This window comes from Impatiens glandulifera, unplaced genomic scaffold (assembly GCF_907164915.1).
Source record: "Impatiens glandulifera unplaced genomic scaffold, dImpGla2.1, whole genome shotgun sequence".
Lineage (NCBI taxonomy): Eukaryota > Viridiplantae > Streptophyta > Magnoliopsida > Ericales > Balsaminaceae > Impatiens > Impatiens glandulifera.
In genome coordinates, this window is record NW_025919666.1 from 163,549 (window position 1) to 235,637 (window position 72,089).

General features: G+C 31.1%; 1 pseudogene; it reads right to left on the minus strand.

Moving 5' to 3' along the window:
* Positions 1 to 20,010: 20,010 nt before the first annotated feature.
* Positions 20,011 to 39,623, minus strand: LOC124918315 (annotated as a pseudogene).
* Between the last annotated feature and the right edge of the window lie 32,466 nt (positions 39,624 to 72,089).

Here is a 72,089-nt window from a genome sequence, read left to right on the forward strand (position 1 = left end):
AACTGGATAAAATATCGACCATTCGTGTTTTCATTTATGGGGAATGAACTATTCCCAATAAAGTTTGAAAACAAAAGAAACTTTGATCCTATCCATGAATCATGGAAAATTGGATTCGAAATGTGTTCGGGGATAAGATACGAGTATTTATATGATTATCTCGCTTGAAGAGCCCGAGTTCCTTTTCTCTTATGTTAAGATATTATGATAAATCCAGTCTCGTACAGACAATTATCTAAACTCTTAACTTGCAAAGAATGTGACAGTGATATGGGGGTCTCATTCAACTATATTTTTGGTTTATTTTTCCATAGGCCACAATCCTTCGAAAGTTCGATTATTCTGGTTATAATCACAAAGATAACTTTAACTTTTTGGTTTCGGAAATTTTCTCTTTCTTTTTTCTACTTCCTAGGTATATCTGAAGGAATCAATATGTTTTGCTCTTGTGGTAGTCATCAGGACAGCCGCATGAGTAAGCGTAAACGACGATTTAACCACCTAAACCTACACGGGAGTGTTATATATTTTTTTGGTTTCTTGGGGTACATCTGGCTGAATCCATACATTCTTCTCTTACGATAGTATTGGGACAGCCTCCTGTGTGATCATAAACAATAATTTCAACACCTCAACCTACACAAGAATGTTATACATATTGATTTTTTTGAAGCCTTGGGTCTAGGTCTCTATGTTCTCTTGTACAAAATGAGACATTCTTTCTCAGACTAAGGCTTTGACTTGGCTTTTGAAATTTATTTCGGTTCTTTTTTCAAAAGCATTCCTTATAGGGTTAATTTTCTAGATAATCGTGTAGCACGAAAACAAACTTATTAAGGATATCCATCGATTAAAATTTTCAAGAAACTCGTGGTTATATTTGGGAAATTAATCACTATTAGATTAACAAAGCTACTCTAAGCTTTTGTCCCTACTTATTTCCTAAAATCTTTGTCACCGGTCGGTGGAAAGAACCAGTTCCTACTATCTTTAGACTTAATGTTAGACAGAATTAGGAATAACTATTCCTTTATTTTTTATTTTTATTGAGACCGGACTTATATAAATGTTGCCGATGTATGTTCCTTTTGTCCTTTGATATATATATTTTTTATTCCTTTGGAAGAATTAAGTCTCATGTAGTTCTCCCTAATCTTAATGTGACGTAGTTATACAAAATTAGAGGTCAATTAGTCTTGGTAAGACTGGATTGTGAGTTATTATAATCCTAGTAAAGCTAGATTGTGAGTCATCATAATCCTGGTAAGGCCAAATAGTGTGACGTCGTAATCTTGGTAAGGCTAGATTGAGAGTCGTCGTAATCCTAGTAAGGATTGAATTGGAGCCTTCATTTTACGCGAAACAATATTACACATAATATCGTTTTAGTGGGTCTAGATTGCTTGTAGCAATAAACTCTTCACATTCAACTATAAATAGGCAAACTACACCTCTAAAGAGGATTTTATTAATTAGTAAGGGTCCTTCCCATCAAGGTCGGAACTTGCCCTAAGGTCTAACAGTTCTTAGGTTACCATGAGCACCAAGTTACCTTCTTTTAGGTTTATGGGCTTGACCTTTCTATTAAAAGTATCGGCCATTCGTTTTTGGTAAGCTTGGGTTTTGCATAGTCCATCCAACCTGTGGTCTTCCATTAACTTCAACTCGTCATATTGAGATTTTATTTAATCTTCTTCCACAACATGAGATTTCAAAAGGACTCTCAGCGTAGGGATTTTAATCTCGGTAGATTGTACGACATTCATACCGTATACTAGAGAATAAGGAGTTTCGTTTGTCGATGCTCGAGTAGTTGTACAATATCCCCATAACGCAAATGACAACTTTTCATGTCAGTCCTTGTATGTGGTGGTCATCTTCTATATGATTCTAATAACATTCTTGTTAGTCGCTTTGATCGCGCTGTTAGTTTGGGGTTGATATGGCGAAGATTTGTGATGTTCAATCTTGAACTCTTTGAGTAAGGATAAAACTTCTCCTTAGAAATGTCTTCCATTATCTGAAATAAGGGCATGAGGTACTCTGTATCTAGCGATGATGTTAACACGGATGAACTTTGCCACTTTGGTAGATTTTATAACCTTGTAGGATGCTGCATCGACCCATTTGTAGAAATAGTCGATGGCTATGAGTATGAACTCATATCCATTTATCACATGGGGATAAATTTTCCTATGACATCAATGCCCCATATAGAAAAGGGTCATGGTGATGTCATACTATACAACAAAGATGACATAGTTGACACATTCATGTTCGATATTTTCCTATGACATCAATGCCCCATAGAGCTAACATTTGTGATAACTTTTTACATAGTTGACACATTCATGTTCGATATTTTGCGAACAATATCTGAGACGGAGTATTTTCTTGGCAGGGGCTAGTCCATTCATGTGTGAACCACATACTCCCATGTGTATTTCCTCTATGATTCGTTGTGCTTCGGACCATCGATGTATAACATGTTTTGACTATCAAAATATCGTCTGTATAGCTTATTAGTTATCCAAGCATAGTTTGTGAAATATTGGAGTAGGGCTCTTCGTTTCTTAGCTCAGAAATGGGATGGATATTCTCCAAACTCGATGTAATTTTAAAGAATATTGAACCATAGTTTGGTGGGCACTTGAATGGAGGCTACCACTCCAACTTCGATATTTGGCTTTTGTTTATGTCAGATTTTCATAGTTTTGACCTTAATTCCAACAAGAATTTGGTTCATAACGTCGTCAAAGCATCATCAAAGCGATTTTGGCTTCTTGGCGCGTGCACAAAAGACACATGATCAAACTTGTCGATAAACTAGAGTAGGCAAGTATGATAGTCTTTGAGATTTTTCCCTCGCACTTGGCATGTTCCATTAACCTAGAATATAACTAGGTTAGAGTCACCAACTACTTCTAGTTTGGCCGCTCCTCTTTCGTAAGCGATTTTGAGACTTGAGAGACATACTTCATACTCATCCTTATTGTTGGTTATTGACTATTCTAACTTAATAGAGTTCGGATTATAAGTTCCTTTGGGATCTATCAAGAGAATTCGAATTTCATAACCATGTTTGGACGAAGCTCCGTCAAATATTAGCTTCCACGTGTCTGAAGAGATAGACATTATGGTGTCATCAGGAAAGTCGAGTTCAAAAGAAGGCTCGACCGTGATGGATTGATCTTTTAGGAAGTCTGCGATAGTGCGTCCTTTAACGGACTTCTAAACCATATATGCTATATCATATTCAGAAATCATCATCATCATCCATTTAGCAAGTCTGGGAGACAACAATGTTCGATAAAACAAATAATGGATTGGATCCAATCTAGATACCAACTTGATAAGATGGGCTTACATATAATGTCTCAATCTTTTAGTGACACATGCAAGTGCCCAACACACTTTCTTGGGTATTGAATAGTTTAATTCGCATATAGTCATTCTCTTACTTAGATAATAAATAGCAATTTCGAGTCTTTTCTCATTTTCTTGAGCAAACAGGTTGCCCATAGTTGAGTCTGTCATTGTGAGATATAGAATTAAGGAACACCGGTCCTTTATAACATAAGAACCGGTGGTGACTTTATATAGTCTTTGATTTTGTCAAATTCTTGTTAACAAGTTTCATCCCATTGGAATTTTTTATCCTTTCTTGATAACTTGAAAAGAGGATCACATGTAAGAGCAAGTTTGCTAATAAACCGACTAATAAACTAGATTTTGCCGAGAAAGCCCCAAACTTCTCTCTCATTCTAAAGTGTAGACATAGTTGTGATGGACTTCATTTTGGAAGGAACGATTTCTATTCCTTATTGGGTAATAAGGAAACCTAACATCTTACCGACGGTGACTCTGAAAGAACACTTCTTTGGATTAAACCGAAGCTAATATTTTCTAATTCTTTACAAGATTTTTGTTTAAGTTGGGAATAATATCATGTCGATCTTTATACTTTACGATCATATTGTCAATGTAGACTTCCACTTCCTTGTAGATCATGTCATACAAGATCATAGTGACTACTCTTTGGTATTTAGCCCCAACGTTTTTGAGACTAAAGGGCATGACCCTAAAATAGAATGTGCCTACCTCTGTGATAAAGGTGGTATTTTCTTTGTCATCTTCAGCGATTAAGATTTGGTTATTTCCTGAAAAACCATCCATGAAAGACAACAACTGATTGTCTGCGGCATGATCGACCAGAATGTCGATATGAGGTAAAAGAAAACTATCTTTAGGATTGGCTTTGTTTAGATCGCGGTAGTCTATACACATGCGCATCTTTCTGTCTTTCTTCAAGACATGAACCACATTGGCTATCCATGTGGGGTAGTCCATAGTTTCAAGGAATTTTGCTTCTAACTGTTTCTGAACTTCTTCTTTTATATTGGCAACAATCTCAGTTTTCATCCGTCTTAACTTCTGTTTGATGGGTTTAGCTTCTAAATAGATGAGAATCTGATGTTGAACGATAGTAGGATCTACTCTGGGCATATCTTTATAAGACTATACAAACACGTCTTTGTTGGCATTTTACAATTCTACCATTTCGTGATGTTCATCATCATTTAGGCTTTATCCAATTAATACAATTTGAAGATCATCGACTGTATTGAGGTTTATTTCGATTGTCATCTCAGCTACAAAAATGATTATGTCCTCATGTTCCAAGAAGTTTTTCATTTCGAAGTTAATATCAGATTGAAAAGAAGCATCATCATCATCTGACATATATTCAAAACGGTACTCTGGCATTTTATTGGAAGCTTTATTACAAAAAGACGAAGACATCCCATCAGGATTGTCATTACAGACTTTTTTATTTGTTACAACATTAAATATTTTTTCACAGTCCAAAATGGTAGTGTCTTCATCATCAACCCTCAGGTTAATTACAAGAGATTTACCAGTTGTTGGTAGGTTTGTGGAGTTTATCTTATAAGAGCCTTCATCATCCAAGTCTTCCTAGAGGAATCGTCTCTAACCAACTTTTCTAGGGTTTCATGCTAATAAGCAGTCATTTTCCTGATCATATTAACAGATAAATTAGGATTATAAGAATAATCTAAAATGATTTCAAACCTAAAGAGCGGGTTTGTAAAACTTGATTGAAAAATGGCTCGAGGAATTCAAAATACAGTGTGGTTTCCTCTTTTCACACAAATTGTCCATTTAGTGTTTGAGGAATGGGTATATATTATTTAGATATTTTACCTTTTCTAAAACCTTCATAACCTGTCGGAGTGTATCCGATACCGAAGTTGTCTAAGTCGTAATAAGACCAAGGAAAAGAAGTCATGCTGGTTGCATTCGACACTTGACCCATTCCTAGGAAATATCTCATTTTCTGCATAAGATGCATGGAGATGATACTTTATGGTGTAAATGTCAGGAAGATGAGATGAATCCTGGTCTTTCCTAAATATAGGACAGATATCGAATCCACTTAACTCAACCTCGGGGTTAGTGGTGTGAGTTGAACCGATGATGATTGTGACGTACTTATCACTTTCTATGGTGACGAGTTTATCGTTAGCCATGAACCATATTTTTGATGCAGGGTAGAGGCTAGAGCCTTATCCTGATGCAACCAAGGTCATCACGAGATTAGGTTTGATGGTCGCATATTAATTAGGCAAAATTCTACCTCAAAAGGTGTATCAGCTACGTAAATCATTGTTCAGAAGCTACCCATAATCTCTTGACGAGAATTATCAAAGCCTCGGACATGTGTGTCCGAGGGAAGAACTTTATTAGTAGAAATGTCAATTTCTTGGAGAGTCTTCTATGGACATATGTTAAGTGTTGAACCATTATCGATTAGAGTCATGAGAATGACCTTACCATCCATCTTAACAGAAATATAAAATGCCTTAATATGGATTTTTCCATGAACATGTAGACCTTTGTCTTCAAATACTATCATGTTGACTTGAGGAGTTGCCGAAATAATTCCAACCAACTCTTCAAGAGACATGTTGACTGGTACAGTAGCCTAACTTGGTTCATTTAGAACAATCTGCCTGTGTTCAATATAATACTGTAGAAATTTGAGAGAGAAAATATGTAGAGAATTGTAATGCTTGTGTTCTTTACATAAGAAGTCTAGTGTTAAATAATGAAAATTACATTTGCATGAAAGGAAGTGATTTAAACAAAAAAAATTATATGAGTTATAATTAATTTGACAGGCAGTAGAAAATCTTTAATCAATTAGCAAAACAATTATTCCAATAGGTTTTCTACTGATAACATTTTATTCTCGGAACTGTTTGACTCTCCATATTTCCTTCTAGGAAGATAGAGAGATAATTCTACACTCCCCCTCAAGTTGGGTAGTAGATATTGAGATTTCCCAACTAGCCACATACTTCCTCAAATCGACTTGGGAAAATCTTTGATGAGATGTTAACCACCTAATAGAAAAGGCCTTGGGCAGCTATGAGAATGGATAGGATGTTGTCGAGGAGATAAAAATATTAATGACATTCTTTCAGTTTGACTGATTCTAATCCATGATTCACTTAGTTAGAGGAGTGGCTTTTGGATCTTGGCATTTGGCTCTAGCCTTTTGGCTCTTGGAACTTGGCTCTTGTCACTTAACACTTGGCTCTTGGAGTGAAAAATGATATTTTTTGGACAGATGAAATGTTGGAAGAAATCTATCGAGACACGAAGACGATGCTCGATACAGATTCGACTGAAGTGCAATTTCAAAACGACAAAACTGCCAAAAAAAGAGAAAATGCACTAGGATTTGTGATAAATAATTTTAGAAAAATATGACATTATAAAATCATTTGAGTTCTCCTCCAATGGATATTTACATCATTGGAGGAGGCAGTGGAAAATTGTGAATTGGTTTCTTCAAGATGGAAAACCCGCTCTAATACCATTTATAAATTTAAGAGAAAAATACGTAGAGAATTGTATTACTTGTTTTCTTTACATAAGAAGTCTAGTGTTAAATAATGAAAATTACATTTGTAGGAAAGGAAATGATTTTTAAAAAAATCATATGAATTATAATTAATTTGACAGCTAGTAGTAAATCTTCAATCAATTAGCAAATCAATTAGTTCCCTAGGTTTTCTACTGATAACATTCCATTCTCAGAATTGTTTTACTTTCCATATTTCCTTCCAAGGAAGATAGAGAGATAATTCTACAAATACATTGGGATTTCCCATATAGAAATGTTGGCATTCATCTACTTTAGATGAGTAAAAAGTGTATCTCCCGGGTTTTGAGCTCTAGTCTCATTTTCCCTTCTTGGATCATTAGATAATCCAAGGAGATTAGACCTATTGGCATGGGTTGTTTTCATGAAATTGGGTTGGAAGTCAGATCCACTTCGGGTTGCTAAGACTTCTAACACACCTCTTCTTGGAGGATCAGTGATAGGATTGTCGGGAATCCACCACTTTTGAGATACCTCTAGTGGAAGTGGAATTATTTTATTCTCCTTTTTGGGCCATGGATTGATCATATTGACTTCGAGGTCATCAATAGGTTTGTCCACGGAGAACATATCCACCTGATAATCGGGTAACAAAATATTTGAAATTTCAGGTTTAAGGATGATCTTCTAATCGATCAAATCTTGACACTGATGCTTAAAGGCACTAAAATTATTAGTAGAGTGACTTTTCATCTGATGGTATGCACACTAAGCACTTTTGAATTTCCCAAAGATCTATTTACCTTCTCGTGGAGTCAAATGTTTGATCAGATTCTTTTGTTGTAGGAGAGTAAGGGATTGACTCATGGTCATACCCAAATCTTCAAAAGTATTGGGAGGATTTAAAAAATATGTTATTGTTAGGTAAATATATTTCTAAAATATATTTTAATTTTTTAAATAAAATGTATTTTAATATTTATCTTAATAAATTAAGTGATAATCAGATAGAGGATGAAATTATATTTTATTATGGTGGAGGGAAACCAAATACCATAAAATCTCCTTATTTAGTTGAAAACAAAAGTAGAAGCATGTGTTCAATTAAAATAGTATTTCTAATATATATATATATATTATAGAAATGGAGTACCAGAATTTATATATAAAATGATGTTTAATTTTTAAAGTGTCCGGATTGTCGAGTCGAGAGCTGTGGTTAATTTGAATATATATGGGGAGTAAATGGATATTTTGAGTCGGATTGTGGGTTGACCCGCCCATAAACTTAAAATGGTTAAAAATAAAATTAGCCGTTCTTAATTTGAATATATTTGTGAGAGTAAATGAATATTTTGAGTCGGATTGTGGGTTGACCTATTCAAAAACTTAAAACGATTAAAAATAAAATTAAAAATACTATATGTATGTTTTGAACGGACAACCTAACATGAATAAGTACAACGCTTTAACCAACTAAACTAATAAGATTTTATATTTTTATGCGCCTATATATATATATATATATATATATATATATATATATATATATATATATATATATATATAAATTTTTAAAGTGTCCGGATTGTCGAGTCGAGAGCTGTGGTTAATTTTGGATATATATGTTAGAGTAAATGAATACTTAAAACGGTTTAAAATAAAATTAAAAATGCTATCACATTTTTACCGTAATTTTTTTTTACGGTTTTTTATATCATTATTCGTGCAAATGCACATACTACATGCTAGTCTTACTAACATAACATATAAGGTGTAAACGAGTCCAACCGAGTACCATACTACTCGAATTCGACTTGAATTGCATTATAAATACTCGAACTTAATGGAGTACCAGAATTTATACTCGAACTCGGCTCGATTACAATTTGAGCTACTTGAGCACGAACTCAAAAAATCAAAAATTAAATTAAAATTATATTTTATTACTAAATAATATCTCAAACATAATATAATATATATTTCAAAAACTACACATATAAAATCACAACATTATTTAAAACATTATTTAAAACTAGGAAGATTCCCGTGCGATACACACGAATAAAATTATAAATAAAATAAATTAAACAATAATAATATGTATTCAATGTTTAAAATTCTTAATAAATCACGAATAATATATACAAATAAAAAATAGAACACTCTCATCCCACATTTTATTTACTTCGGTAAAACAACTTATTCTCTCACATATCTTATCACATATTTTTTTTTTCTGAATGAACATCTCATCTCGTGACCTTACACTTTCACTTTAACAATCAAATATTTGATTCATATTTTTTTAATATTTAGCATCGTGATCTTAAAGTTTGGTCAATCAAATATTTGATTCGTATTTTTTAACCACTTTCAATTGATACCGACCTATTATCCATCGACAAACCACATCCCAATCACACTTGGTTAAATGATTGTATTTGTTTTGTTATGTTGCAAGTTCGAAACATGCATATATCATTTTTAATTTAATTTTTAACCACTTTAAATTTATGGTCGGATCAACCCACAATCCGACTCAAGTATCCATTTATTCTCACATATATATCCAAATTAACCACAATTCTCGACCCGACAATCTAGACACTTTTAAATTAAGCATCATTATATATATATATATATATATATATATATATATATATATATATATATATATATATATATATATATATATATATAATCACATAATTTAAATATAATTATTCAATCACAAACCTCTCATTTAGAAATTACAAACAAAATTAAATATTTAAAAGATATTTATCACAGATATTAAAAATTTAGTAATATGATACACTAGTCATATAGTCTTCAAATTTTACCAGATTCGAAATATGAAATAATAAGGAAATGAACAAATTACTCTGTTAATAATAGAATCTAAAAAATAGATACATTGAGGTCTTTTCATGGATATAGAATCTGAAAGATGTATGAATGAGAAAAGAGAGATGGGTTTGGCCATTTAAAAATGGAAGGATAAGAAAGAGGGGTTTGACCGTTTGGGAATAGAAGGAGGAGAAAACGAGAATAGAAAGAGAAGAGAGATGAGTTTGGTTGATTGAGAATGGAAGGAGGAGAGAAATTAAAGTTTGATTTATATATATATACTCGAACAACAAATATAGAGATCGAGCTCGATTTTATATTCGAACTACTCAAACTCGATTCGAGCTCGGTCAAATCGAGTTTGAGCCGAGCTACTCACGAACAGCTTGATTCGTTTATACCTTACTAACCGATAGAAAAATAATGCGTGAAGTAGAATGTGATAACTTTAAAGGAAAGTACCAAATCTTCTATGAAAAATAAATTTTGGTCGTTTTTAAATTTAAAATTTGTGACTATATTATGTTTTTAATTTTTTTAAAATAAATATAACATTTTCTAGGTATAAAAATGTTATTAAATTTTAAGATAGATCGCATATTAAACCTACAAGTAAAATGATTTGAAGGAGTTGTTACCTTGTTTGGAATACTATATGTATAACCATTATAAATTATACCCCATATGTGGGATAAACTAGTAACTGATATCACTAGGTATAAAATTTACTAATTTTATTCTTTTATATTAAGCTTACATATAAATTTTCATTTCTAATTAATTTGCTGAACATTTCTAATCTTTCATTCTCTCTTTATTTCTTATCAAGTTCTTCTTCACTTTAAACCTAAGCTGCAAATCCTCTTTAGTTCTTATCGAGTTCTTCGTCTCCTTCAACCTAAGCTGCAAATCCTCTTCAATCCTTATCAAGTTCTTCTTATCCTTCAACCTAACCTGCAAATCCTATTTAATCCTTATCAAGTTTTTCTTCTCCTTCAACCTAAGCGGCAAATGATAGAATGTTTATCATTATCCTAATCATGAATATAGACTATAACTATAACGCAGCGGAAGCGTACCTGAAAATGATCCCATTGTAGATCCAGATTGATCTGTTCTTGAAAGGAACGGCTAGGTCTTCCAAGACTAAGTATTATCCGTTTTCCTCTGATATTGACGGGGGAAATCAAAGGACAAGAAAACGGAGGAGAGTTGAGAGAGAGAAGGCGTGAGAGTTCTTATTTGAATCTCCCTCTCCTGTTTCTTACATAATACCTGTCTTAGAGACCTAACACTAGTTGAAGCCTATATATTGTTAAACCTCACAATATGAGAAGGCCCACCATATTATTAATACTTGTTTTGTCACGTCACCAAATAAATAAATACTAAACGGGTATCTACAATTATTCATTTCATAATCATTAAGCCCATGACTTTAATCTAATAATATGTTCTACATATATATTTAAATCTAAAATCCAACAATCTCCCACTGGAATTAATATGTATCCGAATGAACACATTATTCTTCAAGAGCTCAATTTATCAGTCAATAAAAATAAAGGGCTTATAACAATCTGGTCCATCAATTATAGCAATATAGGACTAAAGAAGCATTCGTCATATTTATGGCTAAACTAACAATAATCACTGATACTACTGCAATCAAACGACATAGATCAATTATGAAACATGTAGAGAGAAAATCACATTAATGTGACCTGAATATGTCAATTTTCTCTGGTCCAAACTTAATGAGATCGCTATCTTTGAATATAATGTACAAAAGTGTCAAAAATAAACTTTATTCCTGATCAAAAAAGTGCTTTAGAAAACATCGCGCAATTGACAAAAAATTAATTGTAGCATACTCTCCCACTATAATGAAACTTCCTTAGATTGTAACACACCCATACGTGCAATATGCCCGTAAAATACCATAGGTGTTACACCTTTAGTTAGGGGGTCTGCTAACATAGATTTTGTTCCTAAATGCTCGATGAAAATCTGACCACTTTGTACCATTTTTTTCACACGTAGAAACTTAATGTCAATATGCTTTGACTTCGACGAGCTCCTATTGTTATTGGAATACAAAACAGCTGAATTATTGTCACAAAAAATCTTAATAGGTCTTTCGACCCCCGGAATAATGCGCAGCCTTGTGACAAAATTCTTTAACCAAATTCCCTGATGTGATGCTTCAAAACATGCCACAAATTCAGCCTCCATAGTAGAGCTGGTAACAAGTGTCTGTTTGACACTACGCCAAGAAATGGCTCCTCCAGCCAATGTATAAACACAGCCAGATGTAGATCTCCTACTGTTTGGGCAACCCGCAAAATCGGAGTCAGAATACCCAACGATCTCCAAATGGTCTGACCTCCTATATGTGAGCATATAATCCTTTGTTTTCTTTAGGTATCTCATCACCCTTTTAGCTGCTTTCCAGTGATCCATTCCAGGATTATTGAGATATCTACTTAACACAGCAACTATGAACGCAATATCCGGACGCGTACATACTTGTGCATACATAAGACTTCCAACTGTAGAAGCATATGGAATCTTTTGCATTTCCTGGATGTCTAAACTTGATTTTGGACATTGATTTAAACTGAATTTGTCTCCTTTGGTAACTAGGGTATTTCCTGGTTTGCAATTCTGCATGCCAAATCGTTCAAGCACTTTATCGATATAGCTCCTTTGAGATAACCCAAGAATATACTAAGATCTTTCACGATATATTTGAATCCCTAATACAAAAGATGCTTCACCAAGATCTTTTATTTCAAAGTTATTCGAAAGAAATTTCTTAGTTTCGTGCAAGAAGCTCATATCTTGTGACAAGCAAAATGTCATCCACATACAAAACCAAAAAACTAAATATACTCCCACTAAACTTTTGATAAACACAATCATCAACTACATTCATTTCAAAACCATATGAAAGAATTATTTGATGAAATTTGTGATACCACTGGCGAGACGCTTGTTTTAGTCCATAGATAGATTTTCTTAATTTACAAACCATTTGTTTCGGGTCATCGACCTCAAAACTTTCAGGTTGTACCATATAAATTGTTTCATCAATGTCACTATTCAGAAACGCTGTTTTTACATCCATCTGATGAAGCTCCAAATCAAAATGTGCCATTAAAGCCATGATTGTCCTAAAAGAGTCTTTCGAAGAAACTAGAGAGAAAGTCTCTTTATAGTCAATTCCCCTTTTCTGAGTATAACCTTTACTACACGACATGCTTTATACCTCTCCACATTACCATTAGCACCCCGTTTGGTTTTAAAAATCCATTTACAACCTATGGGTTTTGCACCTTCTGGCAATAGGACAAGTTCCCAAACCTTATTGTCTTGCATTGATTTATACTCATCACGCATTGCTTCGATCCATTTATCCGAATTAGGACCCTTCATGGTATGACAAAAGTTGATAGAATCATCCTCAGTCATGCCACCATTGTCCTCATTTTCTTGAAGAAATGTCACATAATCATTCGGAATGACATTTCTTTGTTCTCTAATGGATCTACACAATAACGTTGGCTCTTTAACAATATGTTTTTGAGTTTATTGAGTTTGTTCTTCAGCTACAACTTGGTGTTCCCGTTCAATTTGAATGGGTTCCTCAATTGTATCTTGAAATTGTATGGGAGTCGGAATGACTAATCCTTCTTGAGGTGTTAGGTCAATCACTTCACTTTGGTGATTTCTTGATCCTCTAAAAAAAAGTCTAAAACTGTATTTCTCCCCCCCAAATTCAACATTCTCAAAGAACGTGGCAGTACCCGTCTAAAAAATGTTTCTTGACGTGGGATCATAAAACTTATACCCCTTTGACCGTTCTGAGTAACCAATAAAGTGACTACTCACCGTACGAGATGCTAGATTTGGTTCATTTGGCATATAACGCCTTGCCTCAGCTGGACATCCCCACACCCTAAAATGACGTAAGCTGGGTTTACGCCCAATCCAGAGTTCATAAGGTGTTTTGTTGTCGCCTTAGTCGGTACTCGATTAAGAATGTAGACTACAATTTTCAATGCTTCCCCCCAAAAAGATTTTGACAAAGTAGTTTGACATATCATACGTCGAACCATATCTTTTAATGTGCAATTACGTCTCTCTGCAACACCATTCATGCTAGGAGAACCCAGCATGGTGTATTGAGGGACTATTCCACACTCTTTAAGGAAGTCATCAAAAGGGCCTGGACGTTGTTCACCCGATCCATCATTTCTACCGTAATATTCACCTCCACGGTCAGATCTGATGATCTTAATGCGTTTGTTGAGTTGATTTTCAACTTCAACCTTAAATTCTTTGAACATGTCCACTACCTCAGATTTTTCCCTTATGAGGTAAAAATAGCCATATCGAGAATAATCATCTGTGAATGATACAAAGTATTGTTGACCATTCCATGAAGGTGTGGAAAATGGCCCACAAATGTCTGTATGTATCAACTCTAAGACTTTTGTAGCTTGATAAACACCTGTCCTCTTCACTTTGGTCTGTTTACCTTTAATGCAGTTAACACAAACCTCAATATCCGAAAAAACTATGGAATCAAGGATTCCATCCTTAATAAGTCTTTCAACTCGATTTTTCGAAATATGACCTAAACGTTTGTGTCATAATAAACTTGAATTATTTAATTTTCGCTTAGTACCTCTTGTTTGCACATTTAGGGTTTCATGATATGAAGTTAAAGTGTCAAACATGTATAAATTGTCATTCAACATAAAAGTACCAAAACCAACTAAATTTGAATTCAAAGACAATGTAACTTCATTGTTTCCAAACAAACAATAATAACCGAATTTGTCCAAATAAGAAATAGAAACCAAATTCCGTCTAAATGACAGTATAATAAAAGTGTCTTTTAATTCAAGAAAATGCCAAGTACTTAACAAGAATTTAAAATTGCCAACTGCTTCCACTTCGACCGATTTCCCATTTCCAAAGTAAATGCGTCTTTCAACATCAATTGGGCTTTGGTGGCTTAGGCAACCCTGCATTGAAACACTGATGTTAGTAGTTGAACCAAACTCTAACCACCAAGTGTTTCAAGGCACTGAAGCTAGATTAACTTCAGAACAAACCAAAGTAAGAACAATACCTTTCTTCACACACCAATTGTGATAGCTGGCACAATCCTTCTTTTCATGTCCAGTCTTCTTGCAAAAGAAGCAAGATTTCTCCATAGGACGAGCCTAAGGAGCTGGGACTGGAGGCTTAGCAGTCTCAATCTTCACGGCCTTAACTTTCTTTTATTGCCGCCGACATATTTCGAGGTTCCAATCATATGTACCTCCTCAGTCCTTTTGTGCTTCATTCTTTCTTCCTCTTCAACACAGTGAGAAATGAGTTCATTAAGAGTCAATTTCTCCTTTTGACAGTTATAACTAACTTTGAACTGATCGTATTGAGCAGGAAGTGAGAGCAGGACCAATAGGATTAACATGTCTTCTGAAAGGTCTAACTTGAGTGCTCTTAGTTTTGAAGCGACATTGGACATATTAAGGATGTACTCCCTTATGTTCCCCTTCCCGAGATACCTCATGGTAATGAGTAACTTAAGAAAAATACTCATTTCCGCCTTATCGCTTTTAGTAAAGCGTTTTTCTATCTCGATGAGAAATTCTTCAGCCTTAGTGATATCATCAGATATCGTACCCCGGAATATTTCTGGAATGCTTTTTTTCTTTATGATCATCAGACTTAAACGATTAGACCTTTCTCAAACATCTGCCTTTGATCAGTAGTGCTTACATCCGTAAGAGGAGCGGGTTGGTCTATTCTTAATGCTAAGTCCAGATCCATACAACCCAAATGAATCAAAATGGATTCTTTCCAGTTCTTAAAGTTGTCCCCCGATAAAATGGGGACTGGATAGTTAGCAAATATCAAAGAACCAGATCCTGAAGTTAACAAAAATTATAAACACTCACATTATTACAAATATTTAAATAATAAACAAATTATGGTTAACCCCCATCGCAAGATACTAAACACAGCATTAAAACCAAATCTTTGGATAATAATTTTAATTGTAAGCGGTACTCTTGTTGTAATCATAAAATCTTGACAATAAATTGTAAAACTAATAAATTTATCTTTAGATAAAAGTATAATCCACATGAAAACTTTATAACTGTCACAGATTTATCACCACGAGTATGTTTATATTTCTGCCAAGTATTGATCAACCTTTGGGTTAATCAATAAACGCATGAAAAAAAATATACAACCATTCTTAAGAATTTAAATAAAACGATTACGAAATAGAGATCACTTTGGTGACATCTGAAGATGAAATTATTTTATTTAAATGGAATAAATATTAGATTATTAATATTATTATCTAATTTAATAAAACAGATTCTAATAATTCACTTTTAGCCGTTAATATTATTTAATATAATATAAATTCTTTATTAATGATGATAAAAAAAATAAATATTATATTATTTATCTTGTAGTTTAATAGTAATGATAATAAAAATAAAATAATATATTTTATTTATTATTAATTAAAAAAAAAATAAATAAATAAATAAACTAATCCAGATTCAAATACGATCATTATAAAAATTATCGATTCATAAATAGGATAGCTCTGATACCAACTGATAGAATGTTTATCATTATCCTAATCATGAATATAGACTATAATTATAACGCAACGGAAGCGTACCTGAAGATGATCCCATTGTAGATCCGGATTGATCTGTTCTTGAAAGGAACAGCTAGGTCTTCCAAGACTAAGTATTATCCGTTCTCCTCTAATATTGATGGGGGAAATCAAAGGACAAGAAAATGAAGGAGAGTTGAGAGAGAGAAGGCGTGAGAGTTCTTCTTTGAATCTCCCTCTCCTGTTTCTTAAATAATACTTGTCTCAGGGACCTAACCCTAGTTGAAGCCCATATATTGTTAAAGCCCACAATATAAGAAGGCCCACCATATTATTAATACTTGTTTTGTCACGTCACCAAATAAACAAATACTAAACGAGTATCTACAATTATTCATTTTATAATCATTAAGTCCATGACTTTAATCTAATAATATGTTCTACATATATATATTTAAATCCAAAATCCAACAGCAAATCCAGGTGAAAATTGAAATTTCAACTTGACAATTCAAAAACAAGTCTTCGGTGATTTTGGCTTTGTATATAGGTCAAGATGGGAGGAATTCTGTCGTTTCCTTATTAGTGAAGATGAGTGTTTTAGCTTCTGACCACACTTATGCGGTCGTTCAATAAATGAGTCGATCTATTACTACTCTAGTAATTGTAAGTTTATCTTGTTAATTAAGTTTCATGTTTGTCTTGAGTGATGGACAAAAGCTGATATTTTTTTAATTACATTAGGACAAAAGCTGATATTTTTTTTAATTACATTAGGTTTAGGAACTGAGATTGTCATCCTTTTGATTAGTGGAGGAAAATAAAAATCATATCTATTGATTTTTAGCGAAGATCTTTTCTTCATTTACCTTCTTCCATCCACTATTATCAACTCGGGATATTGTATTATAGTAAGGAGTATCTTTATTTTCATTTTAGAATTCTTATGTAATGAATTCCCCCACTTCTGTGAATAAATTCATCTGATTTCAGGTGAAGAAGAAGCAATTCTTTTAGAATTTTGTGACCATTGTACAGTTTGTACTCTTTGGTGCTGTTGGTCCTTTGATTTTCATCGCAATCATTTCATTGATAAGTTAGCCACATTTAGTTATTAGTTTTGTCTTTCATATTGTGTATATTGTTTCAATATGTGGTCCATGGCTATGATTTTCTTGAAGAAAATGAACATAGGTCCTTTGAATTCAGGAGATTATATTGGTACATTCTTTTCTTCGTCTCATTTACCTATTTTCCTCCCTGTTGTTAGAACCTATTTAAAAGGGTATCATTCTTCTTAATTCATTTTGCACGTTGCAGGTACGTAACATTGATTTGACTATTGTCAAAGCACAAGAATATCTCTGAAAATGTTCAACTTCTTTGAGTAGGTTCTTAATCAAGATGAGACTCCATTCTTGTACAGTCTTTTGTTTGGAGAATGGGTTGTGAATTGATGCCACATCTGTCGTACTTTTCAATGTGATTTAGAACTTTATCTAACGCACATTGACTCGAGTATCCTTTTTCAATTTGCATCTAATTTCTTATGCTTGTTTCTTGCACTACACTGGGTTGTCGTAAACACTTTTCTTGCTCTCTTTCGCTCACACAGCAGATTACATACTCCTTTATGGATATGTAAATTCATTACATATTATTCGATCAACTAAAATACTTTTAATCTCATTTCTTCCTCAAAAGTCAAGAGAATCTCTAACTCCACAATTTGTATTGACTTAACAAATACTCCAGCCTAAACATGATACTTAGACTCGTTAGTTTAAGCATGTTCAGTTAACTTTTTGTTGTAGTTAATAAGGAATGCTCCTAATTCTATGAACCAAGGCGAGGGAAGAAGATCAATGTGTTGAGTGCATCATCTCCATAAATACTAATCCATCTAAAAAACAAAAGTATAATAACTTATATATTATTTTCCTTACTTTGTCGTACATTTTAAGAATATTGTGAATTAGAGTAGTATTTATTGTGACATATTCAATCAATGACCCATGTGGACTATGTATTTGATAAGTATCAAATAATTTTATTATGATGTCGTTTTTTATGGTCATTGTGGTCTGAATGAGAAGAAGAGAAAATAATATATAAATTATTTTAAAATATTTATATGATAATCAAATATAATTTTTAATAATTTAAATATAATTAATAATAAAAACTAAAATAAAATGAATATTAAAATAATAAATAAAATAATTTATATAAATACAAGGGTAAAATAGTCTTTTATTCTTTTTCTTATTCCACCAACCAAACACAAAATTATGAAACATATATAATTTATTCCTCTCTTGTATTTTCAACCAAACAATATATAACCTATATAATTTATACATCTTAATACTCTATATAACTTATACCCCTTACAACTTATATTAATATAATTAATACTGCGTACCGTACCAAATAATGCCATGTATATATTTTGTTTTGAAAAAAAAGAAGTAAGAGAGAATAAATTGTTTTATTTTTTAATGTATTATATTGTGTCACATTAACCTCTCATTTCCTTCTAAATCATTTTTCATATATTTGAAATATATTTATGTACATATACATCATTATTGATTTAGACACTATAATGTTATTTAGTAATATATATATATATATAATTATATATATATATATATATATTTTTTATGTTCTCATCAATCACAAAATATTAAAATTAGGGTAATCACAATTAGTTAATTAAATAAACTTAAATTTGGTTATACTAGTACGTTCATTATACTCAATTAAGATTTTACATCCAACCCATATATTCAAAAATATATGTCCAATAATTTGTCATGCTTTAAATTAATTAAATAAATAAAAAACATAAATACAACAACAATTTCATATTAAATAAATGCGTACAAATTAAATTGATATATGAGTAGAAAAACAAAAATGTGTTTAAAAAGGTTTAAACATTAATTAATATATTTCTTACTGAATTTGAAGCCTAGGTTAAAAGAAAAACCAATAAACAAGTGAAGAGGAAAACTTCTGATGACCGGACATTTATGCGACCATTTCCATATCTTCAAATGAGGGCGACACATATTTAAATTAGGGCGGTAAATGAGTCTAGCCGAACTCTAGTCAACTCCAGCTCGACTCGAACTCGAATGAGTTTATAAATTTGAATTAGAGCTCGATTATTTACCTGCAAGTTCGGCTCGACTCGAAAGCTTGAACTAAAATTAAATTTGTAAGTTCGCTCAAATTTTCGTACATATTCAATATTCAAAACATGATATTTTAAAATGAAAATATGAACCATCGTAACTATTCAAAATTTCAAAAAACATGATATATAAAAGAATTCATTTTCTTCTTTGTCGTCAAATAATTCGTTTCTCATTGTAAATGGTTGGACAAGTAAACAAATGCCAATTTGAAGGAAAAACAATTGGAGCAAGTCAATATTGAATCATCAATGACAAATAACAACCTACATAATATATCGATAAGGCATAGTAAAATTTTTAAGTGGAGTCTATTGAGATAAACTAGTTGATACTAGACAAAAAAAAACTATTAACGGAATCATTAAACACCTATAATGTCTTTAAGCCCTATCACAATAAATACGTCTCGCAAGCTGAATGACTTTAGGTATAATAGTCACATGTTTGGTGTGGATAGCGCATAAATTAATGTCTTCAAATAGACCGACTAGATAAGCCTCGACTGCCTTCTAGAGAGCAGCTACGACGGAGCTCTGAAATCTCGGATCTATTTTGAAATCTTGTGCAATCTCACGAACAAGTCTTTGGAATGTGAGTTTACAGATCAAAAGTTTCGTACACTTTTAGTACTTACAGATCTCTCTTAAAGCAACCGTTCCTGGTCTAAACTTATGAGGTTTCTTCACACCTCCGGTTAGAGATGGCAACGGGTACCCTACCCGCCGGGTAGTTAAGTACCCATCCTCGAACCCAATTTTCAAATTACTACCCAACCCCGACCCCAATCCCGACGGGTATTTCTATTTATATCCACATCCCTGATTTGTCGGATACCTAATCCCCGACGGGTACCCCATTACCCGATATTAAATATTAAAAAAAATATATTTTAATTAACTAAAATTATATAAATTAAATATAATATGTTACTACAAAATATAATTAACCTAAAACTATTAATAAATATTATATTCTTAAACAATAAACATAAAAACATCCACACTATATAATATAAATTCATCTATGCTACATAATATAAATTCATTCATATTACAAAAATACAAATAAACTTAAAAGAGATAGAACATAATTCTTAATTAAACACAAAAACTTCAAAAAAACATGAAATTAGTTTTCTCACAAAAAACATCATTCTTGAATACATTTCTTCAACACATGTAAATTATAACCTACAAAATCAATACAAAAAATCAACATTAACAAATACAAAAAATAGAATTAAGATTAAAGTATTTAACTAATAACATACTTCAAATCTTCAATAAAAAAAATAAATAATTGAACTATTATTCCCTAAATATAGTTTAACATAGTATTTTAAAAAATTCTTTTATTTTGAACTAATATATTGAACTAAATATAAGGAACTTTTAATATTCCTTAAAAAACTCTTTAACCCTTTTTTTTGTCTTATAAAAAATAATTTTATTTATTGTATTCCTTTATAAAATTATATATTATTTCATTAAAAATATTTAATAATATTAATATTCTATTATAATTTACAACATGTGGAAAATTCATCTAACAAAATTACAAAATAAAGATTAAAAATTAAGTTAATAAATAAATATAAGATTGTAAAAGTTAAAAAACAGGAATAACTTTATTAATTAAAAACATTACTTACTTGCATAGTTATGTAATTTATGTGGTAGAGTTTGAAAAATATAACATTTTTTTTTGTTATTGAAGACTTTGAGCAAAAACTAGAAGAAGGTTAAAAAGATAGAAGTTGAAGACTTGAACTCTTGAAATAAAGTTGAATGAAGATTGGAGATACTATGAGAGAGAAGCACTTATTACAAATGAATAAATCTATATATATATATATATATATATATATATATATATATAATGATGCTTAATTATTTTGTTTTAGGGTGAACATCACGCGCTCACCTAAATGAATGGGCAGAAATATAAGATTTCGGGCTTTAAGAGAAAGAAACGGGTAGAAATATAGGATCTTGCTCCCACCTTTTAACCTAACCATTAACATATTCTTTCTCCGCGACCTTTCAAATCCATTATTATTTACAAAAAGAGATCGAGCAAGCTCGGCTATGGCAGATGCTGAAGTAATCTCCGTTCTATTACAACCATGTGAGTTCTAATCATTTCCTCAACTTCTGTTTCTTCAATGAAGTTTATAATGTTTTGCATTTTCTTTTGACCCATGGATGAGCCAGAGATGATGATCTTGATGATCGATTGTTAAGCGATATCCCTGAACACCACCTGTTTTACCTGACGATTGCGACTCTTCATCATTGGTCATCGATGAAAGGGAAAGGAACGTCTCTGCGATGTGGCTTCTTCGTCGGTCATCAATGAAATGGAAAGGAACGTCTGCGATGTGGCTTCTTCGTCGGTCACTGATTTTCCTTTAGATCTGATCGATTGTTAAACAATATCCCCGAACACCCGCCTGTTTTACCTGACGATTGCGACTCTTCATCATCGGTCATCGATGAAAGGGAAAGGAACGTCTCTGCGATGTGGCTTCTTCGTCGGTCATCGATGAAATGGAAAGGAACGTCTGCGATGTGGCTTCTTCGTCGGTCACTGATTTTTCTTTCGATCTGATCGATTGTTTAACGATATCCCCGAACACCGCTTGTTTTACCTGACGATTGCGACTCTTCATCATCGGTCATCGATTAAAGGGAAAGGAACATCTCTGCGATGTGGCTTCTTCGTCGGTCACTGATTTTCCTTTTGATCTGATCGATTGTTAAACGATATCCCCGAACACCGCTTGTTTTACCTGACGATTGCGACTCTTCATCATTGATCATCGATGAAAGGGAAAGGAACGTCTCTACGTTGTGGCTTCTTCGTCGGTCATCTATTTGTGTATATGAAATTTGTGTTTTTATTATTTTACCATTTTTGTTGTAGTTATACGGTCGTTGGAAGGTCCTTCTTTTCCTTAATTTCTGTTTCTTCAATGAAGTTTATAATGTTTTGCATTTTCTTTTGCCCCATGGATGAGCGGAGATGATGATCTTGATGATCGATTGTTAAACGATATCCCCGAACACCGCCTGTTTTACCTGACGATTGCGACTCTTCATCATCGGTCATCGATGAAAGGGAAAGGAACGTCTCTGCGATGTGGCTTCTTCGTCGGTCATCGATGAAATGGAAAGGAACGTCTGCGATGTGGCTTCTTCGTCGGTCACTGATTTTCCTTTCAATCTGATCGATTGTTAAACGATATCCTCGAACACCGCCTGTTTTACCTGGCGATTACGACTCTTCATCATCGGTCATCGATGAAAGGGAAAGGAACGTCTCTGCGATGTGGCTTCTTCGTCGGTCATCGATGAAATGGAAAGGAACGTCTACGATGTGGCTTCTTTGTCGGTCACTGATTTTCCTTTCGATTTGATCGATTGTTAAACGATATCCCCGAACACCGCTTGTTTTACCTGATGATTGCGACTCTTCATCATCGGTCATCGATGAAAGGGAAAGGAACGTCTCTGTGATGTGGCTTCTTCCGGTCATCTATTTGTGTATATGAAATTTGTGTTTTTATTATTTTACCATTTTTGTTGCAGTTATACGGTCGTTGGAAGGTCCTTCTTTTCCCCAGCCTTGGTCCCCAGGGGACACTCCAAGATGGTCTAGAGTATTGGCTAGGGTTCTTACAAAGCCTTCGTCCTACTCAGATGGGGCTATCGCTTAATATCGGTTTGTAGTCTATCTACATGTCTTCAATTCTTTTTACATCTATAAGCTGTGCAGAAATTCTAGGTTAATTCAACATATAATTTTGATTTTGTAGATATGTCTGCAAGAGCATTTTTTGATCCCATTCCAGTGACAGATTTTATTCAAAAAAATTTCCATATTAGAGATCTACTTAGGCCTTTATATGACCAAGACCGCATCAAGGTAATTTATAGCTTTCTTTTACATTTGATAAGAAATGTATGATTAGGTGTCAAACTGACCTGAACCGAAACTTACATTTGATGATCTAACTTGATGTTTATTTCCAGGTTAAGAAGGCCTTGCGAGGTGTTAATGTGCAACTGACACATCTTGAGAATGTAAGGCGAAGAAAAATAACTAATATAACTCAACAACCCATTAGCCAATTGATGTAAGCTATTTTTTCACGCTTCAAAGGATGTCCAGTATCATTTTAAGTTTGAATCTTTTTTTTCTTTCTTACTTTTCCAAATTCACGCTTCAAAGGGTGTAATTGGAAATGCATCTAGCTGTTATGATAAGACATGGTATTGAATTTTGATATTTAGTACCAAATTCATTTATAGATCTACATGAATCTACATATTTTTGATCTCTATATCATGGATGTGGCTTCTTCGTCAGGTAAAACACTTGTATCTATGATCTTCATATGCTTTTTTTCTTTTTTTTCTTTTTTTCTCTCTGTGAAAAATAGAGAACAAAAGAATGGTTCTTTAATCGATCGATCATTATTCCATTATTATTGACATTCAACATTCTTCTTCTTCTCCCCCGGAGGTTTTCTTGTTTTCTGGCATCAGCTTTCGAACAGATAATGAGCCTTTCAAGGTGTTCCTCCATCAATGAATGTAATTCCCACAATTCCTATGTTAATCTGAGTTTTGGTATTGACACTGAAAATGTAATGAATGAAGGCTGCAATGGAAAAATTCACCAAGAATATAGTGAATATGATGAAAGATGAAGAGCTCTATGAGTCACATGGGGCCTATAATTCTGTCGCAGGTTCCTCCTTTGAGATAAAGATTAATTATAAATTCCTTTCAATTGGGATCTAGGCACTGTAGCTGATTTGAAAAGAGTCTAATGCCAAATAAAAAATGAATATGGTCTCATGGAATATGAAATTGGGGCGCCTGGTGTAGAATACACGAAATGGGCAACAAAGATGGCGGTGGGGCTAGAGACTGGCGTGCCTTGGGTAATGTACAAGCAAGATGATGCACCTGATCCTGTTGTAAGTTTCTTATCTTAAATGCTCTTATTTTTCCTCCCTGTTGAATCTGTCTTTGTCTAATAATGTGCAGATTAACACTTGCAATGGATTTTATTGTGACTATTTCTCACCAAATAAAGCTTATAAACCCAAGATATGGACCTAAGCTTGGACTGGCTGCAATGTGCAAGCAAGATGATGTACCTGATCCTATTGTAAGTTTCTTGTCTTAAATGCTCTTATTTTTCCTCCCTATTGAATCTGTCTTTGTCTAATAATGTGCAGATTAACACTTGCAATTGATTTTATTGTGACTATTTCTCACCAAATAAAGCTTATAAATCCAAGATATGGACCGAAGCTTGGACTGGCTGTAATGTGCAAGCAAGATGATGTACCTGATCCTGTTGTAAGTTTCTTGTCTTAAATGCTCTTATTTTTCCTCCCTGTTGAATATGTCTTTGTCTAATAATGTGCAGATTAACACTTGCAATGGATTTTATTGTGACTATTTCTCACCAAATAAAGCTTATAAACCCAAGATATGGACCGAAGCTTGGACTGGCTGTAATGTGCAAGCAAGATGATGCACTTGATCCTGTTGTAAGTTTCTTGTCTTAAATGGTCTTATTTTTCCTCCCTGTTGAATCTGTCTTTGTCTAATAATGTGCAGATTAACACTTGCAATGGATTTTATTGTGACTATTTCTCACCAAATAAAGCTTATAAACCCAAGATATGGACCAAAGCTTGGACTGACTGGTAATTAATTAGGGACTTTGCAGAGTTCTTCTCTTAAGATTTTTGGTTTTTCATTTATGATTTTTTATTAACTATTTGCGAATTCATTCGCAGGTTCACCGAATTTGGAGGTGCAGTCCCATACAGACCCGCAGAAGATTTGGCATTCTCGGTGGCAAGATTTATCCTTTCATTAACTATTACATGGTAATTTTTTACTAAATTACCAGAAATTGTGTTGTTGTTTCTTTAGTATAAATTCTACAAAATCCACTAATAATAACACCATGTTTTTTCTTTTTTTGGTATTCTCTCCAGGTAGTGGACAAATTCCAACTTCTTCCTGAATTTCTAAAGGTACAGTCTTTCACTATTTTTTTGTTTTACTAGAACTTGAAGTGACTTACAGTCGTAATGGGTATGATATTTCAAGTAATGGGTATGATATTAGATTAAAAGATTTTCTTATTTGTGCGAAAGCAATATGCTGTCTTTGTTGGAGGTGATTACCATGGCATCGTTTCTTAACATTTAGTTTACATTAGTTAATAAAACTTGATACATTTTGGATTGTGAATGCTCTTGTGACTTGATGTTACCACTATAGGGAGGACAATGACCTACAAATTTTATCACCTTTTACATGCTTTTGTAATTGCCTGAAAATTGGAGAATGATTAAATGGGTTATGATTCCTATTAATTTTCCCAATGTGAGAGAATGAGAAGAAAATAGGAAGGGTAGGGAAAGAGAATTGATACTGTACATTATTCACTATTTAATGAAGTCTATTGTGATTGTAAAATATTTCCCATGGCCGGATGAAATAAATGTGACAATGATTATGCATATGTTTGTTTGAATTTTAAGGGGAGAGGTTTGGTGAAGCAGCACTTGGATTCATATAACTACTTTATCAAGATTGAATAAAAAAGATCATTCGTGCAAAATGAGAAGATTGTGTCAAAAGTAGATCCTAATGTCTGTCTTAGGTAAGATTAGTATATATTCTTATGACATGGATTTAAGTCAATTCTTCTTACTTGACCTCATGGTTGAGATTTGATGCAATCTCATGGTCTCATGTTCAAGACTTGGTAAAGAAGACTATTTAAGCAAATACACACATTTGTAATTTGTTTTTAAGTGCAGATTTGTGATTCATCATAGACCTTAACAATTGAAAAAGTGTCCTTGTAATGTATCCTAACTTCTTATTGGTCCTTTCTCTGTATAGGTACAAAGATATCTGGATTGGTGAACCTATTTTAAACGTCGATGGAGTGACAACTAAGCTTAGTTCACAAAATTGTCGACTTTCTAATATGACGTAAGTTTAGGGTTTTACCTGATGAAATAAATGTGACAATGATTATGCATATGTTTGTTTGGATTTTGAGGGGAGAGGTTTGGTGAAGCAGCACTTGGATTCATATAACTACTTTGTCAAGATTGAATAAAAAAGATCATTCGTGCAAATGAGAAGATTGTGTCAAAAGTAGATCCTAATGTCTGTCTTAGGTAAGATTAGTATATATTTTTATGACATGAATTTAAGTCAATTCTTCTTACTTGGCCTCATGGTTGAGATTTGATGCAATCTCATGGTCTCATGTTTAAGACTTGGTAAAGAAAACGATTTAAGTAAATACACACATTTGTAATTCGTTTTTAAGTGCAGATTTGTGATTCATCATAGACCTTAACAATTGAAAAAGTGTTATGGTAATGTATCCTAACTTCTTATTGGTCCTTTCTCTGTATAGGTACAAAGATATATGGATTGGTGAACCTATTTTAAACGTCGATGGAGTGACAACTAAGCTTAGTCCACCAAATTGTCGACTTTCTAATATGACGTAAGTTTACCTTATTATTAAGTTGTGATAACTGTTCATATGTTATTCTTATTGTTACCATGCTTTATGGAATGGATCAGTATGTTTGTCTAGCTCCATTTCAATCCTCCTTTACCAGTTGCTGGAGGGTTTTCTATCGATGAAGTATTTTTGATTGTGTTTATATGTATACTTTGTTTGATTTACTAGAAATATTGTATATTAATCAACACTCTCTTAAACAAATTTCAATTCGGTTCACTGAAGTTTTTTTTCCAAAGCAGCTTCATTATTTGTTTGAATGAAAGTGTATCCTGATTGTGTTTATTGGGAAAATATTATGATTTATAATTCAGGTTTTATAAGAATATATATATATATATATGTTTTATAGGTGAATATTTATTGTACAGATTTAAGAATTTTGAACTTCATTTCATTTAAGTTCCTGCATAAGAGAGAAGGATCAAGTTGTTGACCTCCATTGGAATGCAATTTGTGATTTTGTAGGTTTCTTTTCATCATTCTTAAATTATGTCATGAAATATATCAAACCTATTTAATATAAAAACAAAAACATAGTATTGATTTAATAAAAAATAAAATATTGTAATTTAGTAAATTACATTATAAATTATAATTACTCTTTTATCATTTAACAGGAAAGGTTTATAATTTTTATTTATATATAAATTTATAATTTATTATATATATATTTATATAATAGACTTATGTCAACTTAATCACATTAAAGATTTATAACTCTTAAAAAATAAAAATATAGTAATTTAGTAAATTATATTATAAATTATAATTACTCTTTTATCATTTAATTAAAGATTTGTAACTTTCATTATTAATAAATTTATATTATCAACCTCATTTATAACTCTCATATACATATTTCCTTATGGGTTTTATAAACTTCTTCATTCTTAAACTTGGTATTGTTAAAAGATTGGATATTGAACTCATAAAAATAATTTTGAGACAGGTGTGAATGGACACTCTCGATTACAGGTAAGTTTATATCATTTTTTTTGTTATTGTCATATTTTGGTTAAATTTTTATTTTCTTTGAATGTGTACATTTTTTTTCTTTAGTTTATAATGACCATATATTTATACAATTTTTTTTAGGTCCAATAATTGAATACCAACAAATTCTTTTTAGGTCCAGCATTTGAAGACATGTTTACCAAATAAGTGGACTTCTCTATTAGATGTTTGTTTGTCTGGTTAGTGATATTAGTATACATTATTAACTATTATTATAATATAGGATATCTTAAATTATACTAGAGTTATACATTTATTTTTTGTACGAATGTTTGTTTAATATTGTGTTGACTTAAATTTTTATTTTGCTTTCAAAGTTTAAATTAAATCAAGTCTTTTGGTTTGTATTATGTTAGATAAAATTAGATCGGTTAAATAAAACTTAACAAAAACAAATTTCTTGTGCAGGAACAGCTAAAGAAGTCAACCGGTCAAGTTACTCAACCGGTCAAGCAACCCAACCGAACAAAAACCTGACCGAATAAGAATATAAGACCGGTCAAATCAGAAGGCCAAAACCGTTGAATATTCGGTCAATCTGAAGTTATGGAAAAACCGGAAGTCATCCGGTTAACATAAACAACTGACCAGTACAAATAGATACTTCGAGTATCTGTTGAGGATGATACCGAAGGGACAGACTTTAGTATTGCCATACTCAGAGGCTACAGAAGATCGTCCGACAAGATCTTTCCACTCCAGGATAAATTAGAGGCGCAATCCTCCAGGTGCAGGCATCTGTCCAACCGACAATTGCCATACTAAGTAAAAGACAAACTTAGCCGGTTTGACCTATATACTAGAAGTCTAGACCGTCAGGTCTGAAACCTAGACCGCCAGGTCTGAATCACTGAACCTCTGCTCAACCAATCAGATTCAAGGAAGTGAAATGTGACCGTTGGCACATTTCACCTATAAAAAGAAGGAGCTGAAGAGGAGTAAAAGTAGTTCCAAGAGTTTTTCAACAACCCAAGTTCTGATCTTTTTTTTTTTTTTTGGGAAAAACGACTTAGCGTCATTTCATTAAAAATTCCCAAAAACGGGAAAAAAACCACGAGTTTAAGAGATCATTCTAGACAGGCCTAGAATGATTTTGAAGTCGTAACATTCTGAATAAAAGCTAAAAAGCTAAAAACGTAAATGAATTATTTGTTTACAATGCTTTCAATTCTAGTGAGTTTAAAAAACGGTAAATTCCAGTTCCTGCAGATATTCCAGTTCTGCTCCGTGCTTGGAATTCTTCTCCACGTTCCCGCGAGGGCGCTGCAATTCGATACAATATCTTTCCATAACTCGTCAATGCTCCTGCGGGTTCTGTCATATACCCTTGCATTCCGTTCTTGCCAAATGTTATACACCACTACTCCAAAGCCACACTTGAACACACTTGTTGCAAATGTATTTCCCTTGGCTTTGAGTAGTGCTGCTTCTTTGATTTCATTCCATTCGCTCGGGAAACTGGTCAGCTCCAGGCTTTTATAGAATCTGTCCCAAAGCTCTGAAGCAATACATCAGCTCCCGAATAGGTGATCTATGGTTTCTTCATTTCCTATGCATAGAAGACAGCTCGCGTCCGGGATGCTCATATACTTACTGATACGATCACGAGTGTTGAGTTTTTCCCAGAAGGCGAGCCATAGAATGAACTGGTGTCGAGGGATAATCTTCGTTGACCATACAAGAGGAGCTCATTCTACTTTCTGCGCTTTTTCCCGGATTACCTCCCATATTTTCTTCAATACCAGCTTCCCATTGTCCTCAGCTTTCCATTCATGAATATCCGGTCTGTCGTGTAGTTGTATGTTACTTATATGATCAAGTATCCTCTTTCCTTCTGGAATTCTTCTCAAGAGCAAGTTCCAATTCCCGTCTTTGATGTCTCTGATTTTCGCTTTTGTGCAGTCCCTTCTGATACGAATATTTTGAAACTCCTCCTTGTCGATGATAGGCTAGTTTTCAAACCAAGGGTCATGCCAGAATAGAGTGCCTTTCCCGTCCCCTAGTCAGATGTCATAAAGATCTGCAATATCGTTTCTTAGTTTAAGAATCTTTTTTAGAGACCAGCTCATACCTTCGTGAATTTTGCAGGTTCAGATGCTGGTTTCGTGTTTCATAAACCTCGTATGCACCCATTTGATCCATAGTGACTCCTGATTGCGCTCCAAAGCCCACAGATGCTTGAAGGTTAGAGCCTTGTTCCACTCGATACAGTTCTTCAAGTCGATGCCTCCCTCGTCCTTCGGTTTGCAGAGAGCGGTCCATTTGACTTTCTTTCCTCCTCTTCCACTACTACCCCAGATAAAGTTTCTCATCAGCGTGTCGAGTTCCTTCATTACCTTCTTCGGAATGACCATTTGCTGCGCCCAATAGCCAACTTTGCCCATAACCACGGTTTTGATAAGTTCGATCCTCCCTGCATAATAAAGTTTTTTTGCTGCCCAACCAGATATCGTGTTTTTTACCTTTTCAATCAGCGACTTGCAGTGTGAGATCTCGATCTGCTTCGCAGTTAACGGAATTCATAAGTACCTTATGGGAAAGATGCATTCCTTGATGCCCATGATGTTGAAGATGTCCTACTTTGTTTCGTCATTCACGCCTCCATAAAATGCCACATTTTTGCTTTCATTAATAGTTAAACCTGTTACCTCAGAAAAGAACGTTAGTGCACCCCTAATAGTTTTAATGGAATCAACGTCTGCGTGCGATAGAATGAACAAATCGTCAGCAAAGCATAAATGTGTTACCTCCTCTACCTCACAGAATGGGTGAAAGATGTATGGACGATTCTTTCGGAACATCGCGAAGATGCTCTCAAAGATCGCCATGATAGCTACGAAAAGGTAAGAAGAGAGGGGGTCCCCTTGCCTTACCCTGTTTTCACCCTTGAAATAGCCTCTGTGGACTCCATTGACGCTAACAACAAAGCAGGATGATGAAACGCATTGCATAATCCAATCGATAAAAATCATAGGAAAAGCAGAAACAACCAGAAAGTCTCGAATGGCTTCCCATCTAACAGAGTCGAAAGCTTTCTTGATATCTATTTTGAAAGCCACTCTCGGGGATATTTTCTTTTTCCCGTAGCCTTTTAATAGGCTCTGCATGAGAAGAATATTATGAGAGATTGTCCTACCGGGGATGAATGCAGATTGATTAAGATTTATTATTTTTTTCCTATTACATTTTTAAAACGTTTAGAAATGATTTTTGAAATTATTTTATAAATCACATTGCAACATGAAATTGGTCTGAAATCTTGTACTTTCTCAGGTACCGCAGTTTTGGGGATCAAGGTTAGGACCGCTGTATTCCATTGATTTAACATCTTCATATTTTTGAAAAACTCCAAAACCCTATCAGTAACATCTTTACCCACAACCGACCAATTATCTTTGAAGAACTGTGCTTTAAACCCATCAGGACCCGGGCTTTTATTCCCATCAATACTAAACAGAGCTTCTTTAACCTCAACCTTCGTGACCACCCTTATCAACTCGCGACTATCTTCTGCAGAGATTTTCCTATCAATAATTTGATACAAGGTATTCAGGTGACTTTGATGCTTCTTACGGTTATCAGCTTTAGAAACAAGTTACAAGCGGCTACAAGTTCTAAAAGTTTCAACAACCGAAGTTACAAATTGTGTTTTATCTCTCTAAGATTTAGAGCTTAAGTGTCTATTTGAAGTGTGATTACAATTTCGGTTAAAATTGTAAGGGTGTTATCGAGCAGAAAATAAGTCTCGATCGGATTGTGTTTGTGTATTCCTTAGTGAATATCTTTCTCGCGGTTTCGAGAGGAAGGGGTGACGTAGGAGTTTCATCTCCGAACATCCATAAAAACCTGTCTTGTTCTTTACTTTCTGCCGATTTTACATTCTAACCGATCTGTACTAACCTATCCATACCGTTCTAACCGACTCAACATCACTTAAACCGACCTACTGAATCCCAAAACCGACCCATCAAACTCCAAACCTATCTTATTCAAATCCGGTTCTATTCATCCTGTGTGTGTGCTGCTTCAACCTGAAACAAACCACTTCCGCACTTGAACTAGGTTCAAGGGTTTGTGACAGTTTGTGTAGTATTGAAACTCCAATGTTAATCTCTAACCGGATTAAACACCAACCGTTGAGTGAAAGCGCTAACCGGTCAGACCCCGGTTCCCCAGCCGCGACCTATATCCTAACATATTGTATTATTATTATTTACAGTTTTAATCAATCATTATTTTTTCTCACATCATGTATATATTTCATAATTAATTTTATATAAATATATTTTTCCTTACATAATTTTTCCACAATTATTTATATATTATTTGTTTATTATTTATTTTTATACAATTTACTTATATTATGAAACAATTAATAATAATTAATTTATTTTTTCTATTTTTTTCTCTAATTATATATATATATATTATATTTTCTCTTCATATAAATATATTCTCTTTTATTAAATTAAATGTTTTATAAAAATTTTGTTTATATTTTTCCCGTACAATCGTAGGGTTTCATACTTGTTATGTTAAACATGATGTGTGTAGGAAATGATGTTAAGTCGTAATGCTAAGAGTAATGATAAAATAATTAATATATTTATTTAATGATAGTTAGTAGTTACAAATTGTGACTTGAAATTTGATAAGTCACTTAAATTTTATTAATATATATATATTAATATTAATATATTCGGGTATTGAGTTTGGGTTTCTAACACTTCCCATCCCTGAACCCGATCAGGTACTATTTTTCACTCCCATTCTCGACCTCGACCCCGATTTAAAATACCCAAACCCAATCATCGGGTATCCACGGGTATTGGGTATACGGGTACCCATTGCCATCCCTACCTCCGGTAGATGGAGAAGATTTTCTAGCCGCCTTCGTTGCCAATTACTTCCTCAGTGCATTGCCTCAAGTCGATTTTCTAGCGAGGTCTATTCCGTGCACGACATTTGAATAAATGAGAGATAATATGAAAATAAATGAAGCAATATTGTGAATAAATAGTTTAAGTGCGAGAGAATATGAAGATCATATATCATTACTTTTTAAATAACTCAAATTATAATAAAAAACCGTGAAAAAAATATTACGGTAAAAATGTGATAACATTTTTAATTTTATTTTTAACCGTTTTAAGTTTATGGGCGGGTCAACCCACAATCCGACTTAAATATCAATTTACTCTCACATTGCAGAACGATCTCTAAAACAATTGATATAGTTTGATTCCTCAAATCAATTAGTTTGACCTCTAGAGTCCACTACTTCCCCATACTACGAGTGAAAGGAAAAATATAAATACTACCATTAAAGTAGCCTAGACGAGACTTACTATATCCATATGAATTATGTCCCATATCTCTATAAATATGACGGAATTCTTCCATTATTGCTAACTAATAATAATGAAATCTAAAACGCATAGTCAAAAGAGAATGGTTCAAAACTATTGATGAACCACCGTGTTCATAATATTTGGTGTTGAATTTAAAATATAAAATGTTATTAACCTAGTTGGTTAAAGGGTTATACTTATTTTGTTATGTTGCAAGTTCGAACCATACCTATAACATTTTTAATTTTATTTTAACTATTTAAGTTTATGGGCGGGTCAACCCACAATCCGACCCAAGTATCCATTTACTCTCACATATATTTCCAAATTAACCACAGCTCTCGACCCGGTAATCCGGACACTTATTTTTAAACATCATTATATATATACATTAGTTAGTTAAAAATTTGAACTTATATTGTTAAAATGTCCCATGTTCATCAAATTTGGTGTTGAATTTAAAATATAAAGTGTTATTAACCTAGTTGGTTAAAGGGTTGTACTTGTTTTATTAGGTTGCAAGTTTGAACCATACCTATAGTAATTTTATTTTTAACCGTTTTAAGTTTATGAGCGGGTCAATCCACAATCCGACCCAAGTATCCATTTACTCTCACATATATATCCAAATTAACCACAACTCTCGACTCGGCAATTCGAACACTTTAAAAATTAAGCATCATTATATATATATATATAGATTAGTTAGTTAAAAAGTTGAAATTATATTGTTAAAATTTCACGCGTTCATCAAATTTTGTGTTGAATTTAAAATATAAAGTGTTATTAGCCTAGTTGGTTAAAGGGTTGTACTTGTTTTGTTAGGTTGCAAGTTCGAACCATACCTATAGCATTTTTAATTTTATTTTTAACCGTTTTAAGTTTATGGGCGAGTCAACTCACAATCCGACCCAAATATATATTTAGTCTCACATATATATCCAAATTAACCACAACTCTCGACCCGATAAATTCGGACACTTATTATTAATCATCATTATATATATATATATTAGTTAGTTAAAAAATTGAACTTATATTGTTAAAATATTCCGTGTTCATCAAATTTGATGTTGAATTTAAAATATAAAGTGTTATTAACCTAGTTGGTTAAAGTGTTTTGTTAGGTTACAAGTTCGAACCATACCAATAGCATTTTTAATTTTATTTTTAACCGTTTTAAGTTTATGGGCGGATCAACCCACAATCCGACCCAAGTATATATTACTGTCATATATATATATCTAAATTAACCACAACTCTCGACCCCGGACACTTTAAAAATTAAGCATCATTATATATATATATATATAGATAGATAACTCTAAGTTATAATAAAAATTGAAATCAAAACTATCCCTTATGTTTTATTGGCATCATTCCTATTGAGATTATAACCTAACTCATTTACATGACTATAAGTTAAACAAATGAAAATTATGTTTTGTTTATAAATCAGATTATAACATATATATTTAAAATTAATTTTATATATATGTTGTAAACAAGTAAATATATCAAAGTGGGACAACTATAATCTTTTGTTTAAATAGACTAATTATGAGCTTGTTTGATTTTGAGTTTTTATTTTATTTTATTTGGATTTTTGATAAAATATTTGTTTAATTTAATTAAATTTTGTTTTTTTTAAAGTTTAATAACTATTCTCCTTTATAAATAGATGAGACAGAAAGAGGAAAGAAAATATTAAATTTAAAAATAATTTGGATGTGAGTTAAACGAGTAAATTCCAATATTAATTCAGCATATGCACTAAATATAAAATTAACCCTTCAACTTTACTCCCACGACAAATATTCTCATTAAACTTATACTAATGTCAACTAAATTTTGAATATATTTTTATAAAACTCGTTTCTTTCACCATAACAGATGACAGTGAATTTAAAAAATATTTTTTTACTAGGGTCTAATGATAGTAAATTAAAAAATTAAATTATTTTAGAAAGATACTTAAAATAAAATTATTGTGCCAGAGACTAAATATTTCATGTAAAAATAGTTATTATTTTCAATAGTTTTCTAATTTATTTATTTTTTAAATTAAAATAATTAGATATATAAAAACAGCTTAATTGTTAATTTAAATTTAGATCATTTTGACTAAATAAGGTTAGAATTTTAAACTTTATCACATAGATCGAACTATCACAAATTTAATATTTTGAAGATTTGTTACAAATGAAAAAAAATGTCTATACTCTTATTTGGAAGAATCATTTTATTTTTTTTAAATTAATTTTTCTAAATAAAATAATATTTATTAGAGTATTGCACGCATTTTTTTTAAGTAATGATACGTGTAAATAAATTAGGGAATTTTTGTAAGGGATATGTTATTTCATGTGTATATTGAAATCTAATGAAAGAGTGAATTTTCAAATTTTCGTTCAACTAAAAATAATGATACATTATTCCTTACAAAAAAATCCATACAAACATACAAAAATTGACGACATATTATTAGTCTTTTAGATTGAATATTTTATTTTATTTTTAAATATATGAATTTTAAACCGCCGAATCTGATCTGGGTGGTTACATGTGTCGTGTGTGAGGAAATGTTTGAAGAAATTTAAAAGAGATATAGTTAATATTTATTTTTTAAAAGAAAAAAAAGCTCACTTAGACGTATATACTTGTACAACCAGCTCACTTAAACGTATTTACTAATAAAAGAACATTTAAACTTACGTGCTATCAAAAATTGGCTCATTTAACCTCTTTTAGTAAATCATGGTTAATTTTTATTTTTTAATTTATATATTTATTAATTAAATATTAATATATTTTCTCTCTCATTTTTCTTCATTAATTACATTAATTTATTTAATTCTAAATTTTTTATTATTTATATATTAATTTCTCTTTTTTTTATTTCATCTTATTTTTTTTATCCGTTCTTATTTTTCACCATTATTAAATTTTCAAAAATTTAACAACTTATTTATAAATTTTTATGAATTACTGTAATATTGAACATTATTTTGTCTAATATTTGATTATTAGACTTTTGTTTGTTCGATGAATGAGTTATTATTATTATTATTATCAAATTTTTGATTATTAATTAATTTATTTTTGTGTTGAAGAATTTTTATTGTTGAAAAGATAAGTTATTGTTATATCAGACCAAACAATTTTAAATAATTAATAATTAAAGTTAATATAAGAAAAAAAAACATAAAAAAGAAGAACAAATTTAAAGTTAAAATAAATAATTAATGATGAAGGTTCATGTATATAAATGTTCATATATATATATATATAATAATATTAAAATAATCAATAATAAATAATAAAAATTTTATGAAAAAAATAAAAATAAATAATTTATTAATAAAAAATAAGGAGAGAGAAATTATATTAATATTTAATTAATAAATATATAAATTAAAAAATAAAATTTAACTATGGTTTACTAAAAAGACTAAGTGAGCCAAGTTTTGATAGTATATAAGTTTAAATGACCTTTTATTAGTACATAAGTCTAAGTGAGCTAGTTGTACAAGTACATACATCTAAGTGAGCTTTTTTCTTTTCAAAAATCTTTAAAATAATCTACACAATTCAAAACTACATAATTGAATTGAAGTGCCTTCAAAATGTGTTATGTGTGGATAGAGTTCAAAATGTTTTTTAAAAGAGAAAGAATTTATATTTTTCTTTAAAAAATATGACATTGATTTAAAAAAAAATATACTAAATTAAAGTTAGAAGGTTAATTGTCACTTCAAGATAAAACTATAAATGACTCAAACTATAATAATTGGAATCTATATATATATTTTTTATATAACTCAATTCCAAATATTTTATAAATGTCTAAAATATAACATAATTCTTAATTTAATTTGAACTTATATAACTTAATTTTTTTTAGGCCTTGTTCGGACTGGGTTTTATAAAACCTTGAGGAAAAAAAGAAAATGATTGTTGATGATTTTGAGAAAGTAATGATCTTAAGCGGTGAGAATTTCCTTAAGTTTCTGTTCAAGTTGTAATTGATCACTTAAGTTGGGGAGGTTTCTTAAGTATCTGTTGGAGTTGCAATTGACTTAAGATGAAAATCTTTTGAGATCCTAAGCTGCAGGAGAATAAAGTGTTTTAGCCATATGTTAAGCGTTATATTTACTCATTTAAGCTAACTCTGTGGGGATCTTTTGATCAATTCATTTTCATAAAATGCCCCTAGTGTCGATACAGGGTTTGGTTTTTGAAAATATTTAGGACCGGGCTCATACAAGCTACCTACGTATCCCATAGCTAGGGGAATTCAGGTCCAACATAATTCCATGCACTTGGTTTGTGAAAAATATTTGTTTGTGTGTGTGAATCTTTTGAAATTTTTTTGAGATCCTAAGTTAAAGAGAAAAATACTTTAACTTTGGGCGTTATATTTTCTCAAGTGGGACTCTATGGGGATCTAGTACTCATTTTTATAAAAATACCCCTAGTGTTGATATAGGGGTTTGGTTTTTGAAAATGTTTAGGACCGGGCTCATACAAGCTGCCTACGTATCCTATAGTTAGGAGAATTCATGTCCAACGTAGTTCCAATGCAATTGTTTGTGAAAAATGTTTGTTTGAATTCTTGTGAAAATGTTGAGATCCTAAGTCGAAGAGAAAAATACTTTATCTTTGGGCGTTATATTTTCTCAAGTGGGACTCTATGAGGATCTTGTGGTCATTTTTATTTTAATAAAAATGCCCCTAGTGTTGACTAGGAATTTTTAGTTTGGGAGTCAACTCAGAGTGTGATTAACTCTCCTTTTGATGTATATGCAATGAATGTATGCGATGTGATATGAAATGTATATAAATTTCTTTCAATAATTGATAGTGGTCACCGCACCCTAGATGGGCTACCTATGTACTCTCGAGAGAGATCAAGTCTGACGTAGTTCAAAAATTGTGAGTTACGAACTTTGGTTTATGTAATGAATGCATGTAATGTGAAATATCTATCAACTTCTTTCGAAAATTGATAGTGGTGACCGCACCCTAGATGGGTTGCCTACATACTCTTGAGAGAGATCAGGTCTCACGTAGTTCACAACTTGTGAGTTATGAACTTTGATTGTATAGAATTCAACACGCATGCTTTAAACGAAGTATCTTTTGAGCATGTCAACATTGAAGGGCGTTGAGAGTTCTTCTCCATCCAAAGTGGTAAATCTCGTGGCGCCACCTGAAAAGACCTTCTTGACGAGGTAAGGTCCTTCCCATGGTGTTTGGAATTTTCCTCTAGGGTCTAGTATTCGTAAGTTCTTCTTTAAGACTAGATCGCCTTCCTAAATGTTCCCAGGTTTCACTTTTTTGTTGAAAGCTCTAGTTATTCTTCTATAGTATGCTTGCGTGTGACATAACACGTCTAACCTCTTGTCTTCCATAAGAGCTAGCTGATTGTACCAATCTTCCTCCACTACTTGTGTCTCGAGTAGAACTCTTAGAGTAGTGACTTCAATTTCGATAGGTTGCACTGCATCCATTCTGTAGACCAATGCAAATGACGTTTTTCCTGTTGATGTTCGAATGGTCGTTCTATATCCTCATAGGGCGTATGGAAGCTTCTCGTGCCAATCCTTGTACGTCTGATTCATCTTCTTGATGATGGTGATGATGTTCTTGTTGGCTGCTTCTACTGCGCCGTTCGTTTGAGGACGATAAGGTGATGACTTGTGGTGTTCAATCCTGCATTCATCTAGTACTTTGAGTACTTCTCCTCGGAAGTGTCCCCCATTGTCTAAGATCAAGGCTTGAGGAACTCTGTAGCGTGCAATGATGTTGTTGCGTATGAACTTGGCAGCATGTGATGACTTGAGCCCCTTGATGGTTAAGCTTTGACCCACTTTGTGAAATAGTTGATAGCCACAAGGATGAACTCGTGTCCGTTCGAAGCGTGAGGATAGATTTTGCCAATGATATATATTCCCCATGTCGAGAATGGCCACGGTGAGGTCATGTTGTACAGTAGAGATGCTATGGTGTACTTCAAGTTCGCGTAAACTTGACATTTATGACACTTCTTAACATACTCCACACATTCCTGTTCCATATTCTGACAGTAATAGCCAAAACAAAGGATCTTTTTAGCGAGTGCTGATCCGTTCATGTGTGGGCCACATGTTCATATGTGTACTTCCTCCATGATTTGTGATCCTTGAGGTTGGTCAATACATAACATGTTCTAACCATCAAAGGATCATCGATATAGCCTTCTTGCGAGTAACATGTAGTTTGTTGCGTATTGGCGTAGAACTCTTCTCTCTTTCTTCTGGAGTGTGAAGGATACTCTCCATGCTCGACGTACTTCTGTAGAGATTCGAACCAAGGTTTAGGCGCCACTTCAGTGTTGGCAATTGTCCTCCTCTTGAAATCTCGTTTCTTTTTCTGACGTATCTTCAAAGGCTTAATCTTGATTCCTTATGGGATTTGCATCATGACTGCTAATGTGGCCAAAGCATATGCGAATCGATTCTGACTTCTTGGAGCGTGCGTGAATGTCACATGTTCAAACTTTGCCATTAAATTCAATAAGTGTTGATGGTAGGGTTTGAGGTTCTCTCCCTTGACTTGTCATTCACCATTAGCTTATGAAATGACTAAGTTCGAGTCTCCTACTACTTCTAGGCGTCTTGCTCCTTTTTTCGTGAGCAATCTTCAAGCCAGAGATGCATGTTTCATACTCTGCTTCATTGTTCGTCACAGGATATTCGAGTTTGACTGAGATTGGGTTGTATGTCCCCACAGGATCGATGAGTAGTATTTTGATTCCATAGCCTTGTTTGCCTGAAGCTCCATCAAATAGTAGCCTCCAGTATGTAGGGTTGATAGTCACCACCTCGTCGTTTGAGAATGTTAACTCCTCGTCGTCTTCAACTTCAATTAGTTGGTCTGCGAGAAAATATGCTACAACACTTCCGTTGATAGATTTCTGAACTATGTACTTGATGTCATACTTTGATATCATCATCATCCACTTAGCTAATCTAGGTGATAAAAGCATTTTCTGGAATAAATGACGAATTGGATCGAGTCTTGACACTAACTTGACTGTGTGGGCTTGCATGTAATGTCTTATCTTTTTGGTGACCCAAGCTAAGGCCCAACACATATTTTCTACTGGTGAATATTTAAGTTCGTAGCTTGTCATGCGCTTGCTTCCATAGTAGACTACGACTTCCGTCTTCTCCTCGTTTTCTTGGACTAGTAGACTACCCATCACGTTTTCCGTGACTATTAAGTATAGGATTAACGGCACGTCTGGTCTCGGTGGCATCAAAATAGGAGGATTCTTAAGGTACCCATTTATCTTCTCAAATGCGTTCTGACAAGCATCATCCTAGACGAATATTTCATTTTTCCTCAAAAGTTTAAACAGAGGATCACATGTCATAGTCAACTTGTTTATGAATCGACTTATACACTGTATTTTGCCTAGAAAGCCTTATACTTCTTTCTCGCTTCGTGGAGGTGGCATTGCCGTGATCGCTTCTATCTTGCTCGAATCAACCTCAATTCCTCTTTGCGTGATTAGGAAGCCTAACATATTTCCTGCTGTCACTCTGAATATGCACTTCTTCGGGTTGAGCCTAAGTTGGAACTTCCTAATGTGTTGTAAGAATTTGTCCAGATTTTGGATGTTCCCTTCTTGATCTCTTGACTTGAAAATCATATCATTGACATAAACTTCTACCTTCTTGTGGATCATATCGTGAAGAATCATCGTGGTAGCTCATTGATATGTTACTCCTGCGTTCTTCATCCCAAAAGGCATGACTCGATAGTAAAATGTTCTGACTTCTATGATGAACGTTGTCTTCTCCTTATCTTCTAAAGCCATCAGTACTTGGTTGTAGCCTGAGAATCCTTCCAAGAATGATATGAGTTGATGACCTGCTACGTGATCCACTAGCACGTCGATGTGTGGTAGTGTGAAGTTGTCTTTAGGGCTTGCTTTGTTGAGATTTCGATAGTCTATACATACTCAGATCTTTCCATCTTTCTTCGCGACTAAGACTACATTGGTGATCCAATCTAGGTAATCTACCACTTCGAGGAATCCCATGTCGAGCTATTTCTGAACTTCCTATTTGATCTTGTCCATGATGTCTGCCTTCATTCTTCGGAGCTTCTGCTTCACCGGTTTTGTATCTTCGTAAAGTGGTATGCAGTGTTGGATGATTTCTGAATCAATGGCTGACATATCTTTATAAGACCATGCAAAAACATCTTTGTTCGTTTTTAAAAGTCTAGTTAGATTCTCTCGTTCTAAATCATTTAAACTTTTACCGATTAAAAACAATCTGAGGATCTTCTTCTGTGTTAAGATTTATTTCAATTGTTTCTTCTGCAGTAGAAAAATTCTCCTCTTGTTTATCTAGATAATGCCTCATCTCATAGGTCATTTCTAATTTAAATGTTTCATCAAAAGACATATAATCAAAAATTTCTTCTTCATTATTAAAAACATTATTCAAAGTGTCCACAGACTTAGAGTTATTAAAATCATGTTCTACATGTGAATGAAATTCAGAAATAATAGATTTTAAGTTTGAATTATTTTTAGAGAATGCATGTTTCGTCAAGTACGGATCGTCCTCCTCGCTGTCCGTGAATGCCATGCATACTCTTTATCTTTCTTCTCACAAGCTTTTTGGATTAAGGGGTTCGATTGTCGTATAAGTTTTGATTTCTGCAGCGAGCTCTTCAAGTTGTTGCCTCAATTGTATCAGCGTATTACGAAGATCATCTAACTTTAGATGAACTGACTTATTGAACCTTCTTGGTGGGTTAGTCATTGTAAATGATAATGAATATGAGTATTATTTGTTCAAGAGAACAAAGTCAGTTCGAACCCTTTATCAAATAAAACAAGCAATGCGTTGCTCGTATGCACATAATCCCTAACACGCAATAGACGCTCAATTTAACCATTCACAATATAGAACATGTAAAAAATGATGAGTAAAATAGAATGAGTTATTTTATTAAAATTCTAAGAGTTATGGATAAAAATCGCAAACAAAAGTCATACAATAAAAGAAATCAAGCACCCCTCATCCTCTCATTACAAGCTTTGCTCTCAAGAATGATAAGGTTTGAATAGAGAGCGATATTCTCGCGATGTTCCGAGTGGGTAGTATTTCTTCATTCCTCGCTTATCCTTCTTGGCATTCCTTCGAGCAAGTCTTGCATTTCTTCTTCATGCCCCAAGATCCTTTGACGCTATTGCTAATCTCTTGGCCCTCATGGCTTCAATTTTCCTTTGAACATTCAAATTCTCTCTTCGCTCCTCGATGGTGTATTTTATGGCAATGCTTACGCCTAGAATCTAAGTAATAAATACACAAAGAAAGAAAACTAGTTACATTAGATTATTCTTTTAGCTTTTCTAGGTTTCCTCGATTTTACTCCTTTAAAATTATTAGGTTTAACCTCAAAATTTCGAAATTGTACACATATTTCATGGCATTTTAAAACTTTGAATGAATAAACTGAGCGCCTAAAATATCTATATGCATACATGTATTTATCATGTATAGTAGTCAAGTAAAGAGTTTCGTGACGTGGCTTTGTTGCTCGACATGACGAGACGAGGCAACAACTTGGTAGAATTGGCTTTTTGGCTTTTTGTTCTAAAATTAGAAATGGCTTAAGAGAGATTTGTTCCACCGACAAGGATACTATCCCAAAAGGGATCTCTCGATGTAAGGAGAGCTCTCAATTGGACATCCCCCTCACCTCTATTTCAAAATCCCTCATTTTCAATAGTAGGAGATATTTGAAAATAAGAGAGGGTTAATCCGGGTTTTTTCCTAGTATTTTTCTCAACTCTCAAATCACACAAAAGCCTTCAAGACATGGGTTGAGGGTGTCATCCGCATTGACTACCCTTAACACATAAAATATAGATGTGTGAGCTTCACCCAACAATGTATACCCACACACCTTCACGTTGGAGCTCCAAGCCTCATGCAAATAATCAAGTAATGTGATAATGGAGTATGAATTAAAGCGTAAAAAATTTTAAATACTTGGCCAAAATTACTTTGGAGTCAAATGTCGAATGTCCCCAGCATAGTCGCCAGAAAACTATGATCGATTTTTAAGAAATATTTTTGATCGACAAGTTTGAAAGTTCTGGTACGCTCTTTAAAAATTTTATTTTAAAAACATGAGGGGAATTAATTTTAATGTTTGAAAATTTTATGTTTAAAAATGAGGCTTTATAGACAACTCCATATCTTACCGTCCCGTCGAATCTAGGAGAGTTTGAGAGTTTTTTAATGGGAAGTATGTCATAGACCTACTTTAATTTTTTCAATATTAATAATCTTCACGACTAGAGAGTCGCCACCTAATTTCAAAAATTAGGAAATTAAGAGATGTGAATTCGGCATTGGTTACGTGTGGAAAATGGTTTTTTAGACGCTATGTCACATAACTCCCCTAAGGTCTCTACTAGTTAATTTTGGCCTTTCTTTTAAAAATTCTTACGCTTTACATTTTAGAAAAATTAATTTTATGCAAAACAAGGATCACATAAATCGCAAACTTACATAAAATAATAAAACCAACCAAACCAAACCAAACAAGACCCAAAAAAATATGAAAATAAAACAAAAGGACCGTGGTTAGCCTCCACGGTCCTATACCTGATTTTTAGCCGAGGTGCAAATCCGGCTCGGTCAAAAATTGTACTATCTGTCAGTCCTCAGTCCTCGGGTGCGGCCAGCGTCGGTTCTATGATTAGAAATAGCGGTCCTTAACCTTTAGGTGCATAAATCTTTGGTCGCCAAGTGTGGAAAACGTTGATCTTCGATCTCCAAGCGCAACAAACATCAGTTTTCAGTCTTCAAGTGCGGAAAACTTTGGTCTTCGGTCTCCAACAGCAAACAGTAGCGGTCCTCAGTCTCTAGGTGTAGAAAAACTTCGGTACTCAGTCTTTAGATGCAGTAATCCTCGGTCCTAGTCCTAAATGAGTAGTAAGTCTTTTTTGGGTGCCAATTACAACCCAAAAAGGCTAATAAAGGAAATAACATATATAAAAAAACAAAAATCCCATGGAGGTTTAAAGGACCAGGCATAAGAAAAAAATTTAACCAAAGGCTGGGTATTCTCGGTCAGAAAATGGCTTGGGTTTAGTTTTAGGGTTCTAAACTGCAAAAACTAGTATAGGCGCGGGGCTATGCTAGTTTCCTCAGTGTTTATGTGCACAAAGCATCTAGAAGCACTGGAAATGTTGGGAAAGCGTCAGATTTTGCATGTAGAGAGGCTCCTTGGTCGGATGGCACCCGAGTATGCTTTAGGGGTGCCGTTTTGCCGGTCGGATACTGTCCCAGGGCTAACTTTTTCGGTCCTAAAGCAAAAAACCTGTTATTCTACCAATTTTTCGACCTAATCATAATCTAAAAAAATATTTGGTGATCCAAATGGATCCCAAATTGCATAAAAAAGTTTCTAGAAAATTTTGAAACATGCATCCTAACTCTAAAGTCATACAAACAATAAATTAAACCAAAACAAGTTTCTTTTTTTATATATATTTTTGAGTTTTTCTTTTTTAAACCTAACTATATAGATTATTAATAATATACAATTAAATTCTAGATTAACTTTAAACAAACAATAAACTAAATTAAAAAAAACAGACTGTTTTTTTAAAAGAGTAAGAAAGTTTCTGCACTTTTTTATACTTACTTTTTTTTTCTTTTTTATGTTATGCTTTAATTACTTCCAAATCATTATCTTTACATATTTTAAATGAAAGAATAAATGCAAATTTAATGAAAACATAATCTTCTTTTTTTAGCTTTAGAGTGTTTTTAAAAATGGCCAATTCAATGGCCGATTTTGGTTTTATAAAAAGTTTTTTTTTTCTTTTTGGTTAAGGACATTTTAACTTTATGTTTTTTTTTTTAAGTTATGTTTTATTTTATTTACATGTTAAATATTTATTAGTGTTTACATATTTATAAACAGCCAAATAGAATACTAAACTCCTACTAAAATACAAATTTTAAAAAGAAATCATGCATGGAGTGGTATATAAAGATAAAAAATAAAATTATAATTCTAATAAAAGATGTATGCAAAGGGCTTAAATGGGGCTGCTCCTTTGCTTTTGGAATCAAAACAGAAATTTCCTAATTAAATTTGTGACACAACCCAAGAATGCTTGGTGTTTGCTTAGGGTTTTGGTTGTGGAGAAAATTTGGCAGCCTAAGGACACTTGAGATTGAAAAAGTGAGATCGGAATAGAAGTAAAGGGAGATCCTTTTTTAGAATGTTAAGAGGGGTATTTATAGGCAAAACTATGAAACCCTAAGGCACAAATGCCCATTTAACACACTTGATATAGAAAGAGAAAACCATTTTACACGTATAAATGTTTTTTTTTGCAAAATGGAGCAATCTCCACTTGACATGTCAAATGTCAAGTTTTCATCCAATAGGGTTTAAACTTTATTTAATAATGATGTAACACTTTGTCCTTTAATTTTTAAATTAAAAAAAAATGACAAAGTCTTCAAGCTGAATTTTTCTTGGGAGATTTTACGTTCTTCAACCGTTACTTTTTATTTGCACCGTTACCCTTTAACACACTCCTTCATCCTACAAAAAGATTTTTTTTTAATTTTTTTTTTAAAAATAAGCAATTTTATATTTAATTATTCATATTTCCAAGGAACAATCCTAATTAATAAAAAAATGTTAATTAACTAATAAAATCGCAAAACTAATATAACAACTAATCTAGTCCACAACTAATCTAACAATTTAAAACAACTATTCTAATAAAAATAACAAAATCATATATAACAAATTTTTACTTTTAAATTAAAAAAAGTTAATATATATATATATTGTGTATGACTTTTTATTTTTTATAAATATCCAAGGTATTAATTTAAATGCAACCTTGAATATTCAAAGTATAATAATTTCCCCAAGTGTTGCAACTTAGACAAATTACTACCTTAACTTATTAAGAATCCAAAATCAATTATTTCTAAAAACTCAATTGTTTTAAAAAATAATCGTTTTTAAAATAAATCGTGCAATGAGTCCATGAATGAATTTGAATTTTTTTTAAAGGCTCAGATTTATTAAAAGCATAAACTATAAAATTGGAGGGTGAAAAATTAGTGTCTATAGAGATAAAGATATTGAAGTGTATAAAATATAGAAGATTAAGTGAAGGAAGTAAGTACACAAGTACATTGGTAGTTGATGGTAATTAGAAATATTAAATACTTTGTTAACACTAAAATTGTTACTAGTTTAATTAGTTTTAACATGAAATAGAGATCTATAATAGGTTTTTGCAATAATACGTATTATCGATATTGCAAATACTACAATAATTTGGCGATTAACAAGAATTAGTACAAATGTTATTGCACTCTTATATAGAGAAATTCTACCAAAGAGTTGAAAAGTATTTACTAAAAATGTCATTCGATTTGCACTAGTTTTCGCAATAATATGTATTATCGATATTGCAAACATTAAAGTAATTTGGCGATGAACACTGATTAGTGCAAAACTCATTGCACTCTCAAATAGGGAATTTCTAAATCAGAGTTAGAATATTTACTAAAAATATCATTCGATCTGCACTAGTTTTCGCAATAATATGTATTATCGATATTGCAAACATTAAAGCAATTTGGCGATGAACACAGATTACTACAAAACTTATTGCACTCTCAAATAGGGGATTTCTACCTAAGAGTTCAAAAATATTAACTAAAAATGGCATTCGATCTACATTAATTTTCGCAATAATACGTATCATCGATATTGCAAATATTAAAGAAATTTGACGATGAATAAGGATTAATACAAAACTTATTGCACTCTCAAATAGGGGATTTCTATTAGAGAGTTGAAAATATGTACTAAATATGTCATTCGATCTACACTAGGTTTAACAATAATAAGTATTATCGATATTGCAAACATTAAATCAATGTGACATTGAACAAGGTTTGGTGCAAAGACTATTGCACTCTCAAATAAGGGATTTCTACCCGAGAATTGAAAATATTTATAAATATGTCATTCGACTTGCATTAGGTTTCGCAATAAAACGTATTATAGATATTGTAAAGATTACAACAATTTGACGATGAATGTTAATCAGTACAAAGGTTATTACACTCTCATACAAGGGAATACTACCCATAAGTTAAAAAATATTTACAAAATATGTTATTTGATCAACAATAGGTTTTACAATAATACTACGTATTATTGTTATTGTAAAAAATACAGCATTGTGGCGATGAACCTAGATTAATGCAAAAGTTTTTGCACAATCATACTGTAGCCGAGAGTTGAACTTTATTTTTTTTTTTACTAAAATAGACATTGATCATCAATATTATTCTCAATAATTTCCATGGAAAATATGCCTAAAAAAAGTGCACATGTTTTACAACTAAATGTATAATTTAATTTTTTTAAGTCAAAACTATATTAAAAAACCATAACCATAAACTTTTCAAAAATTATCTAAACAAAAAACATAAATAATCATATACTGTTAAAAATTAAACAACCACCATGCATCATGTTTAAGGAACCCAAAAATAACAAGCATAATCAAAAGACAAATATTCAAAAACTTCAAAAATATCAATCAAAAGAAATTAACTTTCATTCATTGTACTTCCTTTTCTTGCTTCCATCAAAGCTTTCCATTGTACTTCCTTTTCTTGCTTCCATCAAAGCTTTCCATGCTCTTTTAAATTTTCTCTTCGCATCCAAAGAACAAACCATATAATTTATCAAGTTATTCTCAACCAACAACACATCTTTTATCTATGAAATCAATAAAAACAATAAATAGGATAACATATTCATAAAAAAAATCAAAAGATCTACAAATAAAATATATTTGTGGTCATCTCTTGGACAACCCGAATAAATTTATTATTGATTGTTCGTAGATCCACTAGGAGAATATGTATTTTATCAAAGGAGGTGCGATTTTTAGTGGCAATAGTCTTCATAACCTCTATCTGAACTTGTAGACTTGCTATTATTGAAATAGTTGCTGCAAGCTCCGCCTTCACCATTTGAAACTTAGTGGTTTTAGAGGAATAATTGATGCAAGCTCCGATGCCGTTTGGTCCTCACTATCAGAAGTTATGTCGTAACAAGGAGTATATGTCGTAACAAGGAGTATCATCGCCATTTAAAACCAACCGAGGAGTGGAGGAGTTAGGAGTCATTGAAAGCAATCAATTAAGTGTAGAATGAGTAGAAACCATGATGAAGATTTGATAAGAAACAATCGGTTGAAGAGAGTGATTAAAGGAAGGGTTGAAGAAGGATATATTTTGTATAGAGAGAGTGTTTGATATGATAAGAAATCTTGAAGATATGGGAAGATAGGTTGAAGAGAGTGATGAAATGATGAAAATAAATAAATGGGAAGATATCTTGATGGCGTGTGAGAGTGAAAAAGACATAAGTGGTTGGCCGAAATTATGGTGTAACAAGAATCGAGGAGACAAAATTTAATATGAACCGCAACTAATTTTACATTGAATGTTTATTCATATTTTAAAATTTAGGATTTATGTAAAAATTCATATAGTATAATGCAAATTATAATGTTAATTGATTATCTATTATTGTTAATACAAAACGTATTGCTAATAGATTATTAATAGACATTTTCAAAATTATTAAATATTATTGCAATATAGTTGGTAATAATATGATATCATACATTTTCAGAACTTTTTGTGAAAAGATTATATATATTGTTTAATGTAAAATGTAATACTAGTATATTATGAATATATCGAAAAATGTTTTCAAAACTATTAAATATTAATGCAATGTAGTTTGCAATAATATCTTATCATACCATTGCAGAACTAGTTGTAAAATGATTATATATAAAAGTTAATGCGTAACTTAATGTTATTATATTTCAAAAAATATTTACAAAATTATTAAATATAATTCGCAGTAATACATTATAATGGAATTGCAGTACTAGTTACGAATATATTATTTATTTGTGTTAATGCATTATATATTACAAATTTAATTATCAAAATTAGACCAATTACTTTAGAATGTATTTTGCAATAATTACTGTCTTATTTATATAATATTTGTTATAAAAGTTATTGAAAAAATATATTTTATCGTAAAAGATTTTGTAAAAAATTGACGTAATTATATTTTACTGATAGTATTATATTTGGCTTCTTTATTACTAGATTAGTTGTAATATATAACTTTAGAAAAAAATATTACATTTTTATTTTATTTTTAGTAATATATTTTGCAATAAATATTTTCTAGATTATATTTTTCGTAAAAAATCATTTGGATTAAAATTATAGTTGGAAAATTTGAAATATTATAATTTTTTTTTCCTAAAAACTTGCATTAAACAAAAATTGTTGCACCCATAGCAATTTGACAGTTTTTTATTGTAGTGTTCATTACCCGTCGTGTAGGGTACCTAACCATTATACTAGATTTGAAAACATAAATATTGTGTATATAATAATTTTAATTTTGGTCGGACTTAACTCTAGTAGAATTTATATTGATTTTTTTTTTAAAAACGGTTAAGTATATTTCATTAATAATTGGACATGAGTATAATTTTATTGACTACAAATTATATATAAATGAAGTTAGATTACAAATTATTTGACCGATTTTTTTATTAAATATACTTGACCAACTAATATATATATTAAATAGTTATTTATTTCAACCAAAATTAAAAGATATAAAAATTGAAAATACTCATCCTATTGTCTATTCAACACTAAAAAAAAAGGAAAAAAAAAGTTAATTGGAGATATATAATTAACTACGTATAAATAAGTGACCAATATTGCAACAGTTAATTCACACAAAAATTGTCGTAAATATTAATGCAGGAAGAAAACTTCATTGCAAAAAATAAAAATATATACTTATTATCAATTATCGTCGCTAAACTAAAAGATAAATTTTTGTAACAAAATTAGTAAATTAATTTATATTTCTATATTTTAGATAAAATTTTTGAGATATAATTTTTTGCTACATCGCAAATTTTTTACGTTAGGTTACATGTTAGTTTCTACTTTTTTTTTTCATTATAACTTTCGTCGCAAAACAAATCAATTATTTACATAAAAAATCATAACCTTATCATATTCAGTAGAAAATATGGATACAATATAAAAAATAAAATCTCACTTAAATAATAAAATAAATAAATAAAATATAATTAATTAATTTTTTTATATAATCTAATTAATTTAGTAAATTATGTATATACAATTAATGTATATACAATTAATTTATAAATAAAATAAAATATTTAATATTACGTGTATCTAATATATTTATAAATTAAATATATAACTAATTAGTTTATATATATATAAATATAAATGATAAAATATCACTTAAATAATAATATAATTAAATATAATTATTTTAAATTATTTTTTTATATATTCTAATTAATTTAATAATTTATGTATGTATAAAATAATATATTTAATATCACATAATAAAATGTGTGAATAATATCTAATATAATTATAAATTAAATATATAACTAATTAGTTTATATGTAAGTAAAATAAATTTTTACTTAAATAATAAAAAATATTATTTTAAATTATTTTTTATATATAAAGTTAACTTTAATTAATTTAATAAATATTTATAAAAAATTAATTTATAAATCATATATTTTATTAATGGCTTCCCAAAACATATCAATAATATATATAATTTAGAATAAGAAATTTAAATATTTTAAATTTATATAAATATAATATTATTTGAGTGAAAAATTTTGTTTATTAATATAATAATTAATTATTTGTTCAAATTTTTTCTTATTAATATGATGTATATAACATAATATACGATAAAAATAATAATTTTTTTATTCTAAATTATATATATAATGAAATAGAAAATATATTAATTATGAGAAATATAAAATTATTAATATATATAAATGATGAAAAATAAAATAAATTAAATAGGAGTGATAGGAGATAAACTCAATTCAAGATTACATACAACTTAAAATATTCTTTTATATATATATATAGATTAATGAATTCATTATATATATTATTATTTTATTATATATAAAAATAAGTAATTATGTAATATTTCATATATAAATATAAAAATGATTAATTAGATAATGTACCTTTTATATAATTATTAGGTAAATTATAAAAAAAAATAATGATGAAAAAAATAAAATATATATATATATATATATATATATATAATGGGTAGCCCACTTAATAAAAATAAAATTTTAGTTAAATTTATAAAAATTTTAACAAAATAGTATGTAATATAGTTGTTTAAAAGAAAATTTTATTTAATTTGATTATTGGTTTAAATTTTACCTAAAATATATCGTTTTAATCATTTCTTTAACTAAAATTAGGGCATAAAAAATTATAACCGTCAATATATATATGATGCAAGTTAAAATAAATTAATTAGGAGAGATATAAAATTATTAATATATATATATATAATGAAAGATAAAAAATAATTGTAGGAAAGATAAACTCAATTAATTGTGAAGAGGATATATTATACGGGAAGAATGTCAATTTTACACACCAAGTTGTAAGAATGTGTCAAATTTACTTATTAAGTATCAAAATTCTATTTATATATACTAACTTGTCAAAAAGTGTCAAATTTATTTAAACTAACAGAAAAATTTAACGGAGTTAAATTTTTTGCCACATGTAATATCCACCTATTTTTTATTTGTTTTTAATTTACATTACTTTAATTCTTTTTTCATTTAAACAAAATATTTAAATTTTTCCATATCCATTTTTTCTCTCTCTTTACCCAATTCTTCATTTTCTTCTCACTATTCCTCTTCATCTCTAATATAAGTAATCTATTTTTTCTGAAATCTCTATTAATGAACTAGCTATGTCGACGTCAAATAATAATATTGTGATGGAAGAATAATCAGGTGGCCAAAAAACTGTGACGACGGTGAAGGTGGCGGAACAGCCGATGAAGTGTTCGAGATGCAATTCTCTAAACACGAAATTATGTTACTACAACAACTACAGTCTCGCGTAGTCGAGGTATTTCTGCAAGATATGTAGAAGGTACTGGACAAAAGGTGGGGCCCTCCGTAGTGTATCGATCGGCGGCGACTATCGGAAAAACAGGAAAATGAAATCCTGATCTAGGATTTCAAACGGAGTTGATTCCAAATATTTCGGCGATTCTTCATCGGATATGATTAATGGTGGGGATAGAAGATGAACAATTAAAATAAATGAAGAGTTGGGGGATAGAGAGAGAGAAAAAAATGGATAAGTAAAAATTTAGATGATTTGTTTGAATGAAAAAAATATTAAAATAATTAATGTAAATTAAAAATAAATAAAAAATAGGTGGATATTAAATGTGGCAAAACTTTTAACTCCGTTTAACTTTTTTTGTTATTTTAAATAAATTTGACACTTTTTGACGAGTTAGTATATATAAATAGAATTTTGATACTTAATGAGTAAATTTGACACCTTCTTACTACTTGGTGTTTAAAATTGGCATTCTTCCCTATATTATACACCTTCAAATCTTATATATATATATATATATTAATGAATTCATTATATATATATTTCCAAATCATTTTATTAAGCGAAAATCAATTCATTGTGAAAAACACGTATTAAACCTTTTCAAATAGTTTTATTAAGCATATTATATATATATATATAAATTAAATAAATATTAAAAATGTTAGAAAAAATAAATCAATTGTAACTCAATTAATTTTGAATAATGTGTATTATATCTCTCTAAATCTTCACACACATATATATATATATATATATATATATATATATATATATATATATATATATATATATAAAAAAAAATAATTATGTAATAAATATGAATATAAAAATGATTAATTAGACAATATATATTTTAAATGATTATCAGATAAATTAAAAAATTAATTATAAAAAATAAAATATAATTATATAATAAAACATAAAAAAAATTAATTACTAGAAATATAAATTATATATATAAAAAGAGAGAGGATATGATGGGAAAGAAATCAAATTAATTATAAGATATAAAATTATATATATATTGAGAGAATAAAAAATTATAAGATATAAAATTATTAATATATATATATATATATATATATAATATATATATATATATATTAAAGTAAGATATTTATACTCCTACAAATTTTTTTTTTATTGAGTTTTGCTTTTATTTGAAATACGACTAATTTCTGCTGATTAAACACTTGACACGCAAATACTTGACTTAGATATCCGACCTCTCTAAATCTTTCTTAAACGTTTAATATATATATATATATATATATATATATATATATATATATATATATATATATATATATATATATATATATATATATATATATATATATATTGTTAAAATCGGTAAATATAGGAATGCCAATATATATAGAGTTGTATTTTATAAATTATATTGGCAGATGTATTAAAATAAGTTTAGACATAACTTTAGTCTAAACTTAATATATAAGTATTATTAAGATACTTAGATTGATAGATAGATAATGAATAAGGACTATTACTGACTTTATTCATTAATCAATAAACGGAAAATGACCCCTATGCGTCATCACTTTTTTTTCTGATAACTCTATCTTCTTGTTTTCTCTAGCTCTTCATCTCAAAACCTAGATGTTCTGTTTTCTTGATATGGTATCAAAGCAAGGCTCAAGAACAAGGTGAATAATCTACTAGAGACGGAAGAGTAATTCAAAGGGTATGAAAACGAAGTTTGGAAATTCTTCTACCGAGAAGTCGCTGATTAAAGACAGAGAAAGAATGACACAACTGGTGGACGATCCTCTATATGTATCTGCACACGACAATTCTGGTATGTCCATTGTTACTACTCTATTCAATGGAAATAACTATATCAGTTGGAGTCGAAGTGTGCATATCGCACTCACGACTAAGTCAAAACAAGGGTTTATAGACGGATCAATTCCTTACCCAGAAAATATTGATGCACAAGTTCGTTTGGTTAAAGTGGATTCACTCATTAGATCTTGGATATTGAATTCTTTTATTGCTGGAGAGAAATAAAATTTTATACACACTAAGACTACAATGGATCTATGGGAAGGAATCAAGAAACGTTATCAAGTCAAGAACGAGCAATCATCCTTCCAAATTCAGAAATAGATTAGTTCGATGAAGTAGGGACCAGGAATAATTGAACCTTATTATTCCAAGATGAATCGATTATGGGATGAGTTTAGAGCATTAAACCCACTACCAATATGTGATTGTAAGCTTAGGATTCATAAGTGCTGTAAAATTTCAGAAGAAGTTGAAGAAGCTGATGTTAAGAGAAAATTGAATCAATTCTTAACAGGTTTAAATGATTCTTATGACTTTGTAATGAGTCAAATTCTTGTGTTTGAATTAGAGCCAAATCTTGATAGAGCATATGCATCTATTCTATCGGTCTAAAAGCAAAGGAAAATCAGTCATGTTGGAGAGGAGATTATAGAACATTCTGCAATGACGTTCAATTCAGGAGGAGGAAATGGTCGAGGAAAGATCGGTACAAAAAATAAAACCACTAAAGGGGGAAGCTCAAAAGGAAATCTCTACTGCAAATTTTGTCGAGGAAATGGACATCTACAATAGGGATGTTTCAAAATCATTGGGTACCCTGACTGGTGGAAAGGGAACAAAGATGGAAAGAAGATGAAAAACTACATTAACATGGCGTCCACTCCCCTCAACTATTTCGATGATGATTAGAAGTATAACAACTCTCAACGGAAAAATATTCAAGAAGCCATCTCTATGCTGAGTGCTCTACTGCAACAAACGAAGCATAATAACTCTTTTTATTCTGAAACATCAACTAGCAAAAATGCTACAAGTCAGTTTTGTTCTAATATTTTTTGTGAAATCCATAATTGTTCAAAATCAAACAAATACAATGATTTAAAATTCAAAGAACAATTATGGATTATTGACACTAGTGCTAGTAATCATGTATGTTTTGAAAAACAAAAAATGTTTGAAGTTAAAGCATTGTTTGAACCAATCTGCGTATACATTTCAAACAAAACAAAAGTATATGTTAATTTCATGGGTAAAGTGAAATTGACAAACAAAATTATTTTTGAAAATGTTTTCTTCATTCCTGAATTTGAGTATAATTTGATTTCTGTTTCAAAATTATTAAAACCAAACAAAATAATATATTTTTTTGATTCTTCATATTGCAAAATGCAGGACCATGATTCTGGTGATATCTTAGCTATTGGTTATATTTCGAATTCACTATATGTTTTGGATACTAGAAATTCATCTCTTTGTAGTAAGAACAATATTGTTTTGAATAAGACGAGAAGTTCAATTTGTATAAATGTTGTTGATTATGATTTTTTGCATTTTAAATTTGGACATCCTTCTGATTGTGTATTGAAACAAAATTATCCTAATTACATTTCAAAAACAAAACACTATGAAGTGTGTAACAAATCTAAAATGCATAGACTGCCTTTTTCAATTAGTAAAACCAATAGCTAAAAATGTTTTGAATTGATTCATGTTGATGTTTAGGGTCTTATAGAGAACAATCTTTCATTAATTGTCCATTTATGCTTACTATAGTTGATGATTTTAGTAAATGTACTTGGAAATTTCTAATTGAAAGTAAAAAAATTGATTTTTATAAGATTATTGAGTTTTATGAAATGGTTAAAACTCAATATGATGCAAATATCAAAATAATCCGAACAGATAATGGTACAGAATTTGTTAATTCAAAGTGTAAATCTTTTTTTAAATCAAAAGGGATTTTGCATCAAACGACTTGTGTCTACACCCCACAATAAAATGGGGTTGTAGAAAGAAAACATAGACACTTGCTACAAGTTGCAAGGTCTTTAATGTTTCAATCCTTTTTACCAATAAAATTTTGGACATTTTCTATTCTTATGGCCACACATCTTATTAAAAGACTGCCATCTCAAAATTTAGGTTGGAAATGTCAATTTGAAATTTTAAAAAATAAAAAACCACTTTTAGAAGACATAAAGACATTTGGATGTGTTTGTTATAGCTCAAATAACAAACCAAACAAAACCAAGTTTGATATTAGGGGAATAAAAACAATTTTCTTAGGATATCAAATTGGTCAAAAGGCATATAAATTGTATGACCTTGAAAATAATAAAAATTTTACATCTAGAGATGTAAAATTTTATTAAAATATCTTTCCATTTGATAAAAAGAAATATCAATTGAAAGATATTCAACATAATGTTTCTGTTGAAGTAAAAAATAACTTTTGTGATGATTTTGAAGAATGTTGTTCTAATCAAAATAGTCCAAAAACTAAAGTTTTAACTGAAATTTTTTCACAAGATAACTTGACACAAAATGAACAACAACCAGAGAATTTTAACTTAGATCAAACTGGAGAAGAATCATTAAATTTTGATGATACTACTTCAGATAATTTTCAAAAACCATTAATAAAAAATGATAGAATTAAAGGAAAGCCAACATGGACAAAGGACTATATTATGAACATTAATAAAAGTCATTATGTTCCAAAAACTTTTCCTTTCCAAAATCACTTAAATGATTCAAATAATGAGTCATTCTTAATGAACATTACAAAAATAAATGAACCTCATTCATACAAAGAATCTTGTATGAATGATGGTTGAAAAAATACCATGGAACACGAATTAAAAGCCTTAGAAGATAATCAAACCTGGAAAATGGTTGATCTTCCAAAAGGAGAAAAAACCATAGGTTGTAGATGGATATTCAAAACTAAAATTAATTCTGATGGTACAATTGAAAAATTAAAAGCAAGACTTGTTGTAAAGGGATATAATCAAAGGGAAGGAATATATTATACAGATAGTTTTGCTCCTGTAACTAAAACTGTTACTATCAGACTGATTTTAGCTCTTAGTGCTGCAAATAATTGGAATCTACATCAAGTAGATGTCAATAATGCATTTCTTCATGGTACAATTGATGAAAATATTTATATGACAATACCTGAAAATAGAAAAGTGTGTAAACTTTTAAAAAGTTTGTATGGTTTTAAACAATCATCTAGACAATGGAATACTGAATTTACAAACAAACTAATTTCTTTTGGTTTTAAACAGTCTTCACATGATAATTGTCTGTTTGTTTATCATAAAGAAGATAAAATCATTATTTTAGTTGTATATGTTGATGATATGCTTATTTCAGAAAATGATCTGGTTGAAATTTCTAGAATAAAAAAAAAAATTAGATGACTGTTTTTCTATTAAGGACTTAGATGAAGCAAAATATTTTCTTGGCCTTTAAATTAGTAGAAATAAAATAGGTATTTGTGTTAATCAACTTAAATACATTATTGATATTTTAACTGAGACAGATTTACTTAGTTCCAAGCCAGAAAAAAACTCCTATGTCTAAAGGACTCAGATTAGAAGAAACCGGTTATGATCTTGAAAAATACAGAAGGCTTATTGGTAGGCTTATTTATCTAAATTTCACAAGACCAAATATTGCTTTTTCTGTTCAACAACTTAGTCAATACATGCATCAACCAAATGTACTCCATTGACAATCAACTCTAAGAATTATGCGATACCTTAAAGGTAATTTATCACTTAGTCTTTTTTATCCCTACAAAACTAACAAAATCATCCAGTGTTATACAAATATAGATTGGGAAAATTGCTCAGATAGTCATAGGTCTTTAACAAGTTTCTGTATTAAATTGGGAGATTCAATTATATATTGGAAAACAAAGAAACAAACAACTGTTTCGAGATCAAGTGCTGAAGCAGAATATCACAGTCTTGCATCCTCGGTATGTGAACTTCTTTGGATTTCATATATTCTAACTGATTTAAAAGAATCTGTGCAGTTGCCTATTATTGTATGGTGTGATAATCAAGCGGCAATACATATAACCAAAAATCTAGTTTTTCACGAGAGGACGAAACATCTAGAAATAGATTGTCATATTGCTAGGGACAAGTTCAAAGAAGGTTTCGTTGTCCCGAAACACATTTATACACACTTACAAATTGCATATTTTTTTACAAAAGCTTTGGAGATAAAACAATTTCAGAACTTGTTGTCCAAGTTGAACCTCAAAGATGTTCACATTGAGGAGGGAATGTTAAAATAAGTATATAATGTATGTAAACATGGGAATGCCCATATATATATATATAGAGTTGTATTTTATAAATTATATTGGTAGATGTATTAAAATAAGTTTAGACATAACTTTAGTCTAAACTTAATATATAAGTATTATTAAGATACTTAGATTGATAGATAGATAAAGAATAAGGACTATTATTGACTTTATTTTATTTATTTTTTTTTTGGGAAAACGACTTAGCGTCATTTCATTAAAAATTCCCAAAAACGGGAAAAAAAACCACGAGTTTAAGAGATCATTCTAGACAGGCCTAGAATGATTTTGAAGTCGTAACATTCTGAATAAAAGCTAAAAACGTAAATGAATTATCTGTTTACAATGCTTTTAATTCTAGTGAGTTTAAAAAACGGTAAATTCCAGTTCCTACAGATATTCCAGTTCTGCTCCGTGCTTGGAATTCCTCTCCACGTTCCCGCGAGGGCGCTGCAATCTGATACAATATCTTTCCATAACTCGTCAATGCTCCTGCGGGTTCTGTCATATACCCTTGCATTCCGTTCTTGCCAAATGTTATACACCACTGCTCCAAAGCCGCACTTGAACACGCTTGTTGCAAATCTATTTCCCTTGGCTTTGAGTAGTGCCGCTTCTTTGATTTCATTCCATTCGCTCGGGAAACTGATCAGCTCCAGGCTTTTATAGAATCTGTCCCAAAGCTCCGAAGCAATACAACAGCTCCCGAATAGGTGATCTATGGTTTCTTCATTTCCTATGCATAGAAGACAGCTCACGTCCGGGATGCTCATATACTTACTGATACGATCACGTGTGTTGAGTCTTTCCCAGAAGGCGAGCCATAGGATGAACTGGTGTCGAGGGATAATCTTCGTTGACCATACAAGAGGAGCCCATTCTACTTTCTGCGCTTTTTCCCGGATTACCTCCCATATTTTCTTCAATACCAGCTTCCCATTGTCCTCAGCTTTCCATTCATGAATATCCGGTCTGTCGTGTAGTTGTATGTTACTTATATGATCAAGTATCCTCTTTCCTTCTGGAATTCTTCTCAAGAGCAAGTTCCAATTCCCGTATTTGATGTCTCTGATTTTCGCTTTTGCGCAGTCCCTTCTGATACGAGTATTTTGAAACTGCTCCTTGTCGATGATGGGCTGGTTTTCAAACCAAGGGTCGTGCCAGAATAGAGTGCCTTTCCCGTCCCCTAGTCGGATGTCATAAAGATCTGCAATATCGCTTCTTAGTTTAAGAATCTTTTTTAGAGACCAGCTCATACCTTCGTGAATTTTGCAGGTCCAGATGCTGGTTTCGTGTTTCATAAATCTCGTATGCACCCATTTGATCCATAGTGACTCCTGATTGCGCTCCAAAGCCCACAGATGCTTGAAGGTTAGAGCCTTGTTCCACTCGATACAGTTCTTTAAGTCGATGCCTCCCTCGTCCTTCGGTTTGCAGAGAGCGGTCCATTTGACTTTCTTTCCTCCTCTTCCACTATTTCCCCAGATAAAGTTTCTCATCAGTGTGTCGAGTTCCTTCATTACCTTCTTCGGAATGACCATTTGCTGCGCCCAATAGCCAATTATGCCCATAACCACGGTTTTGATAAGTTCGATCCTCCCTGCATAAGAAATTTTTTTCGCTGCCCAGCCAGATATCGTGTTTTTTACCTTTTCAATCAGCGGCTTGCAGTGTGAGATCTCGATCTGTTTTGCAGTTAACGGAATTCCTAAGTACCTTATGGGAAATCTGCTTTCCTTGATGCCCATGATGTTGAAGATGTCCTGTTTTGTTTCGTCCTTCACGCCTCCATAAAATGCCACACTTTTGCTTTCATTAATAGTTAAACCTGTTACCTCAGAAAAGAACGTTAGTGCAGCCCTAATAGTTTTAATGGAATCAACGTCCGCGTGCGCTAGAATGAACAAATCGTCAGCAAAGCATAAATGTGTTACCTCCTCTACCTCACAGAATGGGTGAAAGATGTATGGACGATTCTTTCGGAACATCGCGAAGATGCTCTCAAAGATCGCCATGATAGCTACGAAAAGGTAAGAAGAGAGGGGGTCCCCTTGCCTTACCCCGTTTTCACCTTTGAAATAGCCTCCGTGGACTCCATTGACGCTAACAACAAAGCAGGATGATGAAACGCATTGCATAATCCAATCGATAAAAATCATAGGAAAAGCAGAAACAACCAGAAAGTCTCGAATGGCTTCCCATCTAACAGAGTCAAAAGCTTTCTTGATATCTATTTTGAAAGTCACTCTCGGGGATATTTTCTTTTTCCCGTAGCCTTTTAATAGGCTCTGCATGAGAAGAATATTATGAGAGATTGTCCTACCGGGGATGAATGCAGATTGATTAAGATTTATTATTTTTCCTATAACATTTTTAAAACGTTTAGGAATGATTTTGGAAATTATTTTATAAATCACATTGCAGCAGGAAATTGGTCTGAAATCTTGTACTTTCTCAGGTACCGCAGTTTTGGGGATCAAGGTTAGGACCGCTGTATTCCATTGCTTTAACATCTTCCTGTTTTTGAAAAACTCCAGAACCCCATCAGTAACATCTTTACCCACAACCGACCAATTATCTTTGAAGAACTGTGCATTAAACCCATCAGGACCCGGACTTTTATTCCCATCAATACTAAACAGAGCTTCTTTAACCTCAACCTTCGTGACCACCCTTATCAACTCGCGACTATCTTCTGCAGAGATTTTCCTATCAATAATTTGATACAAGGTATTCAGGTGACTTTGATGCTGCTTTCTTGTACCCATAAGCTGCTTATAGAAATCAATAGCCAGATCTTGGACACCCTTTTGACCCTGAACATATTCACCATCATCATTCTTCAGCCTGTACACATTGTTTCTCATGTTTCTAGCCTTGCATTTTCTGTAGAAGAAAGCTGTGTTTTTGTCACCCAACGAAAGCCAGCTCTGTCTTGATTTCTGTCTAACAAAATTCTCTTCAAGCAGACTCAGCTTCCTGAAGTTTTCAAGCGCATATCTTTCTGTTTCATTGAGTTGTTCATCACTAGCATCCCTTAATAACTTTTTCTGAACCTCTTTCAGTTCTTCTCTAGCAGCCAGAACTCTATTGGAGATATTGACTTTATTTATTAATCAATAAAACGGAAGATGACCCTTTATGCGTCATCACTTTTTTTTTTCCTGATAACTCTATATTCTTGTTTTCTTTAACTCTTTTTGTCTCAAAATCTAGCTGTTCTGTTTTCTTAATATATATGTACCAGTCATCCTAGGCCTAACCGCCCTAATTAATAAATGTTTCCAAATGTTTTTGTTTGGATGAAACCATATATTATTATTTTTATTAAAAAAATACATATAAAATCAATATATTATTATTTTTATAAAAAATTTATTAAGTTGACATCCTCAATAGGTGTAAAAGTAGAAACGAATAGATTAGGATGACCTATAAGAGTTTTCACTTTCACCAGAGTTTAAACTTGTACTTGCGGTTCAATAATGTTATTTACTGTTTGATATTTTAGGTGACCTATAAATATAAGGTTTTAATATAGTTTAATAATAGAATCACAATATTTATCATTATTTTTCTCTCTACAAAAATAATCTATTATTAGTAACATAATTAAAATTTTCATATTTGCCTGTGGATTTTCCATTTTAGGTATTACGTAAATATTTTCATCTTTATTGGTTTTTCAATTTCTTTATTTTTTTTATCAAAATATTTAACTTTGTTTGGTTTTGGTATTAAAGTTAGTATTACTATGTATGTTTAGTTTTCTTCAAAATGTAATTATTTGATTAGTTATTTTCATATTATATATTTTCATGTATGTGATTTGTTCTTATATTCAGTTAGAGAGTAGTTCATCTTAATATACATATCTTTATAATTAAACTAACATATAGCTCGTTCATTTGCATGAGTAATTATATAAAAATGAAGAAAAAAAATACGTTATAAATGTGATTTTATAATTTAATATTTTTTTTATCTAATTATTGACAAAATTTACATTTATCCACTCATTTTAATTAAAATTGTTTTGTTATTTTTTAAACCTACCCAAAATCATATAAATTGAAAACATTCATTAAGTGGAAATAAAAGTAATTTTGATAAAAATAAATCTCCAAACATTGAATTTTGGATCAAATTGCCAGTAAAATATAAAGTTTTAATGGGTCTAATATTACTTATTATTATATACTTATTAGAAAAATAAGAATATTAAAAAATCATCTAACTAATTCATTTAATTTTTTTAATTTTTTATATCTATATTGATTTTGATTATTTTGTGTTACTCAAGCCATCATTCCCTCAATGGACGAACCATTAGGTTTTTTTATCAATGTTTGTGTTACTTAAGCCGATATTCTCTCTATGGACAAACTCACATATAATAATTACTTCTTTTATAGGTATTCGAACCATGGTCTTTAGTATAAATGTTAACAATTTAACCGCTATATCACTTATGATTATAGAAATAATTTTATAATTTTGTGATGTATATATATTTTATAATTAGATTTTGAATAATTATATAAATTATCTACTGGGTCTAATATTACTTATTATTATATATGTATTTGAAAAAAATAAAAATATTAAAAAAATCAACTAAACAATTCATTTAAGTTTTTATATCTATAATGATTTTGATTATTTAATAACCAAATGTTTGTGTAATTAAAGCAGACATTCCTTCCTTGGACGAACCCTTAGGTTTTCTCACTAATGTTTATGTTACTCTTATGATTGTTAAATAATTTTATAATTTTGTAAGTTAGATTTTGAATAATTATATAAATTATCTAATGGGGTCTAATATTACTTATTATTATATACTTATTTTTAAAAATAAAAAAATTAAAAAAATTAACTAACCAATTCATTTAAGTTTTTATATCTATAATGGTTTTGATTATTTAATAACCAAGTCTTAGGGTGCATTCTTAAACATTCCCTCTATGGATGAACCCTTAGGTTTTATCACCAACCTCCATGGACAGACCCTTAGGTTTTTTCACCAATGTTACTCAATCCGACATTCTCTCCATGGACAAACTCTGGTCTTTAATATGAAATGTTAACACTTTAACTTCTATACCACTTATGTTTGTTGAAATAATTTTGTAATTTGTGTATGTATATATATATATATATTTTGTAAGTTAGATTTTGAATAATTATATAAATTATCTATTGGGGTCTAAAATTATTTATTATTATAAACTTATTTGAAAAAATGAAAATATTAAAATAATCAACTAACCAATTCATTTAAGTTTTTATATCTATAATGATTTTGATTATTTAATAACCAAATTCGAGGCTGCATTCTTAAACATTCGATTACACCTTTAGGAATAAACCCTTAGGTTTTTCTTATCACAAATGTTTGTGTTATTCAAGCCGACATCCCCTCCATGGACGAACCCTTAGGTTTTCTCACTAGTGTTTGTGTTACTCTTATGATTGCTAAATAATTTTATAATTTTGTATATGTATATATATTTTGTAAGTGAGATTTTAAAAAATCATATAAATTATTTATTGGGGTCTAATATTACTTATTATTATATACTTATTTGAAAAAAATAAAAAATATTAAGAAAATCAACTAACCAATTCATTTAAGTTTTTATATCTATAATGATTTCGATTATTTAATAACTAAATTCGAGAGTGCATTCTTAAAAATTCGATTACACCTTTAGGCATAAACCATTAGTTTTTTTTATCACAAATGTTTATGTTATTTAAGTCGACATTCCCTCCATGGACGAACCCTTAGGTTTTCTCACCAATGTTTATATTCCTCAAGCCAACATTTCCTCCATGGACAAACTCTTAGGTTTTCTCACTAATGTTTACGTTACTTAAGCCGACATTAACTCCATGGACAAACCTTTAGATTTTCTCAAGTCGTTGCATTTCGAAACATACATATAACATTTTTAATTTTATTTTTATCCGTTTAAAGTTTATTGGCGCGTTAACCCACAATCCGACCCAAATATCCATTTACACTCATATATATATCCAAATTAACCACGACTCTCGACCCGACAATCCGAATACTTTTGAAATTAAACATCATTATATATATATATATATATATATATATATATATATTAGTTAAAAAGTTGAACTTATATTGTTAAAATGTCCCGCGTTCATAAAATTTGTTTTTGAATTTAAAATACAAAGTCTTATTAGCCTATTTGATTAAAGGGATGTACTTGTTTTGTTATGTTGCAAGTTCGAAACATATATATAGTAATTTTAATTTTATTTTTAACCGTTTTGAGTTTATGGATAAGTCAACCCACGATCTGACCCAAGTATCCATTTACTCTCATATATATATATTCAAATTAACCACAACTCTCGACTAGATAATCCAGACACTTTTAAAATTAAGCATCATTATATATATATTAGTTAGTTAAAAAGTTGAGCTTATATTGTTAAATGTCCCGCGTTCATTAAATTTAGTGTTCAATTTAAAATATAAAGTCTTATTAACCTAGTTGGTTTAAGAGTTATACTTGTTTTTATTAGGCTGTAAGTTTGAAACATACATATAATATTTTTAATTTTATTTTTAACCGTTTTAAGCTTTTGGGCGGGTCAATTCACAGTTCAACCCAAGTATCCATTTACTCTCACATATATATTCAAATTAATCACAACTCTCGACCCGACAATCCGGACACTTTTGAAATTAAGCATCATTATATATATATATATATATTGCACGATTAACTTGATATTACTTTCCGTTACAAAATTCTTAAATTTTGATTATTTAGTTTTTATATAAAATCATAAATGATAAGACATTTCAATTTTATAAGAGTGATTTGATTCGCATTTAAAATATATTAAGTTAAGGTGAGTGTATTAACGATGTGTAATGTTATTTTCTCTATTATCTCTAAAAAAAAAAAAATGTAAAGAGTTTGAAAATGAAGATTTTTGGAGAATATTTTGGTCACCTTTTGTTTGTAATATATATATATATATATATATATATATATATATATATATAATGATAAAACAATTTATTTATTAATATATGGTTAGTTGTTTATTTTTGAATTTGGAATCCCCAACACTATATATTTCAAAAGTTGGTATTACTAGGTAAAAGTTAGTATTTTGACTAATTTTAAAATATTTCATAGATAATTTTTAAAAAGAAAAAATAATTTTTACCTACGCCAAATTGCATAAATGAATTTATGTTTATAAGATTTTACCCATTCCCATTTATTAAATATAGTTAGCCTACTTTTATATATATATATATATATATAAATATATTAAAATAGTTATTTATTTCAACAATAATTAAAAGGATATACAAAATAATGATACTACCCACCCATACCTACTGTCGATTCAAATCTTGATTGAGATCATGGAGATCCAAATTGATATAAATAATTTATCTATAAAGAGAGATCTCATATTGAGAGTTGAGACAAAAGATGATGAGCACACATTTGTTAAAAGATGGCCAGGGACTTGCAAGTTGCTTAGTTAAGATTTATATTTCTATTTAAAAGTTTAATCTTATAATTATTTGGATCTCTATAGTCTATAACATTAATTAATTAAGGATGAGAATAAGAATTGATATTTTTTTATAATAATTGTAATCGCAAAAATTGTTATATATATAAAATAATATAGTTATAAAATTATAATACCATTATTATATTATTTCATTTAATGTCAATAATATAGATCACGTCACATCATTTTCGACATGTTTCTGACACCATTCATTACACTAAATTTTCGGTCCATTACTCAAGCCCTTATTTAGTTAGTTTTCTAAATAACTCAAATAAAATCAAACATCATCTCACTCACTCTCATTCATTACATCACTCAAATCATTAACCAAAATACTAAAATACTCTTTATTTTAAATTATTATTCATTTTATTTATATATATAAATACTTTTAAAGTTGTTGTTTTTTTTTTTAAATAATTCATTTAATAAAAATCATTTAAGCACAATGATAAAAGCATGACAAGAAAAAAGTTATGTACAAATTAATTACATTAAAATAATTAATTGACTCGAAAATCTTCAAGAAGGGCAATAAGATTTCCACACGAATTCACGGGTTTTCCGGATCTAATCTTCGACATCGTCATGATAATGACATTGGGAATAATCCTTAACGACCTACTTTCTTTCCAACCAGATAATCCACTAGAAAATTATAGTGATAGAGACTCATCTTCTAAGTCTCACATTTTTAGTCACCCCAATCAATGTCTCCCAATAGCCACTAACAGTTTTCGACATAACCCATTATATTATAGTCAAATTCCACAAAAGACTCCATATACTTGCAATAATGTGATAATGTAAAAGTAGAAGAGAAGCTGTCTCAACCTCTTTATAACACATGCAACAATGACTCACAATAATCATGCATTTTTTCATACATCCATCGTCAATGAGAATTCTGCCGTGAATAACACTCCAACCAAAAAAGGAGATCTTAGCAGGCATCTTAAACTCCCATAAATTATCCCAACAAAGATCAACCGGGCTAACCTTATTGAACAAATTGTAACAATGTCTCACATGAAAGTTATTCAGATCACGCAACCGCATAGAATCTCGAGAAGATAGGTTTCACACCTTATTTTTAACCATTAACAAAAGTCTATTATTGGACATGCTTTCCTCATTGTTCAATCTTCTTCCATATATGGTACGATTAACAAAACCACTAGACAGAATGTCAAACATATCTTTGACCGATGAATTTGTACAAATAAAAATAGAAGCAATCTCGGGGAAAACATTCGCCAAACATATACCACCACACCAAGTGTTGTCCCAAAAACTAATCGAACTTCCATCACCCATAATAAAAATCGAATGCTCCCGATAAACCTTCCACATGACATAAATACCATCCCAAATGTTGCAACCCACGAGTCTATAAGAATTTTTGGTGAACCAACTAGACTTATCCTGACCATACTTACATTTAATTAATTTAGCCCAAATACTATCTTGCTCAGTTGTAAATCTACTATACCATTTGGATAATAAGGCTTTATTAAATGAAACAAGATCGCGGATTCCCATTCCCCCCTGCTCTTTTATTAATTTAACATTATCCCAACTCACTAAATGAGAAAATGAGGAATTAGACGATCCCTATAAGAATTTACACATAATTCTCTCCATCTTCATGGCCACAGGCTTAGGGATGAAAAATAGAGACATCATATAAGTTGGCATTGAAGAAAAAGTGCTATTGATAAGAACTAATCGACCCCCTTATAAATCATATTACTTTTCCATATGGGAAGCTTCCTCTCCATCTTACTTATGATCGGGTCCCAAGAAGCTTTAGAGCTAGCTTTAGCCCCTAAAGGGAGCCTGAGATACATAGACGGAAAAATTCAAATTTTAAATCTCAAAATACAAGCCAATCTAATCTTTCTTCTAGAAGAAACTGAATTAGAGAAGATTATATTAGACTTAGACAAACTAACACGCAGTCCCGAACACGCTCCAATTAACCAAAGAATATCACGGAGGTGCTTAACATTTCTCTTAGTAGCCTGAATCATGCAAATAGTGTCATCTGCAAATAATAAATGAGACATAGAAAACAGAGATCGTCTCGCACCGCACTCCACCCCACAAAACAAACTCGCATCCTCAGCAAACAACATCATTCTAGAAAGGCCTTCCATGACAATAACAAATAAAAAAGGGGACAAAGAGTCCCCCTTGTCTTAAACCTCTTGAAGTCTCAAAGAAACCATGAGATCTCCCATTCACGGTAATAGAGAATTTCTCCGTTGATACGCAAAATCTAATCCAACTGATTCATTTCTCCCCCATACCCATTCTACCCATAATATCAAAAAGGAACCCCAATTAACATGATCATATTCTTTCTCGATATCGAGTTTGACAAAAACACATTTATCGCCTCTAGAATTAACCGAATCAATACACTCATTGGCGATTAATGCCGCATCGAAAATTTGATGGCCTTTGATGAAAGTCATCTGATTGCCACATCGAAAATAGTAAGTTGCAAATTTTTTTATAAAGAATAATCATTATCTGCTCAAAATAATCAACAATTATTTTTTTTCTCCCTTTAGCTTTTTTAAATAACTCTAATCCCAACCCGACCCAAATTCAATATATTATTGAATACAATATCTATATATTCTACTGATGTAAATAAATATTTACCAACTCAAAGAATCATAAATTAATTAAATTAAAATTGTATTCCATCTTTCTTTCACACATGCTTTGATTTAAATTCAGTACTAAAGAAATTAAATAATGAATTCTTTAACGTAACTTGGACATGAAAATCATTTTTATAAAATTATTTTAATGTTCACTTGGTAGTCCACTTGGTGGAGCAGAAAAGATACAGAAGGATAAGGCTTACCGCTCACTTAACTAATAGACATGAAATTGAGACCCACTTGTCTGTTATTTTTAGTCACAATTATATATATACACGTGTTAAATTTAATGTAACTAAAAGTTTGAATTATTATAAGAAAACTTTTCTAAAAACTGTCATTAGATAAAATTGAACTGAGGAGAATGTATATATAATTTATCTTAAAATTATTACAAAATTATTATTATTTTTAAAATTTTAAAATATAACTAAATATATCGAGGAGTTGAAATGAATTATTAAAATAGATTTCTTAAATTTTATAATACTAGCTCTAAGCTATAGGATTATAGTAACTTTAACCGATTTAATAATTATTTAGATCCTTATATTTTGCTTTCCAATTATATAATTTATATTTTATTTTAATAAATTTTAAATTGTTATATAAAGTTTATATAGAGACTCATTGCACATATTATTAAACATTGTAATTACTTTTGAAGTTAGGTCAATTTGACTCTAAACATAATTAATTTTGAATTTTAAATTGATAATGAATTAAATTTTTAAATTTGATATATTATTAATATATTCTGAGTGTATTAAACAAATAATTAATTAGTTTAAAAAATCCAGTATTGATAGAATTCAAAAAGAATAAAATATAAAAGTAAATTATGATCCTTCCATATATAATGAATTTGTTTATAATTATTAATATATATATTAATGAATTTGAAATAAATATATTTTTTTTATAGGAGAGATGAAAATTAATAAATATGAAATAAATAATTTATCTTTATATTAATGAATTAATTTGAAATAAACTTATTATTAGTTATTTATTTGTTTCTTAATAGGAAAATTAATAAATTTGGAATAAAAAATTTTATATTATAAATACAATAATAAATGGATGTCTTATGTATGATTTTTGGTCTTTCATTTATTTCATATTCCAAGTCCTATAAATAATATATCGATATGAGTAAGAGGAATAAAATTTTTTCTCCCTTTAACTCTCTCTTGTTCTTTGTCTTGTTTGTTTATGACATTTTATTAGAACGAGTCTCTCGTTTCCGAAGAAAAGGTCAAGACTCCCTCCTCATCCATGGTAGCCAAGTTTCGTGCATCATTTGTGAAATCCAAGTCGATCGATGTTGACGACGATATTCTCGAAAACTTTCAATCTTATTTATTTTTTCATGTCTCAACTTAAACTATGTGGAAAAACTATTTATGATGGAGACATGTTAGAGAAAACCTTCTCCATTTTTTATGCATCAAATGTGTTCCGGCAGTAGTAATATCGTACAAAAGGATTTGAGAAGTATTCTTAATAGATATCATTTCTATTATTGGTCGAACAAAATAATGAGCTTTTGATGAAAAATCATGAGGCCCGTCCAACCCCATTCCCGAAGTGAATGTGACATCATATAATTATATATGATAACACCGTGGTCATTATTCCATTAAAACTATTAGGGCTGCACTAACGTTCTTTTCTGAGGTAACATGTTTAACTATTAATGAAAGCAAAAGTGTGGCATTTTATGGAGGCGTGAAGGACGAAACAAAACAGGACATCTTCAACATCATGGGCATCAAGGAAGGCAGATTTCCCATAAGGTACTTAGGAATTCCGTTAACTGCAAAACAGATCGAGATCTCACACTGCAAGCCGCTGATTGAAAAGGTAAAAAACACGATATCTGGCTGGGCAGCGAAAAAACTTTCTTATACAGGGAGGATCGAACTTATCAAAACCGTGGTTATGGGCATAGTTGGCTATTGGGCGCAGCAAATGGTCATTCCGAAGAAGGTAATGAAGGAACTCGACACACTGATGAGAAACTTTATCTGGGGAAATAGTGGAAGAGGAGGAAAGAAAGTCAAATGGACCGCTCTCTGCAAACCGAAGGACGAGGGAGGCATCGACTTAAAGAACTGTATCGAGTGGAACAAGGCTCTAACCTTCAAGCATCTGTGGGCTTTGGAGCGCAATCAGGAGTCACTATGGATCAAATGGGTGCATACGAGATTTATGAAACACGAAACCAGCATCTGGACCTGCAAAATTCACGAAGGTATGAGCTGGTCTCTAAAAAAGATTCTTAAACTAAGAAGCGATATTGCAGATCTTTATGACATCCGACTAGGGGACGGGAAAGGCACTCTATTCTGGCACGACCCTTGGTTTGAAAACCAGCCCATCATCGACAAGGAGCAGTTTCAAAATACTCGTATCAGAAGGGACTGCGCAAAAGCGAAAATTAGAGACATCAAATACGGGAATTGGAACTTGCTCTTGAGAAGAATTCCAGAAGGAAAGAGGATACTTGATCATATAAGTAACATACAACTACACGACAGACCGGATATTCATGAATGGAAAGCTGAGGACAATGGGAAGCTGGTATTGAAGAAAATATGGGAGGTAATCCGGGAAAAAGCGCAGAAAGTAGAATGGGCTCCTCTTGTATGGTCAACGAAGATTATCCCTCGACACCAGTTCATCCTATGGCTCGCCTTCTGGGAAAGACTCAACACAAGTGATCGTATCAGTAAGTATATGAGCATCCCGGACGCGAGCTGTCTTCTATGCATAGGAAATGAAGAAACCATAGATCACCTATTCGTGAGCTGTTGTATTGCTTCGGAGCTTTGGGACAGATTCTATAAAAGCCTGGAGCTGATCAGTTTCCCGAGCGAATGGAATGAAATCAAAGAAGCGGCACTACTCAAAGCCAAGGGAAATAGATTTGCAACAAGC